Source organism: Ailuropoda melanoleuca, chromosome 9, assembly GCF_002007445.2.
Source record: "Ailuropoda melanoleuca isolate Jingjing chromosome 9, ASM200744v2, whole genome shotgun sequence".
NCBI lineage: Eukaryota > Metazoa > Chordata > Mammalia > Carnivora > Ursidae > Ailuropoda > Ailuropoda melanoleuca.
The window spans coordinates 5,760,343-5,829,238 of record NC_048226.1 but is presented as its reverse complement, the minus strand read 5'-3'; the positions used below and the strand labels follow the sequence as shown (position 1 = coordinate 5,829,238).

Here is a 68,896-nt window from a genome sequence, read left to right as displayed (position 1 = left end):
CAGGGACAATGGTTGCCTCTGGGGAAGGGGACGTGGGGCACTGTGAGGCCTCCTGGGCACCCTCCGAAGACAGCAGAGTTCAAAAAGCTGGGGTGGGCACCCAGAAAATAAATCAGGATTTAGGAACAGCTGAAAAAGGATTTAGGAACAGCTGAAAAAGGAAGAAATGAAAGGTTTCAGGGAAAGCGGAGTGGTGAGAAGTGATTGGCAGAAAGGAGATTTTTGAAGGAAGGTAGTTGGATAGATGTAAACACAGGTAGGGGACAGGACTGTCTGCTTATGTGGGCCTTCAGCAGCGGCTCAGTAGTGACCATAACTGGCAGGTTTGGGGCCTTGCTGAGCTAGGGAGACAGCAACGGTGGTCTGAGGCCTCTAGTGACCTCGTGAACATTTCCTTGGCCTCCTCTCTGGATCCAGTAATCCGGAAACAGGAAGTGATAGTGGCATGGGGCTGTAGGAGGAGGGAGGGCAGCTGCCCTTCACCTGTGCTCCCTGAGCAGCCAGGGGAGGAAAGATGCAGGGAGAGGGCCGAACCCTGGGCTCCCAGATGGATTTCTGAGGATGAGGAATTCCATAGGAAACTGGGAAGCACGGAGGAAGGAGGGAAAATCAGGAAAGGGAAGTCCCATGGTTTGACCAATTCTGGAATCTTTTCAACCTAGGTACCACATTTAAAAGCCCTCTGGAAGTCTTTGCAAAGGTAGAGGACTACTACGGGCTGGGCTCGGGGCAGAACCACTTCATCAAGGACAGTCAGTGGGAGCAGCAGGCGGCCATCTTCCACGCCTTGTACAAGAAGTACCTGGACGGGGAGTGGGAGGAGGAGCCACTCAGGTGAGCGGGACGGAGGTCGCAGAAGCACCCTGCTCCCCGGGAGCCATGGGGGCACACGCAGGACTCAACCCAAGCCCTTGAATTCATCCGAGGTCTAAAAGCTCCTCCTGGTTTGGGGCATTTTTCTGAAAATTTCAGCAGATCTTTTGGAAAGGTGCGTGGAGATTGTTCAAATACAGTTAGAGGCTGATCACATGGATTTCAAAGAGGGGATAGACAGGTCCATCCTAACTCCCCATGCCATGTATGCAGATAAGTAGAGTTCATTTTACAATTTTATGCACAGTATCTCGTAAAAAATTTTTTCCTGATTATGTCGACAACACAGAAGATCCTGAAGACAGAAATAAAAGTCACACTATTCAGGTTTCCTCCATTTCCATCCAACTTTTTTTTTTTTTAAAGATTTTATTTATTTATTTGACAGAGACAGAGACAGCCAGCGAGAGAGGGAACACAAGCAGGGGGAGTGGGAGAGGAAGAAGCAGGCTCATAGTGGAGGAGCCTGATGTGGGGCTCGATCCCACAACGCTGGGATCACGCCCTGAGCCCTGAGCCGAAGGCAGACGCTTAACCGCTGTGCCACCCAGGCGCCCCTCCATCCAATCTCTCTAACTGTCATATGTTAATGTATAATTACTGAAACACCTTCCTTTGTAACCTCGGGCAGCAGGGGCTCATGAACCTGCTGTGATGGTAAAAACTGAGCCCAAGTCTTTGAACTTGGTGGAGCTGGTTTTAGGAACTAGCTGTCCTCACAGCTATGCTGGACCTCAGGAATGTTCTTGCTTCACGTGGAAAGCCTCTCATCTTGCTGTCAAGAGCATCTCCAATTTTCTCGCTTCAGGACACAGACTCCCAGGCTTGTGCCCTCATAGCAACCACTGGAGACCTGAACCAGGACCCAGTGAGGTTTGGGGGCGCGCTGCCTAACAGGGTAGGCAGGAGCCTTGCAGGCTCGTTGTTAAACTGCCGACAATGTCTGTAGTGGGAGTCTTTATACCACAAGAAGTCTTGTAAAAGCAAACTCTATAAAGCAGGAAGTTAGTTTGCCTTTTTTTTTTTTCTAAGAAGAGCAAATTTATCAGCACCCCCTGGTTGGATTGCCCCCAGCATAAGAGAGCCAAGTCTGGTCACTAAGGGATCTTCCCCGAGGACAGAGAAAGTTCTGCTCGGAGCTGGGGGCTGTTCCCAGCCTGGGAGTGACTCCCACAGCTCAGCCTGCCCCGCCCTCCCCAACTTCCAAGGTCTGCAGCCACCGGGACCAGCACATAGAACGTGATTGAGCTCCCGGCCCTGTACCCCCGGGAAGGTCCATCCTAACTACCCATGCCTGGTTTTAGTACCAGCGCTCTGCCAGCATCTCTCCTGGCCGAGGGGTCTGCCGGGGCTCTGACTGGTGTCTCTTTTTTCCCCAGCACGGCCACCTTCCATTTCCTCCTTCCTAGCAGCATAATTGTGATGCCAGCGGAAGTCAAGAGCCCCTCAGGTAAATGAACACGAAGCAGGGAGCCACTCGAGGGAATGCCCCAGCAAACCCGGCCTGGTGGGAGACAGTGAGGCAGAAGGTGGGTCGCCAGCTGCACACCTGGAGCTTAACAGTTTCTGGTTGGACAAGCGGCACCCAGATCCCCTGATGACGGAGGCAGGCACTGTCTTTAGGGAGTGATCTGCCACAGATGAGGGTGTGAGCACACAACCCACCGGGCTGCTTGTGGACATGAATTCATTTTGTAGAAAAGGTTATTTAAAACACCGACAGCCAAGAGGACATGAATGATCTAGAAGATGTGAAAGCAGCTGAGGGGCAGTGTGACTGTCCTCCCCACCTGGGAAGGCGACCTGGCCCTAGGAACAGCCCTCCCGGGGGTGCCCCCCTCCTCCCGGGAGACACATCCTTCTGTTGAATGCTGCCTGTTAGAACAGACCACTGTTGACTGCAAACCGACTTCCTCTTGGGCAAACAGCTTCCATACAAACCAGAGGGTACCCACATTCCTGATGTGACGCCCCTCTCTCTTCTTTCCCAGGGGTAGCCTGTGTCCTTGGCATACACTGGACTGGAAGTCACAACTTCTTCCTGTATTCACTTCACCGAACTCTGAAGGATAAAGTCGGTACTTTGAGATGGGAGTTGCCTAAGCTTGGGGCTCTCAGAACATGGCCTTCTCCAGCTTAGTTGACGGCATGTGACTGATGAGTCACTTTAGGGGAGCAGAGCTGTGCAGGCAGAAGCAGGTGGCTCAGTGGCTGGGGGTGTCAGTGACCGCAAGGTGCTGTCTCTGAAGGCTCACGTTTCTTAAAGAGAACAGGTCAATAGGGACAAAGCCCAGTCAGGCCCACAGGGCTCCTTTGGCAGCTCAGGTAAACAGAGGCCTGGTGCCAGAGGCCGGATCAGCCCCAGCCCAACGGTCTACAAGCCGTGTGCTATCAGGCCAGTCACCAAGCGCCCCAGTCCCGTTTTCTCATCTGAAACACAGAGCTAATTCACGACACCATCCCTGCCCACTGCTCGCGCTTGTCGTGCATAGCAAAATCCAGAGGGTCTCTGGACGTGACGGCTCTTTGAAATTGAAGGCGCTCTGGAAATCTGGTGGTTGTTTGGTTTATACAGACTCATGGAAGCAGTTACGTAAGCAAGTTCACGTTGTGGTAATTCTTCCAGCTGTACGTTTACGTTGTAATTCAGAATTATACAAGTATAGTCGTAAAATGTAAAAATGGACAAAGGAAGACTCTCTCTCCTTCCAGCCCTCTCCCAGGCAGCGTGGCTTCCAATCTCAACCTCTGTACTGACTGGCTGGGACCTTGGGCAGGTCGCTCACATCTCTGCCTCAGTTTCCTCGTCTGTGAAATAGGGGTACTGACAGGACTCGCCTTATGGGATCCTTGTGAGAATTAATGGAAGGAGGCATGTCAAGTGCTTTGCACAGTGCTCGGCACCTCGTAAGCACTCATCCGGTGTTAGCTGCTGTGAAATAGTGCTATAACCCCTTCTTTTATCCTGCGGGAGGAGACAGCGTTGCTGAGAGGCGAGAGAGTGAGCCCAGGCAGTGGTTCCTGCCCTTGTTCTAGACAGGCGTGCTAGTCTGGGTCTCGGGCTGTGCAGGTGGAGGTGACAGGTGGGTGCGGGGCTGGGAAGCAGCCTAGCGCCTGGTGTCCTCCCCACTAGACCCGGAGGCCGTGTGGCCCTGCGCCGCTCCCATTGCGGTCTCCCAGCTGAGCTGCACCTGCGCCTACCTCGTGCTGGCCTGTGAGGATGGTGTGCTCACACTGTGGGACCTGGCCGAAGGTGAGCCCCCGCCTCTGCCTAACACCTGGGGGGGGTGTCTGGGGATCGAGACTCTGGGAGCTCTGGAATTCCAGTAGGCTCTGGGCCTTCTGTTTCATTACTCTGTGTTCTTAAGCCAAGTTGGGGAGCTGGTCTTGCTGTCCCCTCAGTCATTCATTCATAGGACATTTATTGAACTTCATATGTCCTGACAATTCCCATTCCCTGTGTTTTTATGGAGCTCTTGCTTCACACCCGNCCACACCCAGCACCGGACCAGGGCCAGGAAATCTGTCCATTACCTCGTTATCACACTCCGGTGAGGAAGTGTCTTCCAGCCCAGGATGTGGGATCATGGCAGCTTCAGCCTGCCTCCCCCTATCTCCCAAGCTCTCAAAATAAGCAAATCTTCCTTCCTGCTATTGTACCCCCACCCTGGTCAGCAGGAACCTCACTGGTGTGGAAGCTAAGAGACCTCTAAGGTGGCCAGGGCAAGACCAGCAGCTATTCTGGGTGGGTGGCACCTTGCTAGAGTCCCGGGGTCCCAGGGTCCTTCACCTGGCTCTGCAGGCACAGAAAATCAGTGGTGTCTAGTTGCTCTAAATTGATCAGGATCTAAGGAAATGTATCCCTTTATTTATTCATTTATTTGAGAGAGAGAGTGGGGAGGGGAGGGGCAGAGGGAGATGGAGAGAGAGAACCTCAAACAGACTCCTCACCGAGCACGGAGGCCAACACACAGCTCTATCCCACCACCCAAGAGATCATGACTTGAGCCCAAACCAAGAGTCGAACGCCTAACCGACTGAGCCACCCAGGCACCCCGGGAGTGTCTCCCTCTTACTAAACGTTTTTAGAAGTGATGACTGAATCACTGGTTTGTCATTTTATAATTGGATACGTGTTTCATTTGAGAGTAGAGGTGGGCCGTCTTCCTGGCAGCCCTCCCAGCCAGCACACTGGGGAGAGCCAGGGCCAGTGCCTTNACTGGTTTGTCATTTTATAATTGGATACGTGTTTCATTTGAGAGTAGAGGTGGGCCGTCTTCCTGGCAGCCCTCCCAGCCAGCACATTGGGGAGAGCCAGGGACAGTGCCTCCCTCACTTGGCCTACTTCCATCTGCAGAATTCCATGGTGGTTTCCCATAGCGGGCCCTCCGCCCACATGGTGGGAAGATAAACATGGCTACAGGCTCTCTTGAACTTGAGTTACTGCACCACAGCATTCTTACAATAGCTAAAGATACATCAACGGCAGAAGAATGATGCTGATTTCACATTCGCTTGCCCAATAGCTTGCTTTCATTTTTTGGGATATTGATACGTTCTGGATATTGCTTGGCCACACACACACACATACCCCTCACCCCCCTGATGCACCTTGACCTGCCACAGTCAGCTGTGGTTCAGGACCTGGCTGGGTGTAGCTTCCTTCCTTCCGTGCCCGCCCCCCACAGGCCTGGTCCTCCCCGTCCCCCACGCCTCTCCATACTCAGAAGGGGGGCTCTTCTCTCCCACTGGACATTGGGGTTTCTGGTTTCACCCTCAGAGGCTCTCATTGCTGGGTCTTGCCTTCATGTCCCACATACACCTGCTGGTCACAGACCCTGCGCCCAGGGCTGCATCATCCCCCACCTACTTTTCTGACCTGCTTGTGCAATTATTTCTCCAGGTTTCCCCTTTGGGGTCGTCGCTCTTCCCAAGGGATGTTCCTGCCAGAGTGTTCACTTCCTGAAGTACTTCTTAGTCCACAAAGGACAGAACATGTATCCTGAGAGTCCCTTGAAATCCCACATGAAATGCGTGGTGCTGTGCACAGATTCTTCTCTCCACCTGGTGACGGCCGAAGGGACGCAGGGACCCGCCATCAGTGTGCTTGCGGAGAGGTGGGTGGCTTGAGTTAGGGCGGGGTAAACGATCTACCAGACGGGACGCTATTCACTGACAGGAAACTGACCGCCTCCCCGCAGGAGTCTGGCAGCTCTGGAGCCGCCGCCCGCCCTGAGCTTCTCAAGGTCCCCACTGTCTTATATGTGTGTAGACGTGTAAAACTCGTCTTGCAAATTGTATGACGGCACAAATGACACCTTTCATGTCCCACATGACCAAGAAGAGCATCATTTCTTCATTCCTGCCAAAATAGCCTTTTATCCATTTCCTCAAGGGTCTCTTTCTTTTTTAAATTGTGAAATACTTTATGCATGCAAATGACCTGTATAATATGTTTGTGTATTTAGGGTCTATCTATCTATATAGCATACACGTACACACAGATCTACACACTCTATACGTACGCTCTGTGTGGTGTGTGTGTGTGTGTGTGTGTGTGTGTGTGTATCGAGAGAGAGACAGACAGACAGACAGAGAAAGAGGGAAACTCCCCTGTACCCATCATTAAACTTAAGAAATAGATCATCTCCAGGGCACCTGGGTGGCTGAGTTGGTTAAGTGTCTGCCTTTGGCTCAGGTCATGATCCGGGGGTCCTGGGATCGAGCCCCATGTCAGGCTCCCTGCTCAACGGGGTGTCTGTTTCTCTCTCTACCTCTGCTTGTGCTTTCTATCTCTTTCTCTAATAAATAAATGAAATCTCTTAAAAAAATAAATCATCTCCAGTTCAGCTAAGGTCCTCTGTGGTCTTGTCCCTGGTCACACTCTTCTCTCTCCTTCCCAAAGGTGACCGCCTTAGTAATTATCTATTGCTGTATATAACAAACCACTCCACGACTTAATGGCTAAAGAAAACAGTCATTGTTTAGCCCAGAACCCCCTGATCCTGTAGGTCAGCAATTTGTACTAGGCTCAGCTGGGCGGCTCCTCCACTGGTCTTGGTTAGGCTCTCACATGTGTCTCAGGCAGCTGGCAGCTCGGCCAGGGGCTGGATGGTCTTAGGTGGCCTCACTCACATAGGTGGCTGTTGGCCAGGACACTTGTTTCTCCTCCTGTGGCCACTCCTGCAGGCTGTCTCAGCCTCCACCACCTGGCAGCCTAAGGAGTCCCCCAGGGCCGCTGCAACGCACAAACGCTTTCCAGGCCTCTGCTCTTGCCATGCTGGACAGAGCACGTCACATGGTCACACCCTCAGGCAAGCAATGGGAAAATTGACTCCACCTTTTTTCTTTAAAGACATTTTTTTTAAAAAAGATTTATTTATATTGAGAGAGAGAGAGTTCATGCACAAGCAGGGGATGGGGTGGAGGGACTCTTTCAAGTAGACTCCCTGCTGAGCAAGAAGCCCGAAGCGGGGCTCGATCCCACAACCCGTGAGTCCATGACCTGAGCCGAAATCAAGAGTCAGACGCTCAACTGACTGGGCCACCCAGGCGNTCAGCCTCCACCACCTGGCAGCCTAAGGAGTCCCCCAGGGCCGCTGCAACGCACAAACGCTTTCCAGGCCTCTGCTCTTGCCATGCTGGACAGAGCACGTCACATGGTCACACCCTCAGGCAAGCAATGGGAAAATTGACTCCACCTTTTTTCTTTAAAGACATTTTTTTTAAAAAAGATTTATTTATATTGAGAGAGAGAGAGTTCATGCACAAGCAGGGGATGGGGTGGAGGGACTCTTTCAAGTAGACTCCCTGCTGAGCAAGAAGCCCGAAGCGGGGCTCGATCCCACAACCCGTGAGTCCATGACCTGAGCCGAAATCAAGAGTCAGACGCTCAACTGACTGGGCCACCCAGGCGCCCCTTGACTCCACCTTCTGATGGGAGCTGCTGCCAAGTATTATGGCCAGTTTCTTTTTCAATCTATAATATCATTTTCCAAAATTCATTCCTTCACTTTCCTATAAAAATTAACCACCTGTATCTCCAAGTAACCTATCATTTAGCTGTGCATATTTGGGTGCTGTTTCTTCTATAACTTGCCTTGTGACCTTGTTCATGGGAGTCGCACATGTTGGGGAACGAGGCTTGGGTATTTTCCCACCTGCACTGCAGCCCGTCATATAACAGAGCACAATGAGTCATGCTCCTACCAGTGGACAATCAGATTGTCCCTGGTGTTTGCTACTCCGAACAGTCGCTGACATATCTCCTGAGGCTTACATACAAGACTGTGTCTGGGACGTATGCCCAGCAGAGGATACACAGCCTGAACTCTTCCAGGATGAATGTCTGTGTGTCTGATTTCCTGCAGGGAAAATATTCATAGAAAGACAGACAGACAAAATGTTCACAGGTGGCAAATACAGGCACAGGTCCATTGTACTACTTGCAACTCTTCTGTAGGTTTGAAATTTTTCTAAATAAAAGATGGGGAGACGTTATAAAATATTATTTACAGTGTAATCCTGATTTTGAGTAAAAGAAGACTAGGAATGTGTATACCCGTATTAATGGTAGTTCTATTTGGGTGATGATATATGTGTGATTTTTTTTTCCTTGTATTTTCCCTATTGGCAGCTTTTCTACAAAAAAAATATGTTATTTTGGAAATTTTAAAATAATGGTTAAAAAAAAAAAAGTCAAGAGTATGAGCTTAGGTCATGACTGTCGTGAGACTGTTCTCCTCGGGAGAGGTCCTGGTGTGGAGTTTCTAGAGTCCGCCCTTCCTCCCTCCCTTCCTCTTCCTTCCTTTCTTCCTCTTCCTTCCCTCTTTCTTTCTCTCTTTTCCTCCCTTCCTCCCTTTCTTTCTTTCTCTTAGTTTCATAGGTAGAAATTAGTGATTCATCAGTTGCATATAATATCCAGTGTTTATTATATGAAGTGCCCTCCTTAATGCCCATCACCCAATTATCCCTTCCTCCCACCCCCTTCCCCTCCAGCAACCCTCAGTTTGTTTCCTAGAGTTTGTCTCTTATGGTTTGCCTCCCTCTCAGTTTTCATCTTATTTTATTTTTCCTTCCCTTCCCCTATGGCCATCTGTTTTGTTTCTTAAATTCCACATACGATTGAAATCCTATGGCATTTGTCTTTCTCTGACTTATTTCACTTAGCGTAATACCCTCTAGTTCCATCCACGTCATTGCAAATGGCAAGATTTTATTCTTTTTGACGGCTGAGTAGTATCTGGAGCTCTTTCTTGTTGAGACCCAGAGAACTCCTTGTTTAAGGAGCTTGTTTCCATTTCTGCCTTTCAGTCTGACCCCCTCTTTTACTGGCCCAGAAAGGGTGCTCCTTCCCACTTGACCTAGAAGCTGGCTGGCTGTCCCACCTGGGGGAATGGACCCTGGCCCCACATTTCCAGCACTGGGAGGCTTACCTCCTGCCTGGCAGCAGAGGCCCTGGCCGACTCAGGCTGCCTCAGTCCCTCATTGACAAGTCCCACCCTCAACCAAGGTATAAGTGGAGATTAGTACTCAGACACCCACGGAAGGAACCCTACTTAGCCCCTGAAATGTCCTTCAAGTGGAACTACTCCTCTAACAGAGTGCTTCCCCGTTGTAAAAAAGTTATTCGTTATTTCCGATAGAAGTTATTATATATGCACTTGTAGAAATTTGGAAAACAGGACAGTGTAAAAAAATGTTTAAATAACCCACGATCCATCACAAAAACCCTAGCTGCTGTTAATACGTTAGTGCGTTTCCTTCAGGTTTTTCCTTTGGTGTTGTTACTAAGTTGATATCCTGTTTCATGTTCAGTTTTTAAATCTGGCTTTATGTCATTCCAGAATATAAATTAAATATTTTTAAAGAAATAAGAATTTCTCATACCCAGAATATAAGTTACTTATTTTTAGAGAAAAACTTCCTTGCAAATATGTTTTTAATGCCTGTGTAGTAATTTTCATGGAAAGGATGTGTCTATAATGTACTTCTCCACTCCGCTGTGGTTGGGCCTGCTCTCATAAGGACGAGGCCCTTCTGCCCTGACCTCCTGCAATCTGTGCTCCTGTGGAAATGGGACTCTTCTGTATTCCCCTTTTCCAAATATCTTTCCTCCCTGTCAACACAGCTTAGCTCTTAGGTCCCGCACCCCAACCTTTCCCTAGGAAGTCCCCACAGCTACTGGGAGGGGTGGAGAGGACTGCCTTCCAGGGAACCCTTTGCAGGGGAGAAGGCTGGAGGGGCTGACCGGGTGGGACATCGGGGATGAGGGGCAGTGCTTGGGAACAGAAACGCTCAGGAAGTGCTTACTAGGTCCCGGAACCCAGCAGGAGCTGGGTGGGGTCACACTGTGTGGTTGTGGGCAGCCCAGATTGAAGGAACATTTACTTGGGCCTGATCACAGTGTTCAAATTATATACCTTGTGGCAACCCGTTTTCCAAATTGGGTCCCAGCAATAAATTGGGAAATATTGATTTAAAGAAAGCTTTTCCTGATCTACTTGCTCTGAGGTCTGATACCTGGGGTTTTCCCAAAGATTTAGTCCCTGCTCCAACATTTTAGTTTGAAAAATTCCTCCCTCCCTTTCTCCCTTCCTCCCTTCTTCCTTTACTTTTTTTTCTTTCGAGAGAAAGTGTACATGGGGGGAGGGGGAGGAGACATAGAGGGAATGAGAATCTTCAGCAGGCTTCACGCGGCTCGATCTCATGACCCGGAGACCATGACCTGAGCCAAAATCAAGAGTTGGACTCAAGCAACTGAGCCACCCAGGCGCCCCTTATTCTGAAAATTTTCAAACATACAGCAGCTTTGAGAAAAAAAAAAAAAGTCCCTGAACATTCACATACTCGCAACTTAGACTCTGTCATTTAATATCTTTCTATGGCTGTTTCTCACACATACCCATGTGTGTCCCCCAAATTTTCGTCTCCTCTTTCCTCCCTTTTTATTCCTCATGTCTCAAACAGCTTCCACTGGCCCTAAAAACTAGGTGAAATTTCAAGGGAATGAGTTTATGAGGCAATCGATTCAAAGTTTCAGACATGGAATAATCTGTCCAAATTGTTTTCACAAAACCTGCACTTGGGACTTCTGTAAACAGCCAGTGTGAAAGCAAGCCCGCCTTTGGGGCTTTAAAAGGAGGCCAGTTAGCACCAAATATGTGACCCCACCCCCCACCGTGCCACCCCTTCCCCAAGGCCTGGCTGCTGCTCTCCTCCAGCCCGGGGCTCCAGGCCCCATTTCCTGGCTCCCTGCCCTGCTGTAGAGTCTGCTGTCTCTGGCTGGGCCAAACTTGATCACAAGACAGAAATTTCTGGACACCAGGAAGCAGACAGAAACAGAGTGCCCCTTCCCCTCTATGTCTCTCTCCTGTCTCTCTGTCTCTCTCTGTCTCTGTCTCTCTCTCTCTTTATTCCCTGTGGATTACAAAGCCCAGCGAGATTCGGGTTCTCCAGAGCCAGCTCTCTGCCAGAAGGTGGGCTTCTGGGGTGACCCAGCTGTCTAGGTCCACAGCCAAGGGAGCCCGGCACTGGGCAGGCAGGAACTGTCGGCTCATTACTATTTGCATCAGGACATGAAGGAGATTGAGCAGCTTTTTGTGACATATATTGTACGTTTCTATCTTTCCTCCCGTGACTGGCCTTGGATCTTCTTCCTGAGCATGAGTTCATTTCCTTTTGATTTTAGGAGTTCTGTGCCCGTGTGTTATACGTCTTTTTTTCCTGGTTTGTCTTTGGATAGGAGCAAATGTGTTGCTCATTTAGGCAAACGCAAGTTTCGAGGGTCAGGTAGCTGGAGTTTTCCATCTTCTCCGTTAGGCTTCGCTGAGGGGAGGGTGTAAAGAGCCTCAAATTCAGGGTGCAAGCAATGCAATAGGACTGGGGCACAGACTGGGGGGGCCTCTGGCTGTGTGACGGGACAGGCCTCGGTGTCTTCGTGCATAAAATGAGTGACAGCCGTATCTCTGCATAGGACCTTATGGCACATGCAGTAAAGGCCAGTCATCACTTATCATTAGATCATAGATAAGGGCCTTCTCCATACCAACAGTGTATTTTGAAAATCATCCACGTTGTCTTGACCACATGAACGGCTTTATTTTCGAGCTTCCTTTTAAAACTTGCCCTAGTTCCATTTATTCACAAGCCTCTTGGAGAGTCACTTTTTCTTTTCTTTTCAAGATTTAATTTTTAAGAACTCTCTACACCTAACATGGGGCTCGAACTTACAACCCTGAGATCGAGTTGTGCGCTCCATCAGCTGAGCCAGCCCGGCGCCCCGGAGGGTCGTTTATCGAACCCATGTTGTGTTGACCCCCCGACCCAGAAATTTCACTTCCACTAACTTGGCAGCCGCAGAAGGATTCTAATTAACCTGCACTTACCGTGTGCCAGGTACTATGCTAAGTGCTTTGCAGGCATAATCTTCTTTTTTACTGTTACTACTAACCTCGCTGCACAGAGAGGAGGCACAGGCTGACAGAGGTCAAATCACCCACCCAGGGTCACCAGCTTGTCATCAAGGGCCAAGCAGTGTGGGTTCAAAGCCTGAGTGTGTAACCTGCACACACTCGGCCTCCTCCCTGCCCTTGGCTCCCACACGGAGGCACAGATGGCTCACGGCAGCCTGGATGGCATTCACAAAAGGTTGGCAGCGCCGAGTGGCCTCGATAGGGAAAGAGAAGGTGGTGGACCTGTGAGTGCCCCCCTGGAAGCAGTTTCTAGGATACATTTCCAGTGCAAACAGCAGGATACACAACAGTGTGTGGCAAAAAGCAAGATTTTACGCACGTCTATGCTTGTACGTGTGTAAACAACTTCCAAGGATTTACGAGGAGCTGTTAACTACCGTTGCTCTGGGAACGGAAAACCAGGATCAGAGGTTAGAGGGAGAGAGCTTGTAATTGTATACCCACTCGGAGTCTTTGATGTTTTGAAAGCAAAGTATAGATTACTTTTTCAAGTTAAAGACTGTTTTAGTGCGTCGATACCAGATACATCTCCGGGTGGCTGTCCCTTGGCAGGCGGAGCCTCAGAACAAATCCAGAGCTGCAATAGCTGCCTTTCTCCCCACCAGGCGCCCTCCTCCTGCTCGCCCTGAGCGCTTTGACCCCCTCGGCGCCTGGCAGAAACCTGGCCAGCAGCCCGCACCCCTTCCCCAGACGAAGTCATCCTCTGCGTGCTCCCAGCGGCCACCTCCACACGCAGAATGAGGGCTGAATCCCGGGCTTCTCGGACTTTCCTGTACTGAACGTGCATTTAGTTGTTAGTTTTTAAAAAATTAACCTCGTATTTTATAAAAGACCAACTCAAATGCCTTGTCTTCCAGGAGCACTCACGGCAGGGTGGACCCCTTCCTCCTCCCCGCATTTGACCTCTGTGCCACTGACATGCCTCGTGCTACAAACGGTCTTTCATTCCTTTCACCCTTAGGACCTGGGGGGAATCGGGGCTGTTCTAGTCACTCTGGTCTTTGCCACACTTGCACCCATGGCTGTCACTAGTGTAGCCAAACCAACGATTCCACTCAGACACGACCCCACGCGAGCTGTCGCACGAAGGAAACTTGATTTGCAGCCAAGGAGACCACGGAGAATAACTTCCAAAGCCGTGACTCCCCCGAGCAAGGGTGAACGGGACCCTTTACTGAGGGGTCGGATGAATATTTAGCTAGGGAAGCCCCGTCGTCGTACATAGGGTCACGCGTGCGCCTTAAGGAAACATGCCTGTACGGATGTTGTATGTTATGTAAATGAGGTGAAGGTAACTGTCACTCGCTCCATGGGTCAATCCACGGCCCATCGGTCCATGTGCGCCCGTGAGTTGAGGGTTAAGTTCAAACCGGTCTGGGTGGTCTGGGCCTCCGGAAGTCTCTGGGCAGTTGTTGTTGCTTGAGGGGTAGTTTCGGGTTCAGTCTCGGATTGTTGTGCCCCTTGGGTCTTTTGCCTGAATTAAGATACATGCTGGAAAGGGATTGAGCCCCACGTGGGACTCCCTGCGCAACTGGGAGCCTGCTTCTCCCCCTCCTCCCTGCTTGTGCTGTCTCTTGCTATCTCCCTCTCTCAGATAAATAAAATCTTAAAAATAAAGAAATAAAACTACTTGTTTGGAAAGAGGAGCTTAAGGAAAAATGTGGGTACAAATGGAGGCAGTCAAGGTCAGGTCTTGGGGTCCAGCTGGGGACACTAGTAGATGTTCAAGGAGTGTTTATTCACTGGACGTGTTGGGACTCTGATGTGGCTAACGGTGGTCCACACACGGGCCATGAGCCCCCCAGTGCACCGGCCTTCTATCAGGGCGTGCCCCCTGGTTTAGACGCTGGCCCTGTCGTCAGGCAATGAAGGTGTTTCGAGGTGGGCTGTGCACCGGGCTGAGTCCTGAGGACACAGACAGGGGGCAGACATGCCATTTGGAGAGTTTCTTAGTTTAGCACAGGGCTGGCAGGGGCTGCCCGGGGACTAGGAGCGGGAGGGGTGGGGGGCACACAGCATAAAGTGGTCTCCTCTCATCGCCATCTATGTGGCCCACAGGTTCCAGAAGCTGGAGAAGAAGGTGAACGAGCAGGAGCACTGGACCCGGCTTCGCAGGTATTCCTTGCTTCTCCAAAGAGAGAACTACAGGAAGTGACTGGGCTGCTGCCCTGGGCGCTCTGAAAAGGTTGGCTGCGGGCAGGCCTCACCCTAAGATGCCCTGAGGTCAAGAGACCGGATGACAAAGGGCTGCAGCTCAGTAGGCTCACGGGCCTGGACTGGCAGTCTGGGGCCTCAGCAAGGGAGAGGTATGATTTGGGGAGCCTTCAACCTTAAGCTGCTTGTCAGAGCCTTCAGGTGGCCAGATGTGTCACCCCAATAAACAGCGATACTGTTTCCAGACTCTGAAGTTGCTGTGGTGTGGAACCCTTCCTTCCCACCCAGTCCAGACCCTAGCAGGGCCCAAGCAATGGTTTCAGACAGAGTCCAGGGCCTTGTGAGGACCACTCGCCTTCTAGGCCCAGGAGAGTCACTTTGCTCAAATGAGCAAGACCCCAGGCTACCCCAGCTACTATGAGGCCCCCTTTCTCCCCACACACTTCCTTTCCCTCTCTGTGCTGGCTCATGACCTTTCTGGAATCACTTCTGAGAGGCTGAGGCTCAGAGTGGCTGGGCACTGCCTGAGGTCGCAGGGGCCTGAGAGGTGAGGTGGCAGGCAGGGACTGTGCCACTACTGCCCCTTGCCGGCTGGGCTGGAACCCTAGAGGAGGGCGGGGGGCTGGAGGACGGGAGAGGGGCAGAGAGGTGCCTTTCTCTTCTCTGGAAACTGCCCTTCCCAGGAAGACAGGACTCCGGGGTGCCCCAGCTCAAGGCCTGCGCCTGCCTCTCCAAGGACACCATGTGGTGCCTCTGAGAACTGCAGGTGGTTGGCGCGTCCTGGCCTCCCAGTGCTCCCGGCAGGCGGCGTCTGTGACAGGTAGCTCCCTTTCTGTCCCCATCTCTCTCCTCCCTTGGGTCACACACGCTCCTCCTTCACGGCGCTGTTACTGACCACAGAATGTCCCTGGGCAAAGAGGTTACCGCCTGAGGGACTCCGCCCCCCACCCTCCCACCATGGGAGCAGAGACAGCAGCCACAGCGACTTTCACAACAACCCTCTTCGGACACACAGCAGGCCACTCTCTTTTGAGATGAGGGAGGAAAACTTGGGATGATGGCCGTGGCCTTACACACCACCCGAATGCGACAGGGAGCGAATGTTTACGGGGCACCTACTGTGAGTGTGTGCCTGACATGTGCGCCTCCAGGAAACTCGTGAAATGGAGATCTTATCATTATCCACATCTCAGAAGGGAAATTGAGGCCCAGGTTACACGGCCTGGAATAGCCTGTATCGAGTCCTAAAGGACTTTTTCAACACCAAGTGTCAGAGATTCAACTCAAATGAACTTTCGGGTTGGTTCATGTACCATAAAAATTCAGCCATGATGCTTTCCACTAGCCAGGTCCAGGTGTTGGAGAACATCACGACTCTTTCCATCTCTGTTTTGATTCCCTTTTCAGGGACATGAAACTGCCAACAGCACCCACAGCGAGTGTCCCTTTCTCGACAGTTCCAGCAAAGTCCAAAGTCTGTTTCTCACTGGTCTGAATGTAGTCACATTCCCGAACCACTCACGGGCCAGCCGTGCAGGCCTGTGGCACGGGCCCATCCCTGGAGGGACGTGGAGGTCACGCCCACCCAAACTAAGGAGGGGAGAGCTGTGTGGAGACAGGAAAATGCCAGGTCACAAGGGAAGAAGGCAGGAGGGGTGCTGAGCTGGCCCTGTCCACGCTCTCCAGGGTCATGTGCTGCCCACACCAGGCCACCTCCTCCTTGCCTAGTGTGTGTGTGTGTGTGTGTGTGTGTGTGTGTGCGCGCGCGCGTGCGGTGGAGGGGGTTGGGGCATTCACAAGGAGCCTCATATGCCAGGTACACAGGACGGGGAGAGGGGAGGGCGGAGGACCCAGGGCCTGGCGAAGTGCCAGGAAATGGGCAGAGGAGTCCTGAGCCGTGCTGAGCTGGGGCCCCACGGCTCCAGCCCCACTCAAGGCTGGTGTACCCCGGGGCTGAGTGAGCGGTGCCAGAGGTCCTTGCCCACTGGGGTGACAGAACCCTTCAGAAGCACCAAGAACCTTGGGTCGCCTGGGGGGCTCAGTCAGTTAAATGTCCAACTCTTGACTTCAGTTCAGGTCCCATCTCAGGCTTGTGAGACGGAGTCCTGACTGTCTCCGCGCCCAGCGGGGAGTCTGCTTGAGATTCTCCCCTCCCCGACCCTGCTGGTGCGCAAATGTGCTCACTCTCTCTGTCTCAAAATAAAAAGAGAACCTTGGGTCTTCTCAGGGGACTGTTGGAACTAGTTTGAGTCAAAGGAGTGCCCACAGTGCCGTATTTAGGCTCACGGTTGTGCAAACGCAGAGATGACATCTGGGGAGTGGGGTGGAAAGTGGCTCCTGGCCTCGCGCTAGGATAAGCAGGGGCTTTGCAGTTAGGGCTCGTTTCCTTCCCAGCCCTGTGCCAGCCCGGTTCCCCAGATGCAGGCTGTTTCCGAATCCTGGCGCGTCTGTGTGCCCTGGGATGGCTGTGCTGATGTAGCAACACGTGGCCAGAGGGACATCTGGGCTCAGCCTCCCCCAGGCTCACCACCCACACACACAAGGCCTGGCCCAGCCTCAGCCCAATCCCCTCCGATCTGCTGACAGACAACCCATGACCACCACCCCTTCTTCCCCCGCCCCGGGGTTCATAGGGTGACCCATGTAGTATGTCCTAGAATAAATGTCTCGAACATAAAACCATCAGCTTAACTGCCCCTCCTTGGGACGCAGCCCACCCAGCATCAGCACTCACACAGCGCAGCTTCTCAGCCGGAGCAACATCCCTTCTCAGCAAGAACAGCTTCCCGCGAGCAGTAGTGCCAGCGGCCAAGGTGCACGAGGGGCCTCATTCCACACCTCCCAACACACACACACACACACACACACACACACACACACACACACACACACACACACACGCCTGCCAGGACCATACTGAAGACCTGATGTGTCAGCTACCCACTGTTGTCCCCACCCCGACAGCCAGGTGCGAGCTCTGCGAACAGTTCCCAGTTCTCTGGGCTTCAGAGTCCTGACCTGTAAAATAGGTCTAAGCCCACACACCTGCCCACCTCACCTGTGGCTCCCGGGCCCAAACGACATGAGGTTAGGCGTCAACTGTAAAGCCCTTACCGCCGAGCCTGGCTGACGGGAACCGCTCCGTGTGCCTGTGCCCAGGGGCTCTGCCCCGGCCTGCTGTGAACGCAGCTCCTCAGGAAGGAGGGGCACCCGCCAGCGGCCCACGGGGCACCCCGTGCTGATGCCAGCCTCTGGCTGCTGCCTTCCCGCAGGCACGTGCCCCCTTGCCAGGGCCCCAGGTGAGGTGGGGCGCCACCTAGTACCCTCGGTCCTTGTCCTAGAGACAGGCTGGTGTTCAGCTGTGGCGAAAGACAGGGAAGCACCCAGGGGCTGCACTGCCATTGGGTCCCATCCGACGTGGCCGTGGACCATCGGCTCCGGTGCGTGCGTTAGCCTCTCCTTACTCCCGCATGCTTAACGCGGCCCCACCAGCTGGCCACTTTCACGGGTTGCTTAGCTGAGAACTGAGAGAGCACACGCTGTCGTCTACCTGGACGCTGCTGACTGTCCCAGGGCCTCGGAAAGGGTACCCAGGCTGTCCTTCCGGTGCGGGGGGGTGTTGGCCCAGCAAGCGGGCGCAGGCGCAGGAGCGGTGCGAGGAGACCCCCCTCCCCACATCCCCAGTCCTCTGTCTTATTAGCAGAGACACGTTAATGAAAATTCACACCCAGGTGCTAATAAACACAGGGCCGCTCTGGCTCCGAGAGGGAGGCGAGGCTCTCCCCAGGGGAGGCTGCAGGCAATGAGCCCCACTTATCTGTGAAAAGACTTGCTAATAACTTTAATTCCCCATCCTAAACCACAGGGCCTTTGCCATGCAAACAGATTTTCTAAATTGGCTAGGCCCCTGGAAAGGGCTTCCCACTCTGTTCTGGTTAGGGTCCTGGGAGGGGAAGGCAAGATGGGAGGGGAGGTGTGGGAAAGGGGGTGGTCAGCGGAGGTGTGAGGTCTGCCCCCCTGCAGGGCCTCTGCTTTTGGATCTCACTCTCTGCGGCCAAATGCTGGCCAGGGTGCGCCTGGCCTCCTGAAGGACAGCAGTGCCACCAGCCTGCTCTGAATTACCGCCCCTCCCAGCCGGGCCGAGGGCTGGAAATGATCTCTGAGGCGGTTTCAAAACAAACCTATCAGTATCCATGGCTAAACAGATAAGCCCCCAGGGTATGTCCATGCAGTGGAATATCACCAGGCAGTAAGAAGTACTGATGCATGCGACCACATGGATAAACCCTGAAAATGTTACAACCCGTGAAAGAAACCGGACACCAAAGGCCTGGTGCTGTGTGATTCGAATTCATTCAAAATGTCCAGAACAGGCAGATCTATGGAGACAGAAAGGAGATGAATGTGCTGGGTGAGGGAATGGGATAATGGGGGAGTGCCTGCTAATGGGCACAGGGTTTCTTTTGGGGATGATGAAAATGTTCTCAATTTAGGGGCGCCTGGGTGGCTCAGTCGGTGAAGCATCTGCCTTCGGCTCAGGTCATGATTCTGGGATCCTGGGATCCCGCCCTGCGTTGGGCTTCCTGCTCAATGGGGAGCCTGCTTCTCCCTCTTTCTCTGCAGCTCCCCCTGCTTGTGCTCTCTGTCAAATAAAACCTTTAAAGAAAAAATGTTCTCAATTTAGACAGCGGTGATGGGTGCATAACTATAAATATACTAAAACCACCGAATTATAAAGATTAATTTTTATGGTACATAAGCTATATCTCAATAAAGCTCTTATAGAAAATAAATACCAAGGCCTGTATTTCAAAGATATTTGAGGGAGAGGGGAGAACTTGGTATGCATCCACAGACGGCCTTTGTGCAGAGGCTACATGCCCTAACCCCACCTCGCCTTCCCCTCAAGGCCTGACTGCTTCCCAGACAACCTTAAGCAGGCCAGACTCCTTCAGGGTCAAGGCTTTCTTCTTCCCCATACAGCACATCCCTGATCAGAACCCAGCCATGTAGACGGGTGTGTGGTTCTAGGATGCAACTCCCATGAATCTCTCCACCCTAGCTAGGCCACTGGGAGGTCACAGTTATATGAACCCGGGACTGACTCTCTGGTGTTAGTTTATGTCCCTAAACCACCTGGGTGAGAAACCAGAGTGACGGGAGATGACACGATCCCAAGGTCCAGACCATGATGCTCTAGCAGAAGGGAAGAAACGGCTTGGGATACATGAAAATGAGCCCTTGGTAGCTGGCGTCCCCTCAGACCCTACCCTAGAGCTGGCAAAATCCTATTGGGGATGAGAACTCAGATTCTGAATTCAGAGCTGGGCTTGAGTGCTGATGCTTGGTTTATTCTTCTGTAAAATGGGTATAAAATGTGTAAAGGACCTGATGCACAGTAAGTACTAATGGAAATGTATTTTCTACAGAGATACTTAGGTTTTAACCAGCTCCCACCAGGTTCAAAGAAAAGATGGGCAGACTCCACCTGCTACCACTTCCCCATATGCAGCACCTCCCCCTTCCAGGTTGACCTTCCTGGAACAGGAGATGCTAAGTCAGGGCTGGGGGCAAGGAGGAAAGGGTATGAGCCTGTGTGCTTGAGGGCTGAAGACTGCAAGAGACCCTCTTGATTCTCCCAGGTTCTTCTTTGGAGAGGGGGAGGGCACTTTGTGCCCACGTAGAGGAAGAAGAAACGGTCAACTGACACCAGCACAGTTTATTCACAAATAAATAAATACATAGGAGGCAGGCACTCCCTGCCGGCCTCTGAGGGTCAACCTATGGGTCCCTCCGTTGCGGGAGGGGCTTGGGAGGACCGTCCAGGGTGGCGACAGGCTCTCGCTCTCAGGAGTGTGTATGCCAGTATCACATGTGCCCCCTCCCTGGAAAGGGAGTCTCAAGAGGGGCCGTTTTGAAGGTGCCGAGGCCAAAAAGGCCTCGATGCTCACAGACAGGGCGCCAGTTGTACGTCGTCACTTCAACTATTCAAGCCGGCGGCCACTCCAGGGGCGAAAGGGGCATCCAGGTCTCCAGCAGGGCCAGCACGTCGCCGGGCAAGAGCTGCGGAGGGAGAGGGAACAGAGTTACCGCCCGCGTTGGCTGCCAAGTGTTGGTGTCCGCGCTCATGGGTTCCACTCTCAGGGGACCTTTGGAGGGGAACAGGACCCTGTGCCCTGCGTGTCCTCTCCCTCCCCTCCCTGCTTGAGCGCTCCAGGCACACCAGTTACGCAGCTCCGAACAGCATGTAGACCAGGCCAGGCTGCCGGTGGGGATGCCGCAGGGGGAGTGGCCCCCGCAATGGGAGTTGCACGCTGGGGACGCGGACAACAGGTAGCAAACAGGTAGCACCACCCACGATGGCGCCGGGAGGGAGTCCCGAGCGGGAGGGGATACTAACCGGAGACGAGGGACACAGCTCCATTGCCTGCGATTCCGGACACGCCGTCTCGTCGTAAAGCACCTGCGGGTCTTGAGGCGCCGGCGCCGCTACGCCTGCGGGACAGGCTGGCGGGGACCCCCACGACGCAGCGGCGGAGCCCAGGCCCAAGGCACACGCCTGCACCTGCACTTGAGTCTGCGTCTGCGCCTGCGCGGGGCCGCCGTCGGGGCAGAGCGGGCAGCCCCGAGGCGTCGCCGCGTCGCTGCGCCGCCGTCGCTGCCGCTGCAGGCTCTCCTCGCTGAGGCCCAGCACGGCCGACAGGTGGCCGATGTAGCGGATGGCCAGGCGCAGCGTCTCGATCTTGGTGAGGCTCTGGCCGGCGGGAGCCACGGACGGCGGCAGAAAGCGGCGCAGCTCGTGCAGGGCGCGGGCGAGCGTGCGCATGCGCAGCTTCTCGCGCTCGCTGGCGCTCTGCCGCTGTCCGGAGCCCAGGCGGCTGCCGCGGGCGCCGCGCCTCCCAGCGCTCCGGGCTCGGGGGGCCGCGTGGGCGCCGGGCCGCCCGGGGCTCGGCTCAGGGCTGCCGGCCGGGACGCTGCCCCAGGAGTCCGGGGACGAGGCGGGGGAGCAGCCGCAGTCCCTGTCGGAGGGCGGCGGAGGCGGAGTCGGGCCCCATCCCGGGGAGAAGAGCCAGGACTCGGAGAGCGGCGGGCACAGGGACTGGGGCATGGCGGCGGTGGCGCGTCTGGGGACCGGCGGCCGGCGACCGCTTTATCCCGAGCCAGGAGCCCGAGGTGTGAAGTGGCCCCTTCCAGGCCGCATCAGCACTTCAAAGAGGGTTCGGGGCCTGGAGGGGGCGGGGCCTGACCCTTTGAACCAACGGGGGTGCTGAAGGTGCGGGTCCGTTGACTGCCCCAGGTTGGCCCCACCTGGGCCCTCGCATGGGCACCTGACCTAGCCGCTCAGGCCTCTGGAAGTATAGGACCTAGATTTGGGGCAGTCTTCACCTGTTGGGACTTTATGCACATTCTTAACGTTTTCTTGCAAATTCGTTCCCAGTTTGTACAACGGGAGCCTTGGGACATGCTGCAGCCAGGTCTGTAGAATCGGTAGGATGGGGACCCTGAGTGGGGCCCTGATTCCCGCTAGAGGAGAGAGGAACAGTAATCCATTTCTCCTCCTGGACGTGGCCTGACGTGGTGGTGGTGGTCGTGGGACGGAGGGGGGCACTATGAGGAAGCTATCCCTGACAAGGCCAAGGAGCTGGCCAAATCTGGTCAAGTTGCCGGACCATCTGAGCCGAAGGAGGGAAAGCCTGATGCCCTCCAGGACACCCTCAGCCTGGCAGGATCAAGGGCTTGGCCTGCTGCCACAAGCTGCCACCACTGGCCTCTAGCTGGTATTCTGCCACTTTGGGGCAGGTATAGAGAGAGGGCTTTGCCATTGAAATGTGTCGGGACATGACACAGAAAAAGCATTTAACAAAATTCATACCCCTTCATGATAAAAATTCTCAGCCAGAGGGGAACTTTCTCAACCTGATAAAAGGCATCTACAAAGAACCCAGGGCTGATAGCATACTCAACAGGGAAAGACTGAATGCTTCCCCTAATACTGAGAACAGGCAAGGATGTCTGCTCCTACCCATGCCTACTCAACATTGCCTTGGAGGGCCTAGCTTGTGCAATAACAAAAGAGAAATAAAAGGCGTATGAATTGGAAAGGAAGAAATAAAACTGTCTCCATTTATAGACAATATGATTGTCTATGTAGGAAATCTCAGAGGCCCTCTGCTGCCTGCCTGACCTCTCAGGAGTCTGAGTTCGCACTTGTCATAATAGCTACTTTGTGCACTGATGTCTGTTCTCCGCCTAGACTCTGAAGTACCTGGTGTCTAGCATCATGTTTTCAAGACAAGTGGTTTATAGTCTCTTTCAGTGTGAGGGGTCTAATGTTTCCCATCCCCCATGGCTTCCAGCCTGGTGAGCCTGATGGGTGAGCTGTTCTGTAGCAAAGGCGACAAAAAGGCTTAATACCGTCTCCCTGGGTATCTCTGCCCACCACCGCCCCCTCCCCTCATCTCTTTTATCTTCTACTGCCCGTGGCCTCTTCTAGCACCTTCTGTACTCCCTTCCTCTGCAGGCTGTTCCAGCAGCCCCAGAATTCTTATGCCCATGGCTAATCCAGGAGAGGTAGTGCCAACCCGCCCTTGGGGAGAAGGAGAGGAGCCCATTCCCTGGGCCCCTGCCATAGACCCATCTATTCCCAAGGAGAACCTGATCCAGGAGGGCCCTCCTCAGCCGGAAGCTGTTAGTGAGGTCTACCCCTTTTGGACCCTCGTCAAGGGATGCCTTCCTGGGGCTCCAGATCCAAGCCAAGAACCTGGCACTGCAGCCCAGCAGCTGGGTCCCTTGGATCCCACTGGACTCGAGGGGACTAACAGTTGGCAACTGGTAGAGCGTATCATGCACTCGAGTGGGAGGGGGTGCAGAGTAAAGACTGGTCAGGCAGGAGGGGTGGGGTCTGTGAGGGCTCTGGAGACTCTGCTGCCAACCTTCTCAGTGTCAAAAAATCCCTCCAATTCTCACATGATTCGGATTTCCACTAGGCAGCTAATCATTAAGAAAACTCAAACCGACCAAAAACGCCCAGGCAATCAGCCACCTCCTGTTTCACCGTCATCTCTTTGAAAATCCAGTACGGGCACGTGGCTAGAAAGTCCACAGCTCAACAAGCACTGAGAGTCTAACAAAGTTCATTGCCATCCTGCCTCAGAGGCCTGCCGTTCCCTGTCCAGGGGAAACTGCCAGTACTGGTTTGTCGTTGAAATGACTCTTCATTTTATTAAGTACAAAATCAGCTAGATGTGTTTTGGACAACAGGCCATATGTGTGGGAGGCAGACTGCTTATCCTAAAAACAGCTCTGGCTCCTGAGGATTCGCCCATCTGGGACCTAAGATCTGACATCCCTCGGGCCCTTGCGCAGGAGCAGCTGAGAGGCCTGGGGCAGGAGAGACACCGTGCTCAGGACAGGAGGATCTCTGGTGTCAGGCTGAGGGAGGGCTAAAAAGCCCCTGGGGCGAGTGTGGAGGCAAAGAGCCCATGGAAAGGGCGGGAGAGAGGTGGGGCAGATGGCAGGTTTCCACCTCCACCCCAACCTTGGGGGCCTCAGCCCTGAGGGCTGCCGCCTGGGAGTCCCTCCCTCTCCCGCTGCCCCCTTGGAGTGTCCGGCCCAGTGTGTGCAAGGGCCAATGCCAGTGGACCTGATGGAGCCAAGCTGGGACAGAGGGACCCCCCCAACCTGGAGCGCAGGCTCTACCACCTCCTGCCAGTCGCCTTTCCCAACCCGGCCCCTCTCACCTTTGATCTCCTTATCGCCAGGCTCTCCTGTGGGCTCGTTTGGGAGCTGCCCCAGTTAATGAGTTCTCCGGGCAGCAGGGCCCACACGCCCTCCCGCTGGGGTGAGGCCTTCACACCTCCGGGGCCTGTGTTTTGACAAGTGCCGGAGCCAGTGCTCCCGCTCCCCTGGCCCGAGCCCACCTTCGCCTGCCAACGTGTAAGGCTGGGAAATGAGGCCTGGGGGCGGCCCCACTGAGCAGAGGTGAGAGTTCAGTGGGGGCCTTGGCCGGGTTTAGGGGCAGGCAGGACCAGGCAGCCTCCTCTTGGGCCGGGGCCTGGGTCCCAGCCTTCTGGCTAGGAGCCAGCCAGCTCCTCGGGCCAGGCCTGGGTCCTGGATGCCACCCCCCTCCCGCCTCCCAGCCTCAGTGCTCTCATTTCCCGGCCAGCCCTCCTGACACGGGAGTGCTAATCAAAGGTGCTATGTCAATACTCCCCTTGTAGCCCCTAATCCCTGTCCCCGCCGGAGCCAGAGGCCCCAGGAGAAGGAAGCAGCTCTTCTGCTGCCAGCCCACTTAGCATAGCAGGCCCAGCTCCTGGGAGGCTTGTCATTCGGGTGTCCCCTGTGGCGGGATCTTCCTACCATGTCCTGGCACCAGCCCGAGACGCAGACCGTTCCAGGGGAGGGATCGTTATGACAAGGGGCCACCTCGTGTGGCCAGTGTGGGTTAGAATCGAATCCCTGTCCTGCCGTGGACCACCTGTGTCACATGGGGACTCCCTCCCCATCTCCAGGCCCCAGCTTCTGCTCCTGTGCCACGGGGTAATACCGACTGTGCTGACATTATAAGGATCAAATCATCCCGTGTGGCCTGGGCTACGTGACCCGCAGCCGTGGTCACGTGTGCTACTGTCACTTGGGGCTGGCACTGTGTTGGGGTGTGGCTGGGTCACAGCTCGCTGCCCTGCCATGATATGGGTGTAACAGCCTCCCTTTGCAGATGAGGGAATGGAGGTGTCGAGAGGTTGTCCTGTGTCGCATGGCGAACAGGGGCAACCCGCAGCCGTGGTCACGTGTGCTACTGTCACTTGGGGCTGGCACTGTGTTGGGGTGTGGCTGGGTCACAGCTCGCTGCCCTGCCATGATATGGGTGTAACAGCCTCCCTTTGCAGATGAGGGAATGGAGGTGTCGAGAGGTTGTCCTGTGTCGCATGGCGAACAGGGGCAGAGTTGGGACCTGTTTGCCTGTCTGGGTCAAAGCCTGTGTTCTGTCCTCCCCACCACCTGTCCTGTCTCCGCTGGAAGATGGGAGGGGCTCCTTTCCTCCTGAAGGCTGCCCCAAGAGTGAGGGTGCTGGCGTGGGGGAACTCCCCCAGAGTCCTCAAGCACCCACAACATCTTGTCACAAGTCACAGGGACCCGTGGAGACAGAAAAAGGTTTCCACACCCACCCTGGACCTGGTACACCAGAGCCCCGGGGGGACGGAGCTGGAGAATTTGGGTGTGAAAACTACAGTTGCCCCAGAATTATGAAGTGCGGCCACTTTTGAGAAGCAGTGCCTACAGAGGCCACCTCCAATCCGGAGAGTGTAAAAAGCACTGGGAGTGCCCAGCCCCCCAGTATGGATCCTAAGCCCCTGTGGGTCACCAATGGATGAGGCAGTGGCCGCCTAGAGCCCCAGGGCAGTCAGGGGGCTCAGCGGGAAGGCCCCCCGACTTCTCCTCCACCTCCCTCCTTCCACAGCAGCTTCCCAGCTGAGGCCCCCCGAGGCTCCCAGGGAGCCCCTTCCAACTAAGATCACCCCCTTTCCTCACACCTTCAGCTCCCGGAGCCTCCGAGTTGGCAAGCCATATGGAATAGATTATTCTGGACCCAAGGTAATCTGATTATCTTAGTCCTGGATCAGCTGGAGGCGCAGCCAGTGGAAGTCACAGGAGCCGAGGGGTGATGAGCAGGGAGGGGGTGGGAAGAAAGGAGAGAGATTTGGCAGATTCCAGGAAAGGCTCCAGGGGAAATGCAGAATCCCCACAGTTCTGGGAGCGGGGCTGAGAATGCAGGGTACACAGAAAGCGCCTCTCTCTTACGGGAGTCGCATTTACGCTCCTTTGCTTCATCTGGGTAAGCGGAGGAAGATCTAAGCTTTATAGTGTCATGTGAGGAAATCAAGGCATAAAGGGGTTAAGGAGCTGAACCAGCCCAAAGCTGAGATGCAGACATGTGAATGAGGGGGAACCTGTCACACGGCACCTTGGTTTCTCTGACTGTAAAACTGAGCCCAGAACTCCTGGCCATTGTCCGAGATGTTTTGGGAGACTGGATGCCTTGGTTGGAAGGTTCCCATCTCAGGCCAGAGGGCTGACCCCTGGGTCAGCCAGTGTGGACCAGTGTCCTCGAATTCCCAGCCACCACCAGCAGAGGGCACTGCCCAGCCACCTGGGGTTCGGCGATCTGAGCGGGGCACACCTACCTCCAACAGGTCCAGGGCCTTTGTTCTGGGGCCAGGGCCAGGGCGGGGTGGGGTGGTAGGCACCAGGAACCGGAGGTGCAGGGGCCAGCTTAAGAAGTGGCTGAAGCCACACAACGTCAACCCTTGCTCCCACTGACCCCACCCTCACCTGCTGGAGGGCTATGGGAAGTCTCCTTCTGGCCTCTCCCCGTTGCACGCTGCCAGGTGCAGGCTGTGGCGCAGAGGCTTATGTTCAGGGAGGGGGGTAAAGCCTGCCCGACCTGCCTCCCCATGTTTTCTCATAGCTTAGGGAGTGTGGCCACGTCTTTCAGTTTACCTTCCATGCATGCAGACTGCTGCCTCTCCCTGCGCAGCCATGATTCCTGACTCACCGAGGGTTGGCCCTGTCTGGCTGCTGTGCCTGTGTAAACTCGGGGACCGCGGAGGGGGCACAGACTCACTTTTCCACATTCCCACGCTAGCCGGGCCTGCGACCAGTAGCAAACCATGCCAACCTCACCACCTGTTCTGAGTCCCAGGGCTGTCAGAGGGCAGGCGGGGCCTCCTCCTGGACTTGCCTTACCCGGGGCCGACCTTCGCCCCTGGGGCCCATTACCGGACTCCACTGACTCCTAAAATAACACAAAATGAGCCTCGTTTCTTTAAAAAAAAAAGAAAAGAAAAGAAAAAGTGGGTGAAGCCAGTTCAGCGCCAGGGTGATGGGCTGTGACTCCCAGACGGGCCACTTGCCCTCTCTGGAGCCCTGTGTGCTCATCTGTCCACTGGGAAAAACACACATCTGTGTGCAGAGAAGCAGCACAAGCCAGAGCCCAAAGGAATGAGGGGAGGGAAAGGGGTCAGGAGGGCAGGGCCCAAGCAGGGCTGCCCGGTCCCCTGACCTTCCCTATACACTCCTGGGAGCAAAGGTTGAAAAAAGACCCCAAGTTGACAGAAACTTGACAGGGGATGCCTTGGGCTCTGTGCCCTTGCCAAGTGCGCGGTATGGAACTGCAGCAGCTGACTTAGGACACCAGCCCCTGCAGAAAGCACAAGATAGAGCTTCCTCCAGGCAGGATGCACGGCTCGTGAACTCCCTGTAACACCACCCCTACCCTTGCTGACTGCTCACAACAGCACGGTGAGGTGCCAGGACAGTGACGAGCCACTTGCCAGGTCACTGGGTGGCTCGGGCCTTCAGCCAACTCCAAGGGCAGAGGAAGCACGGGAGGGAGGGCGCTCCCAGAGATATCTGACTTCAGGCCCAATAAAAAGCAGAGTGGGGGCTCCTAGGACTGAGCTGGAATACCTGACCGGGATGTGGGGGAGTGAGAAGCCTTTGGGAAGAGGATTCTTTGCCAGAGGCTGGGGGACAGGGATGTTCCCGGACACAGTGGAGAACAGCTGGGGGAGGGGACAGAGCTTAAACTGACCAGATACGAAATCACCCAGGGTCAGTACTGGTTATTTGTGAAAGGATGAACCCTCAGTTCTGGAGGCTCCCCCACCAAGAGAAATCCAAGATCCAGCCCCCGGCCTGAGCCGAGCGAGTTTCTTCACCCTTGGAGATCATGCCCAGCTCCCGGCCCTGGGAGTGCACATGCAGCGCCCAGCACAGTGGCAGAGGCGGCCAGGATAGCTGGGCACCCCAAACCAGGTGAGCCTCGACAGCCCACCTCCAGGGCTCCCCAAGGCTGGCCTGCAACTTCAGAACAGCCTCCACCGCCCCCTGCCCTGCGGTTCCCCTGATGGGAATTCATAATGGTTAGAAAAGATCAAAGGCCCACATGAAGATGTACTGGGGAGTGGCAGAGCTGAGCTGCAGAAAAGCCCATTCAGCAGCACTCCACTGACAGACGCACAAACAAAGAGAACACAGATCGAAAACGCAACCCCCACACAGAACGGCATCCAGTGGTACCACGCGTGTTAGGAGGGTCCACTGTACACACGTGTACGTGTGCAGAAAGGGTCTCGGGGCACCCACCCCATCTCTAACAACGTCCCACGACTTACTTGGTGTGTACGTGTGGTGGGGGGGCAGGTCTGGGTTCTGGGAGGCGGTCAAGGGAGACTTTTTTTTTTTTTTAAGATTTTATTCATTTATTTGAGAGAGAGCTAGAGAGAGAAAGCGAGAAAGACAGAGAGAGCGCACACACGAGTGAAGGGAGGGGCAGAGGGAGAGGGAAAAGCAGGTTCTCCCCTGAGCAGGGAGCCCGATGTGGGGCTCGATCCCAGGACCCCGGGATCATGACCTGAACTGAAGGCAGATGCTTAACCGACTGAGCCTCCCAGGTGCCCCCAAGGGAGACTTTAATCTCATCTGTAATGCTTAAATTTTTCACGAGGAGTTTGCATTCATATATTATATGTGCAAATTAAAAATAATTTTTAATATCTAGGTATAAGGATGTCGCTATGTGGAAAGCCAAAAGGCACTTGAGTGTGTGCTACAGAATGTGTTACCCAGACTGCCACCACATCACGGAGAACCAGACATGCCCTAAACATTGCATTGCACAAATACAGCTACTGATGGGGCGGCTCAGTCGGCTGAGTGTCTGACTCTTGATTTCAGCTCAGGTCGTGATCTCAGGGTTGAGAGACTGAGCCCTGCGTCAGGCTCCACGCTCAGTGGGGGTCTGCTGGAGATTCTCTCTCCCCTCTGCTCCTCCCCCCACCTCACTCATGCACACACGCCCTCTCTCAAATATATAAGTAAAATCTAAAAAAAAAAAAATACATCTACTGATATGGAGAATGTTAATACATTAGCGAGAAAAGTTGGTCACAAAACAACATGCTTTTTTCATACCCCAAGAACTTGAAAGCAGGGACAAGAACAGAGATTTGCACACCAACTTTTGTAGGAGCATTAGGGACAACGGCCAAAAGGTGGAAACAACCTGAATGTCCAGCAACAGATGAATGGATAAGCAGAATGTGGTCTCTATGTCACCGGAATATTTATCAGCCACAGAAAGGACTGAAGCTGGGACACGTGATGCACCGTGGACAAACCTTGAGGCCATTACAAAGTAAGCCATACACAAAGAGTGCCCACCGTACGATCCCACCGCCACGAGGCACCTAGAACAGCCAGATTCGTAGAGACAGGACACGGCTGAAAGGTTACCAGGGGCTGGGGGTAAAGGGAGTTCTTGCCTAATGGATACAGTGCTTTTACTCAAGGTGATGGAAAGCTATGGAAAGAAGTGATAGCTGCAGAACACTGAGGGTATAATTAACGCCACTGAACAACGGTTAAGATGGCAAATTTTGTTATATATATTTTACATTTTTTAAATGCAATATACAAAACTAAGCCCCCTTGCGGCTTCTGGGGCCAGGAGGCTGGGTCTTCCCTCCCAGAGCATGCACTGCGGGAGTGTGCGCCACTCGCTCTCCCCCTCTGTCCTTCCCGAGAGCTGCAGGACCGCAGGTGGTCACTTCTCTCCAGCAGGGCAGGCAGGCAGGACTTCCGGAGTCCCGCATGCCGAACCCACGATGCTCCAGCTAATCCTCCCAGCAAGGACACCCATTTCATAGATGAGGAAACTGAGGCTCACAGGATGGAGCCCAGGCATGGCTGGCCCTAGGCCTGAGCCCCCTCCACTGGGCTTTGTTGCCCTGGGAGCTGGACCAGGCAGTCCTGGGGCCTCTGCCCAGGCTCCCTGGCCCAGCCTTCTTGTTCGAGGAAGAGCAGCGGGTCCACCTCTGCAGCCCTGGCCTGCTGGGCAGCTCCCCAGATGCCTGTGCCTCTCCCAGCCCTCAGGGGCCATGGCCTTCCTGCTGTTGTCCACATTCTCAGCCATGGGCTCCTTGGCCCATGCCCAGCCCCTGCCCTGGTCAGCCCTCACCCGTGTGACTGCGGTCTTCCTGCCTCCAGCTCCTCACCTTCCCACCCTCTCCTTCCTCAGGATGTCTGTGGTTCTCATTGCCTCCCTCCCTGAGAGTCCAAACTTCCCACTCAGAAGCCTTTCCAACCCCGCCTCCAACCGCTCGCTAGACCACAGCCTCTCCCACAGCTCCCGGCCCACCTGCACTGCCCAGACCGGTGCTGGGCTTCGGGCTCCCAGATGTGTGTTCCCACCTTGTCCTTCTGCCAGGACGGCCGCACCTCCACTTGGAGAATACCACAACTCCGGGTCCCCCCCCCACCCAGGGACCAGCCCAGATCACTTGGCTGAGTAGTGCCTCTCTGTGGCCCTGGGCTCCCCGCACACCAGGTCACCACAGACGCAGAAGCTGTCTTTCCCCTCCTCCAAGTTCTGAATTCCCAGAGGCTTGGCCCTCCCCGGAGCCTCCCCTCGGCCTGGGACGAGTTTCCCCATGGTGTGGTGCCTGGCCTCCGTGGGTCTGAATCCTGACTCTGGGGAAGGAAGGCCAAGGAACTGACTTCCCTGGGCCTGGCCCATCTAAGCACGGGGAGAACCACGGGCTTGAAGTCACGGGGTCTGAGCACTGACGAGGTTCCTGCAGGTACAGTGTTGGGCAACTGTGCAGTCTAGAAATGTTCAGAAGACCGGGCGGTCATGAGGCCCTGTCAGACTGACCTTGCCCTGTTGGCTTTAGTCTCTGGGCCTCCTGGTGACACTGATGGCACTCTGCTGAGCAGGGCCTTGTTATGCACCAGCCGCCAGAGCCAGGAGAGGGGCCTAACTGGGCAGGTGGACTCGGAACTCCTGTCTTCCCCCACTCCCCCCTCCCCCACGCCAAACCCCCAGGACACAGGCCCTACCTCTTCCCTGGGCTTCCCAGGGTGGGGACCTGCAGCCTCCCACCCCCACCCCAGAGAAGCTTTCTGGGGTTTCTGAGAGGACCTGCTGCTGGACTGTTTTGGAGGCCCCGGAACACCCTCGTTCCCAAGTTGACACCTTCTGCCCTGGGGGAGGTGGCCTTGTGTCAACAGGCAGAGAGGAGGTGTGAAGGCAGCCACAGTGGCCAAGGCGGAGGCTGGGCTGGCCCTTGCTGCTCCCTGGTAATGAGAATACCACACGGCTGCTACAGCCCCCGTGTGCCCAGCCTCTCCTTCCCTCCCGTGTTCCCACAGCCTGACCACCCCCAGGGCCTGGAAGGCACCCAAGGGGGAGGGAGTCAAAGAAGACCTAGAGGACAGAGGCCAGGCCTTCACCTGGCTCCAGGTCCTCAGGCCTGCTCCCAGGGGCCCTGCACTGCCTGCCCAGGAAGAAAGAGTGGGTGGAGGCTTCCAGGAGCGGGCCTGGGGCCTGTGCTGAGTCACCACAAGCAGGATGGGCCCTGTCACTGGCCTGCCACAGCCTCTCGCGGGGCCAGAGCTGACTGAGCACGCTCAGGGTCCAACCTAAGCCTCGGCCTTTCTCATCTGACTGCCGGCCTGGGACAAAGTCCGGGGCAGTCGCTAGGGGAGGATGAGTTTCCTCACCTGGATGAAAGGATCACCGTCAGCTGACTGGGGCCACACTGGCAAGCTGAGGCAAGGGCCGTGGTCACCTTATGGCTCCAGCCTACACACGAGGGGGCCAGCTGAGCCAGGGCTTCAGGCACAGAGAACAGGGGCGAGAGTGTCAGGGGTGCTGAGGCACCTGGGAGGCCTCATTGTGCACCCCAGCCCAGCCCAAGACAGCCTGAAGGGGCCCCCGTGGCTCCTTGCACTCACACTGCCCAGAGCCTGGAGGCGGCTGCCCCATCCTCTCCCTGATTCTTGGCCTGGCTCTGAAAGTACCTCAGGGGTCGTCATGTCCTCGTTTTATGGGGCTTGTCGGTGTTGGCAGAGGCAGGCACAGCCATGCACGCCAGCTCCTGCCTGTGCCTAGTGTGTACTCGTTTGCCGCTTCTTGATCACCTCCACAAACAGGCCACTCACTCCCTCATAAGACAGCCCTTCCAATCTCAGGAAGTTCTTCAGTCTCCCTGGAGTATTCTCTTCTAGACACCTGGAGACAACCATCAGATCCCTAAGTTTTTGTTTTGTGCACAAAACATCCCCGAGTCCTTTGACTATTTCTCTGGTGACCTGGCTTGAAGCCCTGTCACTTACCTTGTTCTCCTTGGCTAGGGCCTGTTTCCTTCCATCATGAATGGTGGCCCCCACATTTGACCACTTACTCTGGCAATGACCCATCCTGCAGAGGGAATAAGAGACTGTCACCTCCTTGGTTGAAGACCCCCTTTACCCCCCATTTCTCACCAATGGGATCAGCTTTGTTTTCCACACGTGCTGCTGGCTACCTGCCACCTGACCCCAAACTAAAAGGGAGGATACGTGAAGCTCTGTTGATCCCACCTTATTAGATCTGGTAGGCTGTTCCAGCCCATCAGCCTCTCTTTAGATCCTGGCTGTTACCCAATTCATCTGCTGCATTTGGACCCTACCCCAAATTGGATCAATTCATATCTTCATTCAAGATCGTAACGATGCCCTTGGTGAGGCTGGGAATAGAGCTGGAGGCAACACCATCACAGGAGACCTTCCTCCAGGTGAACACCCATCTGGGCATCCGTGGGAACACTGATCTGTTACAAACTCACGTACCTGTCACCCAGCTCACATGGCCCTATTTGTTGACAAGGATACCCTGGCACTTCTTTATTATGTGGACAGGAATTACGTGTGGCTGTTCATACACACCCAAATGTCAATGACTTAGACAAACTGGTGATTTGTTTTCTCTCACATTAAAGAAACTCAGGGACAGACAGTCCTGGGCCGGTATGGTGCTTCCTCGCTGTCGCCAATGCCACAGGCTTCTGTCTGCTCCATCATCCCTAGTGGATGACTTCTGTCCTTGGGATGGCTTCAGTGTCACCAAATGGTTGCTGAAGCTCCAGCCATCACATTTCCCGGGAAGAAAATAAAAGGGGATAGAAACACGGGAGTGTACCTCTCTGCTTTAAAGAGCTTTCCTAGGGGCGCCTGGGTGGCATAGTGGTTGGGCGTCTGCCTTCGGCTCAGGGCGTGATCCTGGCGTTGCGGGATCGAGCCCCACATCAGGCTCCTCTGATATGAGCCTGCTTCTTCCTCTCCCACTCCCCTGCTTGTGTTCCCTCTCTCGCTGGCTGTCTCTGTCTCTGTCGGATGAATAAATAAAAAAAAATCTTAAAAAAAAAAAAATAAAAAAATAAAGAGCTTTCCTAGAAGCCCCAACCAATATTTCTGCTAACATCTCATTGGCCATTCCATGAGCAAAAGAGGCTGGGAAATGTTTTCTAGCTGGGCCTACTGCCACCCACAATACACAGTCCTGTTATCAAAAAAGATGTAAGAATAGAGGCTGTCACAGATGCTGTGTGTGTGTGTGCAACTAGAAGGGTCTGCCAGACTCGTGAATATTCTACTGACCCTGTTTCCCTGACTGAACCACCACCTCCTCCCATCACAGGAAGCAGGGGGTGAACCCAGTGCCAGTGGCCTGCTGAGGCCCAGAAGTTAATCACCTTATCTAACAGCATACAGCTGTGGATGTCCTCCTTTTAACAGGAGAGTCAGATGAGGAAGAGAGGAGAGCCCAGCTTGTTCACCAAGCACCTGGGGCTGGTTCCCACATAGAGGGAGGAATGCTTGAGGGTCCCAGAGGCAAGCTGGACAAGCACCTGGGCCAGGACCCAGCCTGCCAGGAGAAGCAGGTTCAGACCCTCCATTTCCTAGCCTTGGCTGGGCTGGTGGGCTCGGGCTCTGGCTCCGGCTCCAGACATCTGGGCTCTCCTGTTCCCTCTGCGCTGTAGCTGTGGTGACCGCTGCCACAGGCCAGGGGCTGGAGCGCCCTGCCTGCTGCTGGAGTCTCAGGAATGGAAGGAATCGCCGCCTTCTAGGGTCAAGACGAAAAGATACCAGCCCCCTTTCCCCCCAACCTAGTCCTTTACCTACTTCATTCTGCTGCCCCTGAACTCGCTGTAAGCAAGACTTACAAACGTAGGCTCTAAGCCTATGCTAAGCACTATGCCATGCATCGTCTTTACTTACTCCAACAATCACCCTGGAAATCAGAATCCCCCACTTCACAGATGAGAAAACAGGTGCTGAGTAAGTTGTCCAATTTCTCACGGCTCATGAGGGGTGGAGCTGGGACTCTAAACCCAGGTCAGTCCCATTCCATGGCCCAGCCTCCTCACTATCCAGTGATACCGCCTCCCTGTGCTAAGTGAAGGCCCAGTGTGGGGATTCACTTTGGAATCCCCCCGGCGAATGGGGCTGGCAGACAGTGTGTCCCTGAGCTTCGAGAACCTGGCTGAAGGGCCTGCCGAAGAGCCAGGGCCCCACCTTCCAGAACTCATGCTCTGGCATCCCAGTCAGTCTGAGACCTGGGCTCTGGGGCTAGCCGAAACCAAGAGAGGAGGCCAGGCTATCCTACAGAGGAAAGGAGAGTAAGCAGGGCCCTGTGCTGGAGAGGGATTCCCATTATTCACCAAATCCTTTCACAGGAAATCCCTCCAGGCTGGCTCTAAGGATAATTCTGAATTTTTGGACCCTTCCTGGAGATCGCAAGGCCATTCTACCTCTCCAGGTCTACCTGCCTGTGCACAAGGCAATGCTATTTGGCAAAAACTAAACACAGACTAAAGATGCATCAGGAAAGGCCTGACTGGGGCACACGTGCTAGAAAATACTATAGGGGTGAGTCAGAACACTCAGTATCAACAGTACGTTAATCTGAAACTTCAGAATCCAGATCAAGAAACATACAAGAAACCTGATGGATTTTTGTTTACCACTGTCAGTTACATGTAAATCAATTCCGAGACAGTACAGCCATGAGTTCAACCTAAAGAGTGTAGGATCGACTGTTTTCTAAGTCCTCACTGCCCTTAGGAAAAAGTTGGGTTTTGTTTTGACTTGGTTTAAATCTTTTTAAGTCACGAAAGGTTTAAATCCTTTTAAGTCACGAAATACTTCATAACTGCCTGTTTCTTTCCAGAGAAAGCTTATTTGGATTCAAGGCCACCATTAAGTGAGTCACCTTCTTTTTGTGCTGTGGACACATCAGAAACTCCCCCTCCTTATTCACGGCAGCTAGGGTAAACTAAACAGGGGTTGCCCTGACCAACGTTGTTCAATGCCAATTATTCCTTCATCATCACGTTAGAGTGGTGACTTGGGGCATATTTTCTCTGATATTTTAAAAAATAAGTACTGAGCAGAAAGTGATGTCATCTCCTCATTGAAGGTTTGTCTGCACCTCCTGCCACTTTTTTTTCCAGTTAAAACGATCTGCTCTAATGTTTGTATAACGTTTAAACGTTCATCCATTTACATCACCTATGACCCTTACGAGTCAGCTAAGTGTCTCCTGATGGGGAGTGCTCTAAGACACACTGCTGAATTAAAGACACCTAGTGACAAGGCACCCGGGTGGCTCAGTCAGCTAAGCGTCCAACTCTTGACTTCGGCTCAGGTCATGATCTCAGGGTCGTGAGATCGGGCTTCTTGTCAGGCTTGGTGCTGGGTGTGTAGCCTGCTTGGGATTCTCTCTCTGCCTCCCCCCAACACCTCCATCAGGCTCCCTGCTTAGCGGGGAGTCTGCTTCTCCCTCTGCCTCTGCCCCCCTCCCGCACCATGCACTTTCATACTCTCTCACATAAATAAAACCTTAAGAAAAAAAAAAGCAACTTACAAATAGGTTGCCATGTTACCTCATTTACATAAGTCCCTGTGGACATGTGGCTAAGTCTGGAGGGGCACATGACAACCTGAGGGCTGCTACCTTTGCTGAGGGGTTTCAGGGACCCCAGGTTTACTTGTAATGCTCCCATTGCTGCCAAAGAGAATGTATTAGTTATGTAATTTGTGCAACTAAATGTTTATTTTTAGGAAGAGCCACAAGTACTACAAGGCCATTATTTATCACTTCAAGCTGATACAGGCCAACCTATCCCAGAAACATCATCATGTTGACCTTTCATTACTGATTGCTCTTTTTTTTTTTTTCCCCCACGTCACACTTCTGCTCCAAGGTCCATACTGGCAATCCAACTTCTTAGCCTGGCCCTATTCAGGCTCTGTCCCAGCTCTCCACAACAGCACCCCCGCACACTGTTCCGGAAGCCCCTTAGCATGTCCCACTGTCAGGCCTTTGCTTAAGCAGTTCCCACAGCCAGAATGCTCCCTACATGCCTCTCTCCTTAACCAAGTCCTACTCACGGTTCAAGGCCCGGCAGTGACCTCCCCAGCTCTGGGACCAGAGCTCTACAGCCCGTGGCCCTCATGTGGCCCTTAGCTTCAGAGTTCAGCCCTTTCTCCGAAGATCACAAAGGACACCGATGCCTCCTTTAAACTGTAATCACTGCTGAGGAGAGCTTTACTATCTCCAAGTTTAGGCTAGGAGACTATAATAACAGTCCCACGAATAGATATTATAATCATTATTCCTGTTTTATAGAGCACAAGCTCAACCTCAGACAGGTTAAGGGCCCTGCCCAAGGGCACACAGCCAGTTAGTGGTGGAGCTACTAAATGTATAATGGCCTGTTTACTTGTCTCTCAGCACAAACCTAAAATGTCATGAGAGCCGAGACCACAACTAACTTGTTCTCGCTGGTGTGCCTGAACTTTACAGCTGCTAAATAAATACGAACTAAATGAGTAATGCCTACAGCATCTTGAAATGTCCGTACCTTCCTTATGAAATGATAGCAGCAGCCATTTAGCTCACCTGCCAGGCCCAAACTGAATGGTTCCACCGATGGTTCCACTTAGTACCAGCAGCCATCCCAGGTGGTGGGTACTTTGGATTATTATTGCTATGAGATTGAAGGAAACTTGAGTCTCAGAGGAGTTAGGTGACTTGCCCCAGGTCACACAGCAAATAGACTCAGGCCTGCTTGGGGGCTCACCTTTCCCCATTTTCATCACCCACCGCTCCCTATCTCTCTTCTCCAGGCTGCTCTATTTTTCAGGGACGGAAACTATCTGTGGGTAGTGAGATGACTTTCCTCATGTCATTCAGCAAACCAGCTAACATGGGAGCCGGGAGCAACCCAGGAAGGATGCACCTGTATGTCCCCCTACTTCCACCCCACCCCACATCGCTGTGGGCAAATCCCTTGGGGCTTGTCTTGCCGCCTTCTTCTCCAGCACACCTGTAGACAGTGAGTGGAAGTTCTGGGCACAGCTCCTCCCACCTCGGGGGGAGGGGTGCTGGTGATGAGAGAGGTGGCCACTCTTTGCATGGGTCCACTCTTCACATGAGGGAAGGCTATCCCTCAGGCGATGGCACTGCCCACCACTGTCGGGCTCCTGGGCACTCACCATGCCACGAGTCCGGGTGGGTGGGACCTCGGTGAGAAGCTTAGCAGCTCCGTCCAGATGCGAATTGTTCCTCCCACACTTCCCGGGCTGCAGGGGCCTCCATTAGAGCCCCCGAGGAGTCAGAATCCACACCTCCGCAAATGGGCCCGCTTTCCCAAGGCCCCCCTGCCCAGGCCTTCCCTGGGCTCTGTGGGTTTTGACACCTCTCTGTAACCTGGCAGGGGGCCACCTCTCACCTTTGGTCCAGATAAAAGCTCAGGCCTGGAGGTGGCCAGCCCAGCATCCCAGAGCCCGCAGCAGCCCCGGCCATGGCCCAGTCCCCTCCTCTGCACAGCCTCCTGGGCCACGACCACTGGATCTTGCCCCAGGGCTGGGGCTGGGCCAGCCACCCGGACTCCACGTCCCCGGCCTCCTCCTCATCGGACTCGTCGGGCTCTTGCCCCTGCGACGGCGCCCGCGGCCCCTCGCTGCCCGCGCTCCCGGCCCGCAGCGCCCGCGCCTCAGAGGCCGTCCAGACGGCGCCGGGACGAGGCCGCAGCGGCCCAGCCGGCGGACAGCGGCAGAGCGCCAGAGCGCGAGAAGCTGCGCATGCGCACGCTCGCCCGCGCCCTGCACGAGCTGCGCCGCTTTCTGCCGCCGNCCAGGCGCAGGTGCAGGTGCAGGCGCGCGCCCCCCGCCTGGATTCCGCCGGAGGCGCTGCCGCGTCGTGGGGGTCTCCGCCGGCCTGTCCCGCAGCCCTAGCGGCGCCCGAGCGCCTGGGGAGCAGGGTCCCCGACATGAATCCCTGGGTTACACCCCCTTACTGCCCTGGGATGCCGTCGCCCCCGCAGCTCTCCCAAGGGAGAGCCCCCGAGACGGCCCTTTGGACACCGCCGCCGCAAGCCTGTTCCGGAATGCGGACGTCCCCAGAACCTAGGAACCAGGCCATGCCCTGGACGCCGCCCCCCGCGACCCCGGAGCTGGCTGTAGTATACCAGGTATGCACGCAGTCCTGTGCCATTCACTTCCCTCCGGGTGGTCCCCACGTTCATTCGGAAATGGAGCGAGTGGGTAGGCTCGAGTGTGCAGAGAATCTCATGCTTTTTAGATCCCGGTTTATCTAATCCAACCCAGTTAGGGGTAGAGAGAAGCTGAAGGGAGTATGGAGAGGAGCCTAACCTCCTTGGGGAAAGAGGTTTGGTCCCAGGTCATTAAGGCCACCACCACCTCTACTTAGAAGTCTTCGAAGCCACGTTAAAGAGGGGGAATCCTCAGACTTGCTCCAGAGGCAAGATGAAAGGTACCAAGAGCCACTGGCAGGGAATTTGCTCCAAGTGCTCCATTAGGGTTTGGGGGGAGGGAGACTGGCCAGCCCCAGGGGTGGGGACTTCCAGAGTAGACGGGCTTGGAACTGGTGACCTTCCCGTTTCCTTTAAACTTCATTTGTTCATGAGGCCCATGAGTGAATGAATCATGGTCCATAAGAGAGCATATCCATAACCAAAATTTACTGCTTGCTCACTGTTGGCCCAACACCGTTCTTGGCACTGACCATGTCTTAACTCAGCCAGTCCTCCAGGAACTCTGTGGGGTAGGTACTGTTATCATCAGCCCCATTTTACAGATGAGAAAACCAAATAAAAGAGGTTGAGTTCTTAAAACTAGTTAGTAGCAGAGGTGGGATTTGAACCCCCGGAGTGTATCTCCAGAGCAAGTGTTCACCACTTAGCTTCACTGCATCCATGGCACCCAGGACCGTCCAGAAGCTGCCAGTCATGCTCCAGGAAGCGTCCAGGTTCAAGGTCTCAGGGCATCAGGCAGTGGCCCACTAACCAGCTGCTTTTGTCTCTCTTGCAGGGTATCTCTGTGTCTCCAGAGTCCTGTCTGTTGCCAGAAACCCCACCCCTCCTGTCCCGCCCAGCATGCCAGAGACTCCAGCCTCAGACCCAGTGGGGATGCTGGAACCATAGTCCAGAGGTGCTCCCCAGCTCAGAGGACCAGGGACCAGGCCCTGCCTTCCAGCTCAGTGACGAAAGCCCCTCCCAGAGTTCAGGCCTGCAGCTCAGTGGCTGCCCTGAACTTTGGCAAGAAGATTTGGAGGCGGCCCACCTGGGCATCTTCTACTAATAGCCTTGCCTGTCCCCTTGTGAGCCAGGAATCAGGCCTCCGGTGCAGAGTGTCCTCCTCATTTGCTGCTTGCTGTGGTCTTCAAGCTATTTTTAAGCCAAGGATCTCTTTTCCAAGTGATGTATTTCACGGAGAGGCAGTGTTGGAAACAGAGAGTGGGTGGCCTCCCTGGCTGGAGTCAGGGCTGGGGGAGTGGCCTCCACTCCGAGACACCCCCCAGAATGACCAGTGCTCTGCAGAGCACTGGCTGAGCTGTGGCAAGTTGATGGCTGCTTGACCACAGCGTCGGCCAGGCTGGGACTGCTGGGAGAGTGGGTTCTGGTGGGGGGAAGGGGGGAGAGAAGCCTGTACGCTTCGATTTTTGTACTTCTTAAAAAAAACAACAAAAACGTTGGTTTGGTCTGTTTTTCTTCTATCAACCTGGGTTTTTATTGCCTTTGGAGAACGATGAATGTATCCTCCTGCAGGGAACCGTCCTGCTGCTCTTCCCGCCCCGGGTCTAGGCCTCTTGAGGTTGGTGTGTGCCCTCCCATGCCACTGTGACACGTCTTCATCTGCAGGGGCTCCACTTGGCCTGTCGTGCGAGGTGGCACAGGTGGGGGTTAACGTTTGGGCCTGTACGCTCGTCTCCGACCCAGCACCACTACCTCTGAGCGCAGTCCCGCTGACCCGCAGGGCTCTTTCACAATTATAGGAAAGCGTTTTTGAAGGATGCATGGTGGTTTGCTTCCACAAGTGAGGCCCAGCGTTATTTGTCTCTAGGGCTACCATAAGAAAAGAGCACACATCAGGTGGCTTGGAGAACAGAAATACAATTTTCTCACAGTTCAGGAGGCTAGAGACCAAGATCAGTGTCAGCCAGTTTAGTTTCTGCAGCCTCTCTCCTTGGCTTGCAGATGGCCGCCTTCTCTCTGGGTCCTCACTTCCTTACGCCGCGGTCTGTGCGCCTAGCTTACTCACTGCTGGTAAGGCTCCCAGTCATACTGGATTACAGACCCCTCCCATGGGACCTTTTACGTTCATTACCTTTTTATAAGCGCTATCTCTGAACACATTCACGTTCTGAGGTCCTGGGGGTTAGAAATTCACCATGGATGTTGGGGGAACAGAGTTCAGCCCATAATACCCATAATGCCAGAGAGAAAACCCTCCCCAGCTAGCAGGGAGAATTAGAGGAAAGTAAGTGGTCGAAGCCCGGGTAGAGGATGGGAGTTTATATAAGGTACTTAGGGACCAGAGGGGATGTGACAGCCTGGTGGGAGGTGGGGCTGACAACACTTTCTTGAGTTACCCGATCCACATTAATGCTGCTGCATTGATTTATGCTGCCTTGAGTAAGAATAAGGTACATCTAGAATCTGGAGGAAAGAATGCCACTCGCGATCCGTTAACAATGGCCACCATGGGCTTGGGAGCCGACGGTGGTGGTGACTTCATTCTGTATATACTGACCCGGTTAGGGGAGAACTGCAGGATGTCGGGTGGGTACTGAAGGATGTTTGCCAAGAGGGGCGAGTGGAGAGTGACCCAGGCAGAAGAAACAGCGTGTCCAGAGCTGACAGAGGTGATGAATAGAGTGGGAAAAGGAGCTCAAAGACAAAGTTGCGGGGATCCTGTATGGCCTCTTTCTTGGGTGCTGCGGAGGCACTAAAGGCAGGGAACGCGGAATGAGTCAGTCAGAGGCACAGGTGGTCCCTTCGGGTGCTTTGCAACAAGGGATCCAGGCAGGGAGGCCACTGTCACAGTGCAGGGCAGGAGAAGGAGGGGGAGGAAGGCCAGAGCACAAGCTGCCTGAGCGCTCAGCCACACGCAGGGCCAGCCATCCGACCTGCTGCTGCGCCTGATGACATCAAGCAAGTCACCCCCTCTCTGTGCCTCAGTTTCCCCATCTCCCAAAAGGGGAACTGGCTTAGGTGCCCACTGAAGTGGCTTCTTCCCCTAGCCTTCTAGGGTTCGGGTTCTTACCCCAGGGCCTCCTGTCCCTAGGGGCTGCCAGCCACGCTGAAGGATGAGAAAACCTCACACAAGATTATATACAGTGAGGAGAGGGATATAAGGCGTGACTGACCTGGGTGCACGTTCCACTCAGCTCTTGCTCACTGTATAACCGGGCCAACTATGAAACCTTGAGCCTCAGTTTTCTTGGCTGTGAAATGGGGACAGTAACAGACCCTATCCTTCAGGGTTCTTAGGCTTGGCACTTAGTAATTGTTGAATGGGGCCACACCACCCCCCGCTTCTTGCCCAACCCCAGGGCCTGCTTCCCCCCACCCCCCACCCCCGCTAGCCCTGAGGGGTCAACCTGCCGCAGAGTGCTGTGCACCGAACGAGCAGCCTGAGTTCTAGTCCGCCCGGCTCTGTGAGCGACCTGGAGCGAGGCTCTGCCGGCCGGTCTCTGGCTCTGGGTGCCCTCCCGGTATTCCTGGGGACCTGACACACAGGGCATTCTGCACGCCAGCCTTGTGAGCGTCCAGTGGTGTGAGCACGCAACGTGTGGAAGCCACAGACCTTGCCCCAGCTCCAGATGGAGGAGGCCTTCCACTCTGGGGAGCCTGCATCTCGTTCTAGCTCTACTGACTTAGCCTCCTTGCGCCTCAGTTTCCTTATCTGCAAAACTGAGATAAAAACAATCCTTATCTCCTGGGACTGTTGAGACCCAATGAGATAATGCGCATCAACACTTCGCCCAGCGCCAGGCACAGAGACTAGGATCCCTGCAGACTCTTCTCCCTGGAGGCCAGCTCTCTCCCAGGGACCCTGGCGGGGCTGGCCCCTCCCCCCGCGGGACCTCCTGAGGGGGCCTGCCCTCTGATCCCCAGAAGGTTAAGTGCCAGCCAGGGCTGCTGGGCACTGGCGACAGGAAGGGCCGGCCCAGAGGGGCTGGGCTGAGGGAAGCCTCCTGATTGGTGGAGAGATCCCACCCCATCACCGGGGCTGGTCTCACCCCTTGGCCTGCCCCACCTTTGATGTAGGGACTGCAGTGGCGGGCTGAGGAGCCTTCCGGCCCCACCCCCACTTCTCCCAAGGGGGAAGAGGCTGTGAGGAGAGCAGGCAGGCCAGGAGACAGGACTAAGCGTAACAACACCCAAATCTCCTCCCGTGGGGGGGGAGGCAGTGCACCAGATGCCCATACGTGAATCTCCTTAGGTCCACACCCCAACCCTGTGATCCATCACCTTGATCCTGCAGATGAGGAAGCCAAGCCCAGGCGTTTGTGTCACTTGCCAAGAAACTGGCCAAGCTGTGATCTGACACCAGCCCCCCCTGGTCTCCAGGACTCCAGCCCCAGCGGCTCCCTTGGAGGAGACCCCCAAGGAGCCCTGTGGTCTGTCACCTCCCATGTTCCCTCCACCAGCCTGGGGTGCTCAGCATGGCCTTGTGGGGGCTCAGGCTGAGGTGAGCTTCCAACAACCTGGTTCCATTTGCCAAGAAGTCTCATGTGGGCTATGGAGTCATGTGGGTCCCAGACCTTCTCAGAATAGCACTGACCCCCCGCTGCCCCAGGCGATCTGAGGGGCACCTGCCTTTTTCTGCATGCTACTCTTGAAAACAACCACTTTACAAATTGATATCCCACCTTCCACCATGGATCCTGGAGAGGAGATGGGACAGGCCCTTGGCCAGTGAGGGGTCAGACCAGGCCTAGATCCCAAGGCTTGCTGCCCTCACTCCAATCCCCTCTCTCACTGTTCCAGGTGTGCTGAGACACAAGAAGAGGGGACAATCAGCACCCTGTTCCCTTCCCTCATGTTAGGGCAGGCGCTGACCCCAAGCGTCTGGAACTATGGAAACTTCTGCTTTCTGAAAAAACACTCCCTCCACCATCAGGACCTGCCCTGGGCCTGGCACCAAGCCCCAGCTCTCCCCACCCCACCATGCGCTGGGTCTGTGTTGCCTGGCCTCTACCTCCTCGAAGTTCCCCAGCACCCGGGATCTCCAACCGCCACAGGAATAGGGATGAAAGGACACTGCAGGCAGACCCCACAGGACACACAGGCATTCTGGATACTTCTCCTTTCCTGTGCTCGCTGGGGGTCCCAAACACCCCAGGTTCCCTCCCTCCCAGTCTTCCTGGCTGCTGTGCAAACCCACTCCTGCTCTAGTTTGGTAATGAATCTAGATATTGATCTAGAAATCCTTTATTTACATTTTATCTTAGAAAAAAAATATATAGATCTTGTGCCCTGTTGATTCTTCAGGTTCAGGGTCTTTATGGGAAGGTGAGAGAGGGCACAGGGCTACCCCGCCAAGGCCATCCATCGTCCATTGAGGGCTTCTGCTCATCTGACCCTAGAGCTGGGCTTCCCTGAGATCACCCCAGGGCCCTGGGTGACAGGCACCATGCCAGGCCCGGGGTGGGGGTGGCATGAGGGGCAGGGGCTGGGAGGTGCTTGGACAGTCTGGCCATCAGGAACCGGATTGGCCCCATGGGCACAGTGGAGAAAACGTAGGCCAGAGATTTCGTCCCTGAGGGGAGGACACCATTGCCTCAGGCTCCAGGAATGGGGTGCTGCCGCGGGCCACAGGGGCAGACACCCAGAGGCATCTCGTGTGGGGCCAGGTGACGATTAAGGCAAGGACTATGAGCTGTTTTCTGTGAACCACGTGAGCACCACCTCCTTGTTTTCATTCACCCACTTGATGTTCGCTTTGGTCTTCTCCAGGGCTTGCTCCAGAGCCCGCGTGGCTGAGCCGAAGCCTACGTCCATGTTGTTGTTCTTGAATTGCTCAAGCTGCCAGGGAAATGAAGATTCTCAGCCCCAGGCTGGGTCTCTAATACAGCCTCAAGCAGAGGGCTGCCCAGTCCTCTGTCCTCCCACCCACATTAGGGCTCTTGGGAACACAGCCACAGCCTATTCCCCAGGAGAGAAAGGGCCCGTCCTTCTCTCCCCCTGGGATAAAGTCTTTATCTAGGGCAGAGTCAAAAGTAACAACCTGTGGTTAAATATGGCTTCTGGATAGATCTGAGCTTCACTGTATGGTTCTTTATTGAGTTGGCCCTCAGTTTTTCATTGAATTTTAATCTCAGCCCAATCAAGGGAGGAAAGAGGGACAAATTAAACAAGATACCACAAGGAAGCAATAAGGCAAATTCAAAATGTGGCCATTTCTATACTACAAATAACCTCGCTGTTTCAACAAATAAATGGCATTATTAAAAAAAAAAAAGATGTCACAGATTAAAAGATTTATTACTAGAGGTTGTAGCCAGGGCAATTAGGCAAGAAAATGAAATAAAAGGCATTCAGAAAGGAAGAAGTAAAACTTATCACCGTTAGCAGATGACATGATTTTGGATACAGAAAATCTTAAGGAATCTGCCCCAAAAAAACCCTATTAAAACTAACGAATTCAGCAAGGTGGCAAGATGCCAGAGCAATATACCAAGATCATAGTGCATTTCTACACACTAGCAATGAAAAATACAAAAATGAAATTAGGAAAACAGTTCTATTTACAATAGCATCAAAAAGAATAAAATACTGAGGAATAAATTTGACAAAAGACATGTAAGACGGGCATGTTGGAAACTATAAAACATTGTTGAAAGAAATTAAGACCTAAAGAAAAGGAAAAAAGACCCAAATAGACCCAAATTTGTGTTAATGAAAAAGAACAAAGTTGGAGGGCTTACGTTCCTAAACTCACTGCAGAGCTACAGTGACCAACAGAGTGCGGCACCGGCATAGGGACAAATAGATTAATGATAGACAACTGAGAGTTCAGAAATAAACCCTTACATTTACAGTCAACTGATTTTCAACAAGGGTGCCAAGACCATTCCGTGGGGGAAAGAACAGTCTTTGCCACAAATGGTGGTGGCACAACTGGATAGCCACATGCAAAAGAATGAAGCTGGACCCCTGCCTTATACCACATACAAAAATAAAGCCAAAATTGATCAAAGTCATAAATGTAAGAGCTAAAATGGTAAGATTCTTAGTAAAAAGCATGTATACATCTTTGTGACCTTAGGTTAGTCAGCTGTTTCTTAGGTATGACACCTAAAGCACAAGCAATAAAAGAAAAATTGAGAAAGCTGGACTTCATCAAAATACAAAAAAGTTCAGTGCACCAAAAGACACTATCGAGAACAGAAAAAGACAATCTACAGACTGGAAGAAAACATTTGCAAATCAGGTACCCAATAAGGGCCTAGTATCCAGAATATACAAAGAACTCTTACAACTCAGCAATAAAGAGACAAATATCCCAATTAAAAAATGGGCAAAGGATTTGAATAGACAGTTCTTCAAAGAAGATATGCGAATGGCCAGTAAGCACATGAAAAGATGCTCAACGTCATTAGTCATTAGGGAAATGCTATTCATATTACTTCATACCCACAGAGTGGCTATAATTAGAAAGAAAGAAAGAAAGAAAGAAAGAAAGAAAGAAAGAAAGAAAGAAAGAAAGAAAGAAAGAACAAACTAACAAACAAGAGTCTACAAAGACAGAAAGACGTTGGAACCCTCCGACATGGCACGGGAATGTAAATTAGGTGCAGTTACTTTGGAAAACATCTTGGCCATTTCTCAAAAAGTTAAACATAGAGTTACCAAACAATCCAGCAACTCCACTTCTAGGTGTATCCCCAAGAGAAACAAACACATATGTTCACTCAAAAATATGTACATGAATATTCATAGCAGCGCTATTCATATAGTCAAAAAGTGGGCATGCCTGAGTGGCTCAGTCAGTTAAGTGTCTGCCTTCGGCTCAGGTCATGATCCCGGGGTCCTGGGATCGAGTCCCTCATTGGGCTCCCTGCTCAGAGGGAAGTCTGCTTCTCCCTCTCCCTCTGCTCCTCCCCGGCCCTGCTCGTACTCTCTCCCACGCTCACTCTCTGTCTCTCAAATAAATAAATAAAATCTTAAAAAAAAAAAAAAGTGGAAACAACCCAATGTCTATCGACTGATCGGTGGATAAACAGATGTGGTGTATCCACACAATGGAATATTATTCAGCCATAAAAAGGATGTTACATGCTACAACATGGGGGAAACCTGAAAGCTTGATGCTCAGTGAAAGCCAGACACAAAAGGCCTCATATTATATGATTCCATTTTATGAAATATCCAGATTAGCCATATCCATAGAGACAGAAAGTAGATTAGTGGTTGCCAGGGGCTGGGGACAGAGGAATGGAGAGTGACTGCCACAGTTTCTTTTTGGGGGTAATGACAATGTTCTGGAACTAGCTGGTGGTGATGGTTGTGTGACCTCATAAATATACTAAAAACCACTTAACATGGTGAGTAGTACGGTATATCAATTACATCTCAATGAAAAAAAAAAAAGACAAATCAAGCTAATACAATGAGTTAACTTTGTTTGGCTTCTGATTTGAACAGACATAGCATTGCAAAAAGAATTTTAAAAGAAACCTAGGGGGTTTAAAATGGCCCCAGGTATGGGGCGCCTGGGTGGCACAGCGGTTAAGCGTCTGCCTTCGGCTCAGGGCGTGATCCCGGCGTAACAGGATCGAGCCCCACATCAGGCTCTTCCGCTATGAGCCTGCTTCTTCCTCTCCCACTCCCCCTGCTTGTGTTCCCTCTCTCCCTGGCTGTCTCTATCTCTGTCGAATAAATAAAAAAAAAAATCTTAAAAAAAAAAAAAAATAAATAAAAAAAAATAAAATGGCCCCGGGTAGAATACGATGGTAAGAAATTGTTCATTTTCTTGGGTTTGCTAACGACATTGAGATTATCCTTTAAAAATTCCTTTATTTTAGATAGGACTAAACCACTTACACGTGAAATTATGTAAGTGATCTCTGCTTGAAAATTATCCACCCCCAAAAAAAGAATCGGCAAAATGTTGGTAATTGTTCAATCTGAGTAATGGGTACATGGAGGTGCGTGTACATGATTCTCTTTACTTTTTGCCAATACAAAAATTCCAAGATGAACGTTTCTGATTGCACTGTCACCGTTTAGAAAGCCTGGATGCCCAGCCTCCCCTGGAAATGAGGAAGGCCTGACGGCATGGAGCCCAGGGTCCCTTGGGAGCACACTCAGGGGGCACTCGCTGAATGGCAGCTGCCCATTTAGACTGGGGATGGGCCTCTGGGTGCTGCCCCACGATCCAGGGCTGCTTACCTGCTGCAGCTCGAACTCCGTGGAGAACCGTCGGGTCACTGCCCGGATGAGGTTGGAGAAGGAGAAGGAACCAGTGCCATAGCTGTGAGGAGGGGGACAGAAGAGCCGTGAGGGGCTGAGAACTAATGCTCAGTGACTGGCCGACGACACTGTATGCTCACAGCCAGCCTGTGACTGTCCTCATCTTGTAGATGAGATGAAATGACATGCCCTAGGACATGAACACAGGTCTGACTGCAGTGTCCCTGCTCTCATCTCTGCAGAGAACCAGACTTTCTTTCCCCCAAGCGCAAAGAGAGCCGGCCCATACCCTGCCTTGTCTTTGCCCCCCACCTGACTGACCTCAAGCTGGGTTAGTTTTCCAGCATTCCTCGGCAGTGCCCACAGCCCCCCAACTTCCAGCCCGGCAGTGCCCCATGCACACAGACACACAAACCGTCCCCCCCACCGGGACACCTCAGCCTCGGTGGGCACTTCTCCTAACACGCTCCCACAGACTCACTCCTCAAAGAGCTTCTTCCAGTTGCTCCGGACGAAGTCCCAGACCAGACTTTGCCCGATGACATTGCTGGCAATGCTGTTAAGCGTGGAGGTGACATCTTGTTTCCGGATGAGGTCAGGGTTCAGGGTGTAACTCAGGTACCTGGGAGGGCAGGATGCTGACTTAGTGACCACTTCCAAGGGCTCTAGTCAGCGGATTCGAGAGAGAACCCAGGACGGCGAAGGGCCCCACCCTCCCCTCCCCCACACTTCCTCTGCAGCCTCTTAATTTCACTTCAGCCTACTGAGGGCTCAAGACCCCTTAGTCCTACCTCCCTCTGGTAGAAGGGATACTGAGTCTCCCAGGGAAGATCACTGGCTATGCCAAGTGTCCTGTGCCACATGGCCCCGGTGCCTGATAAATATCTAATGAGGGACCACGAACAAATGAATAAAGGAAAGAGTACCTGAGCCAAGAGCCCTGTGCCAGGTAGGGCGGCTACATTTGTCTTTTTTTTTTTTTTTTTTAAGATTGTATTTATTTATTTGACAGAGAGAGAGAGACAGCCAGCGAGAGAGGGAACATAAGCAGGGGGAGTGGGAGGGGAAGAAGCAGGCTCCCAGCGGAGCAGGGAGCCCAATGCGGGGTTCGATCCCAGGACCCCGGGATCATGCCCTGAGCTGAAGGCATACGCTTAATGACTGAGCCACCCAGGCGCCCCTACATTTGTCTTTGACATGGAGGGAGGCCCTTCTTTCCTGGGGTCTGGCAGTGGGAGCCAGAAGCCTTCATGCAAGGGCCTGAGGCGTGGCCAGCTGTACATCGAAAACGACTCAGGTCCAGCTGCCCCCGAGTCCCTGACAGAGAGGAGAACTGAACTGTGGTCAACTACAGGCTAAGAAGCCACAGCAGTTAAAAGCCTGGGATGGAGACCCAGACCTGGGTTCAGATTAAAGCTTCTGGACTTTGGGCAAGCTGTTTTGCTTCTCTGAGCCTCAGTGTTCTCCTCTGTAAAACGGGGAACATCCTGGCCCACCGCACAAGTTTGTGGGGATCCCGTGAATGAGAGTGAGGAGGCCTGGCTGGGTCGTTCTCTCCCAGGGGGCATCCTGGTCCCCAGTGGGGAGGGAAACTTACCCAGCCCCGTCCGGCCCCGGCCCTCACCTGTTCAGGATCCAGACCTGGTTGCTGCAGGCCAGGGCTGCCCGCAGTTTGTCGGCCTCGTTTACCAGCGTGGCATTTCGGAACTGCTCCCACACGAAGTTCCACTCCTCCTCCCCACCCTGGGCGACGGCGTTGCAGTAGACGGTGGAGCGCAGGTTGGGGTAGATCCTGGCGAGCGGGGCGGGGGGTGGTCAGGGGTGGGGCAGGAGCAGGGAGGCTGGGACGAGGGTCTGATGAGGTCATGGCTGTGGGCTTGAGGGACGGATGAAGGTTGGGGGAGGAGCGGGGGACACACTCACGGGTTATTTTGGGGGTCCTTCTTCCACTCCGCGAAGAGAGTTGAGACCAGCTGCTTACACTGAGGAACCCCATAGGTACAGGCGGTGCTGACGGCATTAATCTCGCTGTACCTGTGCCAAGGATGACACTTGGTCAGCGTGCTCACGGGTCACCTGGGCCACACTCCAGCCAAGATCCCCCTGCTAATGCACAGCTCTAGGGAGGACGGCAGGGCCCGGGCTCTGTCTCTGGCTGCAGCCCACCCAGTCCACCGGGTCCTCCTGTTTGTTTTGTGCCTTGGGCAGCCCAGGGACCTAGAGGGGTCAGCACAAGCTCCAGCCCCAATCTGAACATCTAGAATCTAAATGGCCAAGGGGCGTGCGGGTGGCTCAGTCGGTTAAGCAGCCAACTCTTGGCTTCAGCTCAAGTCATTATCTCAGGGTCCTGGGTTCGAGCCCCCATGTCAGGCTCTGTGCTCAATGGGGACACTGCTTGAGGATTCTCTCTCTCTCCCTTTCCCTCTTCCCCTCCCCAGCTCACGCACACTAGTCCTCTCTCTCTCTAAAATAAATAAACAAATCTTTAAAATAAAATGACCAAGCCAGTGAGGGACCTCAGTTTCAGTTTGGTCCCTTGTGCAAAGAGGTCAGATGGGCCCACAGGCCACAAAGAGCCTCAGGGCAGGCCTCCTCTCCTGGGGGGGGGGGGGGTTCCTCTCCCTGATGGGGGCCCTAGTCCAGCCAGGATATGTCCTCCAGAGGGGTGGACACTGCAGGGCCCCACCCTGGACTCCCCAGGTCAGGGTGGCGGGCCCCCCTGACCCCCAGAAATGAGGAAATGAGCAGGGCTCTGAGTTTCCCAACAGCACACTCACTGTTCCATCAGGGTCTGTGGGTGCACAGTCCAGTTTTTGGTGATTGTCTCGAAATAATCAAAGAGAGGCGTGACCTGCTTCCTCAGGTAGTTCTGGGGAAAAGAAAACAGGAAGGGCTTCGAAGGTGAGATGGACACTTGACCTTTCTGGAGCCCCTTGCTGCCTCTGAAGTGGGTGGGGAGGTGTCGCAAGGGCTCGTGGCACAGAGGTGGAGAGGCTGGAGGCTCAGGCCTCGCCCGGGGCCATAGGGCTCAAAGGGGTCGGCGCGGGCCCAGGTTTCAGCTCACGGGTCTGAGGTTCTCCCACCCGAAAGCCTCAGTCAGTCTAACACTCCAGGTCTCTGTGCCGCACTTTTGAATATGGTGTTGGGTCCTACCCCGTCCCGCCACACCCGATGCTAAGTTATCCCACGTGTGCTGTAAGGAGCTTAGAAAACAGAGCAGCATCTGCAGAAAATAAAATCTACCCGGGAGCTTCCCCGAACTAGGATTTTCAAGTTAGTGAGTTTCACCCTTCTCTTTCCTTTTCTACCGAGCATCTCTGTCATTCTGCACGCTGCTCTTTGTCTCTGACACTGGGACGGAAGCCCTGCCTTGGGTCCAAGAACAAACTTCGGAGAACAAGGGAAACAGGAAGGGAAAGCAGAGTGGATGAGGGGCCCGTGCAGTCAAGGAGCTGGAAGGTGGGGACAGAGGTATGGACGGGCAGAGTGGCCGAGCCTGCCGCACAGCGCCTGACAAGGGGCGGGCGGAGCCAGAAGCAAGACTGGCTGCGACATGGCTCAGAGCCAGAGGGACAGGTCTACAGGGGACAGGGGTGAGGCGGGGGCTGGACACAGGAAGAAGGAGTGAGAGTCTGTAGCAGGAATAATTAAACTCCCGAGCTCCCGCTTCCCTCTTGGCAGCAGGCAACATCCCGCCCTCCCTCGTGGGTGAGGCTGAATGAGTGGGGGCTCAGAACTGGGGGTCGCCAGACACAGGGGAAGGACTGGTGGACTGCGAAGAGGGCCAGAGGTGAAAGTTTATATCCTGAATGGAGATATCGCCAGTCTCTTCCCCCATCCCCAATCCCAGAAAGTGAGCATCACCAGCCTCATTCTACAAGATAGAGGATGACTCTCTGGTCTCAGGGGACCACACTCATGGATACTATTCTTTCCTTTTTCTTTTTTTAGTAATCTCTAGACTCAGCGTGGGGCTTGAACTCAAGACCCCAAGATCAAGAGTCACATGGTCTTCCAACTGAGCCAACCAGGAGCCCCATGGATACTAATATTTGAAGGTCCCCAGGAGGAGTCACTTGGCCACCCAGTCACCCCCCAATGAGACCTGAGGGTGACAAATGTGACCTCCTCATGGAACTTCCAATTGCCTTTTATTGCCTCACTCTAATTCAAAGGGGGCGGCTCAGCCTCCCCCGTGGTCTCTCAAGACGGGACCAAAACAAACTGAAGACCCAGGAAACCAGTCAATGGAAGAAAAAGAAAGCTTCGTAAAAGCCTGAGATGAATATCCTCTGAGCCTTCAGAGATTTGTAAAGGACGCAGGAACCAGGACAAGTACATGGAAGTTTAAACACAGGACAGAAGAAAGGCCAACGCAAGAACAGTAAGTTGGATTTCAGGGGGCCCAGAAAGAGAATGGAACAGCAAGCGGGAAAGAACGTCGTAAGGAGCAATGCCAAAATGCCCAGACGGAAAGGGCAGGAGGAGGAGAAAGACCCATTCAAAGGCCAACCAAGGACTGAGAGAAGAGTCCACAGGCTTCCAGAAGGGAGAGAACAGCCACATTCAAATAACCAGGAATGAGCAAGTTTCTGAGCTTCTCAACAGCAACATGGGAGGCTGGGCCTCAGGGGAGCAAGGCCGGAAATTCGCTGAGGAATCATTTCCAACCTAGAACCTTCTAAACGCAGGTAAATTCTGGGTCTTGTGTGGCAGTAGGACAAAGACATTGCAGACGGTATCCCTCCATGTCCTATGGACACTTTCTCAAAAACTCCTGTAAGGGCTGCTCCCCTGGGGCAGAGCCTTCCGGCTCCGGAGCTGAGCAGCAGCTCGTCAAATATCATGGCTTCACTGTGTCAGGAGGATGGGGTCACTCCAAGGTGGTCAGGTTACTGAGTGAAAAGCTCACTTACCCTAATACCCTAATGTGAAAATTTAGTAATTAAAAATGATCTCTTCAAGGGGTGCCTGGGTGGCTTGGTCGATTAAACGCCTGACTCTTGATTTCGGCTCAGGTCACGATCTCAGGGTCATGAGATCAAGCCCCGCGTTGGGCTCCGTGCTGGGTGTGGAGTCTGCTAAAGATTCTCCCTCTGCCCCTTCCCACCCAACCTCACGCACGCAGTTGCTTTCTTTCTCTCAAAGAAAAAAAAACTCTTCGAGTATCATCTGTAGTATAATAGTCATCATATGGATATTGTAGTTTACTTAACCAATCCCCACTGTTCGACATGTCAGCGTTTTGGGTCCTTTTTTTTTTTTTTTTTTGGTCTGAAACTGCTGAGTTTCCCTCTGGTCTCCCTCGTGGGAGCCTCAACATATCCCACCCCCAAGCACCCCAACTTCAAAGCTGAAAACACCTGCATCTCCCTCCCTGCCCTTGGGCTAGACAGGTATGGGCTTGCTCACTTCGCAGCGGGGTTCGCTGGGGCTGAAGAGAGCTGGCCAATGCCACACAGCCGAGAAAAGGCGGGCCTTCCCAACTCCCAGGGCGGGGTCTTCTACTGTCCAGAACAGCGCACTTCGCCAGAAGTCTGTGTCCTTTCTTTGCCCTCCCAACCTGCTCACCCTGTCGGTACCTGCCCCCTTTCTCCCATATCCCTCTCGCCACCCTGCCCAGCCTGCTCTGGCAAAGAACCCGGTGTCGTGGCGGTCTGAAGGGTCCACCGCCCCAGACGGTATTTCTGCGAACTCCCTAATGATGCAATTTCAGGCGCTGGATCAAACGGCCCCTGAACCCCGCCGTGCCCCTCCGTACCGTCATGGGGCCGTAGACCTCAGAGCGGTCGAACATGAGTCTGAAGTAACTCAGGCTGCTCAGGGCTGCCTCCCAGGGCATGTACTCTCTCTCCTCGATCAGGAACAGGGTGCTGTTCAGCGCCAGGGTGACGGGGACCTTTTGAGCACTGGGACAAAAAGATGGGCTCAAGTAAGTCCAGCCCCTTGGATGGAACCTCAACCCCTTCGTGGAACCTGAGGTCCCAGAGCCCCAGCTGAGCCGCTCAAGTGTTCACCGTGGATGGTGTGGGGGGACATGGATGCTGGCTGGTGCCACAAACGAGGCCAGCTCAGGCCACGTCCTCACCCACGGCCAGTCACGTACTGTGACCCGCTTTACAAATAGGAAACTGAGGCTCAGAGAGGTCAAGTGACTTGCCTAAGGCCACAGAGCGGAGATTCATAAGGACGAAAAGCCTGTGCTCTTTATTCTGCCCACCTCTTCTCTGATTTGCTTGGCCCTCTGTGCCTTCGTCCCCCCTCCGTCTCAAACCCTGTGCACACATTCGGTTCATAAATGTCCATGTCTATGGGGGCATTACTTAAATCAGCTTAGCACCTGTGGGGAACACGGCAGGTGCTATATCTCTCCTGTCCTGGCCTTCCCGGATGTTTTGAGCACCTACAGTGGCGGCCTGGCACACGGCTCATGCTCAGAGAAAGCTCGGTGCTGTGCAGTACGGTGTGGCTTTAGAGTGGACGGGCCTGTGTCTGGCTGTCAGGGGCTCCTCCCGTGCGGCCTCAGGTAAAGTACTCACACTGAGTCTCGGATGCCCTATCTGGGGGCCCAGGGAGGGGTGTACAGAAGCTCAGGGAGCCCGCAGCCCTGTGCCTGGGACTGTAAGGCTGAGAGGAAGAGCAGCGGCTCTCGATACGGACACGCACTTGCTAAAGTCACCAGGTCTGAGCCAGGTTGGGCCCGAGGAGGAAGAGGGCACTCACCTGGCCAGGTTGAAGGTGTCATGGATGACCTGAGCCCGGTTGATGACAGGGATGACCTAGAAAGGGCAACACAGGCTATGACCTCAGGCTGACGGTGGGGGTGGGGGTGGGCCCAGCAGTCTGGGGCACCATCTTGGGCCTGGGGCCTGGGGCCTGGGGCGGGGGCGGGGAGGGCGGCAGACACCCACCGACAGGTTCGTCTGCAGCTGAGTCTGGATCCTTCTCCAGTTGCCTTCATCATAGTTCACCAGGTAGTAGCCTGTCACATTGAGGTTCAACAGGAGCCACTCATTATTTGTGGTTTTGAACAGGTCATTCTGGGCTGTGGAGAGAGACCAGAGCTGGGTGGGGCTGCTCAGAGGGCCACAGGCTGACCCTTGGCCTGCCTCTCTCCAGGCCTCAGCGGGAGCAGCCTCCCATGCAGCCTGGCACCGGCTGGCCCTCAAGCCTCGGGCGACGGCAAGGAGAGAGGAGGAGAAGGGGCGTAGGACTGGGCTGCCAGGTCTCACTCTGCCTTGGGCCGGCCGGTGACCTCAGAGGGACCTCGTGCCATCTCTGCCCCTCCGTGCCCACCCTGCCTTCCACAGGCTCCACGTGGGTGGGCCGTGACCGCGGCCTGGACATCTCCATCTGCACACCCCCCGGCCACTCAGACTCAACCCCCCAAGCTGCTGTCCTCCACCTCCTCCCCTCCGGGCCTGTAGCCAGCTCCAACAGGCCCCAGTCACCGAGCAGGGAGCCCAGGGCCTGCTTCCCTGCCGGTCGACCCCCCAGTGTTGCCCCTCTCTGCCCTCCCTTCCAGCTTTCTCCTGGCAGCCAGAGGAGGTCCTTCCATAGAGGTGGTCCTTGCCCACTTCCCACCTGCCCCGGCTCCTCCGGGCCTGAGGACACAGCCGCGGTGTCCTGCAGCCTGTAGGGACCTCAGGAACCAGCCGCACCTTGGGGGCACACCTCTGGCCTAGCCACGGTCCCTATGTTCTCTCCTACCACTCCGCCTTGCACTTGCTCTTTCTTCTGCCGCCATGAGCCTGGCTAGGTCCTTCCCTTCCTCTAAGACGCCGCTCACCTCCTCCAGCCTTCCCTCACCTCTCCACAAAGCTGAATCTTTCTTATTCCAGGCTCCCTGCCTCGTGTTTCGGCAGCCCAAAGGCTGTCCATGCCTCTGTTAAAAGCACTCAACATAGCTCTGGAAAGTTCTAGCTGCTTAGCTTCCTTCTCTTCATCTGCAGTACTGGCCGAGGCCGAGAATAAATTGCCTCGAGCTTAGTTTCCTCGGTACCTGGCAGAGCAGGGCTGTTCATACTTTCTGCCAGGTGCTGTTTAAACATTTCATATACATTCTCTTCCTTAGTCCCCACACAATTCAATGGGGTAGACATCATTTTCAGCCCCATTTTGTAGATGAGGAAAGGGAGACCAGAGAGGGATGCTAACTCGCCCAGGGTCACACAGCTGGGCAACAGCAGAGTAGAGCTTAGAACCAAAGCAGTCGGCTCCAAGGAAGCCGTCACCGAGGCCTGCCATAGCCCCCAGAGCGTGGGCCAGGAGCTGGGAGTAGGGGGTGCGCCTGCTGTCCACTAGGGCACGGCCGGGTTACCCTGTGCAGTGCCCGGAAGCCAGTAGTCTGTCTGCCGCATGCCGTCTTTCACAGAAGTGATGGGCACAATCCACAGGTAGCTGCAACAAGAAACCCCGAGACCGGCTGGTGAGAGACAGCGACTCCTGGACCCGGCCGGGGAGAGCCACCTGGCCCGGGCTCCCCGCGCCCGCCCAGCTCCAGCACCGCGCACACCCATCCTCCCGGCTGGAGAGGGAGAGCCTGTCTCCAGCCACCAGGGCAGGGACCACGGCAGGCCAGGACCTGCGATGGTCAAGGGGCACCACGGCCACTGCCCCTGGGAGCCCTCCCTAGGACGCCTGCCTCGGGGACCCCGTCTGCTCACTTGAACTCTGAAGGGCGGGTGACGTTGGACGTGGGATCGAGGAGGAAATGCTGCTGGGAGATGGTGCCCGTGGTGGTGTCCACGGTGATGACCGGGAAGCCCATCTGCAGGATCCAGCGGTCCATGATGGCACGCACAGAGTCAGGCAGACTGATGGCTGTTTGATTGTCTACAGCCTGGGGCACAGCAACCCGGGGTGGCCGTCAGTGCAGCGCCCCCCCCCCAATCTGCCCACCCTCCGCAGCCTGGGCAGACCCCCGGCCTCCCTCTGCAAGGGCCACCCTGCGGGGAGGCAGGAGCCGGGGTCCCAGCACCAGGGCTGGGCGAGCTGAGAACTTCCAGACGTTTGGTGCACCCCAAGTCAGCTAAGCAAATCCATGTGGGCCCCCCGCTTCTGTGGCCCAACGTGAGGTGGATATGTGGGGGGGTGCCAAGCACAAACACCCCTGGAGGAGGAGAGAGCAGAGGAGCAGGCAGGGTGCAGAGCCAAGGAGAGGGTAAGAGTTTGGGTGGTCTGGGGAACGGGCTTCGGGTGTTCTCTATTGTTTTCCTAGATCTTTTTTCATCTGTTTCCATGCACGTGCATTGCTTTTGTAATAACGGCAAAAAACAAACAACATCTGTTAATAAGTGGGAAAATAAAGACAGGAAAGAGGAAGAAGAGCCTTAGAAGGGCAGAAGCTGAGCAGGGAGGGGGAGGTGGAGCTGCTGCAGAGAGAGGGGGGCTCAGGGACAGAGGGAGTGGGAGGGAGGGAGGGAGGGGTGGAGCTGGAAGGGCACCTGGCATGGAGAAGGGCTCAGCTTTGCAGGAGAGGAAGGAGCCGGAGACTGAGGCAGGCTAGGAGGACAGTGGATGTAGAGGGCAGGGACCGAGGCAGTGAGGTGCCCCCTGTCAGCAGGTTGTGGGAGGTCCGGGGAGGGGGGATGCTGGGGAGGGGGGCCGACCAGGCTCCTGGCAGATAGAAGTTGGGCTGGAGACCAGCCAGGAGGGCGCTGGAGCCCAGCTGTGACTCCCTGACAAGGCCATGGGTCTCCCCACCCTGCTGGACTGGGCTTGGGACTCTGGAAGGGTCAGTCAGGCTGCTGTGAGGGAGGGGAAATGATGGGGAGATGGGAGTGTGCAGTCTTCAGCCCTAGGAGAGGCAGGGGGCGGGGCGGGGTGGTCAGAGGGTCTGTCCCAAAGACAGGGCTGCGTGGGGTCTGAGTGGACAGGAATGCGAGGCAGTGCTGGGCGAGAAGGTCAAAGTTGACGCTCAGGGTGCCGGAGAGTGTGGACTCAGGGCCCGGAGGGGCCCGGAGGGGCACAGGGCAGCCAGGAGTGCTGAGCAGGTGGGATGACCGGATCCAAAGTTCCAGGAAGAGGAGGGCTTAGGAACATGCGGGGTGGCTGATGAGGCACCCCTCGGCTGCCATCAGGGAGCTCCCTACAGCGGGGGCAAGCCACCTGCCCGGGGGCCTGACCCGTGTTCTCATAACACCTCCTTCGAAACTATCGTTGCACCCATTTTACAGACGAGCAACCAAGGCTTCAAAGGACCTGCTTGAGCTGGTAAGCAGCGCAGCTGGACACATCCTCTCCCACACATGCTGCCCCCCACCCCCCCGGGGACTTGCAGCGTCTCAGGACCCCAACAAAATGGCAGCAGACAGCTGGCCGTTACTGACCTTCTGCAGGTGGTCCCACAGGTCCAGGTAGATGGTGTTCTTGTAGGCAAAGGTGTGGAGGTAGGACTGTGGAAAGACAGGCCACAGTGAGGGCAAAGCTGCTGCTCCCCAGCTTCTCCCACTGAACCCCTGTGGTAGGCAGGGGCTTGGGGACACACAGCAGGCGCTGGGGGAAGCCCACCCCCGACGGCCGGCCAATGGTACTCACCGCCACACCCTTCTTGAACAGGTCCTCCGTCAGGAAGCTGGAGAGCATCCTGAGGACCGAAGCTCCCTGGGGAAGGGGAGGGGTCTCAGAAAGCTGTGCCGAGCCAGCAGGACCCTGCACCCCGACTGGACCAGGGCGGGTGCTCCCGGAGTCCTGGCTGTGGGTGGCTGGGGGCTGAGTCCCCACTCCCTCTGCCTGCCCCCCACTGCCTCAATACCTTGCTGTAGGAGATGGAGTCGAACACCTCACTGATCTGGGCCGGCGTTTTGACCTCGTCGGCAGGCGAGGACAGAGGGTGGGAGGAGGTCAGCGCATCTATGGCCATCACGCTGTACACGTCGTTCAGTACTATGAGGTCTTTCTGCAAAGCCCAGTGGCCATCAGGAGACCAGCGTGGCGGTGGCGGGGGGGCAGTGGCCACCGACCCCAGACCCGGGGGACCCCAGCCAGCTGGCTCACCAGATTCCAGGTGGGCTCTGCATAGTTGGCGCCCAGGTACTCCACATAGGAGGCAAAGCCCTCGTTCAGCCACAGGTCATTCCACCATTCCAAGGTCACCAGGTTCCCAAACCACTGTTGGGGAGGGAAGGTCAGCCTGGCTAGCCACTCTGGCCTTGTGGTCACTCACAGTACCCAGAACTCCCCTTCACCACGTGTTCCCCACGTGCCAGGTGCTGGTCAGGACCTCACCGACATCACCGTGGCTCCCCTCCGCTATCCTGCCGGCTGGGACCCTCCCCCCTTCGCAGCTGCCTGGGGCGGAGCCAAGGCGTGCACCCTCTCCTCCCAGAGCCCCCAACTCACTTCTCAGCACTCCCTGGGATGTGGGGGCTACCTGGTGGGCCAGCTCATGAGCAATCACAGTGGCCACCCGCTCCTGGTTGCCGGTGGAGGAGGACTGCGGGTCGTACAGCAGGGCGTTCTCCCGGTAGGTCACCAGCCCCCAGTTCTCCATGGCGCCAGCGCTGAAGTCAGGTAAGGCGACCTGGTCTGAGGAGGCAAGAGCATTGGCAGGATGGCCCTTGGGTAGGGAGCCCCATCCTCTGCCCCCACCACAAGGCCCCTCACTCACCAGATTTGTTGAGTGGGTACGGTGTGTCATAGTGTGCAGAAAAGAAGTCTAGGATGGGGCCTGTCACATTCAGGGCATAACTTCCATGGCCCTCGTCGATCGCACCAGGCCGAGCCCAGATCCGGATCTGCAAAGAGGATGGAGGTAGGTCAGAGGCCCCTGCTGGGTCCGGCAGATGGGCCGGGCCCCACAGGTGAGCAGGCTAACGACGGCCCCAACTAAGTTAAATTGAGAGGTGTGGGCAGCAGAGGAGAAGGCTGGGAGGTGAGGTCTCTGAAGGGCTTTGAGTCCTAGGGAGGAGCCCTTGGGAATAACAGTAGTCACGGCCACCGTCTGCCTGGCACCCAGGCATTGAGAACTCCCTTCCTAAGTAAAGACCCATTTTTCAGATGCAGAGACTGAGGGTCAGAACTTAAGACACTTGTCCAAGATCACTCAGAGCTGTGATTCGAACACTGGTTAACAACTCAGGGGCAGAGATGGGAAGGAATTAAAACAAGAATATCCCTCGGGCCAGGGCCAATCCTGGAGAAGGATGGGTGGGCCCAGCTTCTTACCAGGACGCCACTGGGTGCTCTCGTCTCCACATTCTTGAACTCGCTAACGATGTAGGCCAGCAGGTAAGTAGACATTATAGGCGTGGTTTCGAACTCGGTGATGCTCCAGTTGGGGTCTCCCGTAACAGGGACGGTGGGGCCTGGGCATGGAAATTCGAACATGTGGTGACGCCTCCTCTCTCCTGCTCTGCGCCCTAGCTCCGGGGTGCCTCCTTCCTAGGCTGTGCGGCCCCAGGACAGACCCCCTCACCTCTGGGCAGCATGTTGGACAGGGCCACGAGGCTGGTGGGGTGGATGAGGGTGATGTTAAACGTGGCCTTCATGGCTGGCTCGTCGAAGCACGGGAAGGATTTCCGGGCACCGGTAGCCTGCATCTGTGTTGTGGCCAGCACCCTGCCAGAACCAGGATGTTAGAGGGTGTGCCGGTGGAATGCCTGCGCACCGTGAGGGTGGGCAGGGTGGGGGGTTTCAGGGTGTTGCCGGGCATGCCGGAGAAGGGGTGCATAAAGGCTGGTCCAGCCTCATCCCTGCCCTCCCCCACCTCCCCCAGGCAACCTCTGGGCCCTGACAGGCCAGCTCCTTTGGGAGATCAGAGCTCCTTCAGGACTCAGGGTCAAAGTCCCGGCAGGCTCCATCCCTGTATTCGCCAGGAGGCCTCAGGCAAGTGTCTCTCCCCTGAGCCCCAGTTTTCCTATCTGTCCAAGAGGCTCTGCCACTCGCCCCTGACTCCCTCATGGGGGGTACAAAAGCCCCCAGGAGAGGGCTGCTTTCTGGGCAGCTGTTCCACTAGACCCGTGGTTGGAGCCATGGGCCAGTGAGAGGTTCCGGGAGGTTCAAAGGCTTGCGGTCCAAGCCCTTCCTTGGCCCCCGGGACCCGGCTCTGCCTCAGCATCTGGGACCTGCCCCCACCGAGCAGACAGACCCCCCCGCAACTCACTTTTTGACATCGTTCTCCACGTACTCGCTGCGGTAGAAGCCCACCAGGTCGTCGGCCAGCTCCCCCTGGAACTCGCTGTCCATCTCGTACTCACTGTTGACCTGCAGCGGCTCCCGCAGGTGCACCACCAGGTACTCGGTGAGCTCCACCAGCTCGGTCCTGTCAATGGCGGGGGCCTGGGAGCCCCCCACACCCCGCAGGGCCACCCTCTGCCCCTCGACGTTGGTGTAGTTGAGGTTCTTGCTGTGGATGATGATGACGTTGGTGGACTCATTGCACCGGAAGCGAACGGTGCTGTTGCCGCTGAAGACGTACAGGCCCTCACTGTTGGGGGTGAGGTTTGGCCTCAGCGTCACGTTGTAGGAGCTGGGAATCAGAGTCTTGGGGAGGCGGTAACGGTTCCATGGTTTGCTTTGGTCCAAGGTGGTGGCCGCGGTGGTGGTGGCAGTGGCAGTGGCCGTGGGGTTCTCAGTGGAGCTCCCGGTGTTCTTGTTCTTCTCCTGGGCATACACCACGGACAGGGCGATGATGGTGCACACGGCCGCCACGCCCAGGATGATGACCAGGATGCCCAGGGGCTTGGAAATGTAGAAGCCCTTGGCCATGATGAGGGCAGGGGGGAAGCTGGGGGAGGTTCAGGACGGCGAGGAGCAAGGCAGCCTCGGGCCAGACTTATATTCCCGGGGCGGGGGGGGAGGGGGAGGATCCCCACAGCCCACAGCCTGGGCAAAAATTAACCAGGGCTCACACAGGCAAAGGTCAGTAGGCTGGGCAGGGCACCCTCTGCTCAGGCTCCGGAGAGGAGGAGATCCAGACACAGTGCGCCGGCGTGCCTGCTGGGGAGCAAAAAACATCACGAGCTGCAGGGAGAGGGCTAAAGGGCGGGCAGCAGGTAGAAGGAGCAGTGGGGCTGGGTGGCACTGATCTGCCTGAGTGCTGGGACTGTGGGACAGAAGCAGGAGGATTGAGGTTAGAGTCAGGGAAGGACTTCCCAGGAGCAAGAGGTGGGAGATGCAAAGGAGAGAGCTAGTTTCTGGCTTGGGTCAAGAGCGGCTTGGGTCATGCCTCTGGCTGGATCCCGGCAGGACACCCAGGGCAATTCAAGCCCTGGGGACAGGGTCCCAGCCTCCCTTGACTTCTTCCCGAGCAGGAGTTCTTCCAGGTTCCCCTCTTATCCCTTCTTGCCAGAAATTTCTATCTCAACTATCAGCATACTGAGAGAAAGAAAGATGTTCCGCCTTTTTTTTTTTTTTAAGCGAGGAGGCCAGTGGAGGCTTAACCTCTTCCCAGCTGTGACTGGGAAGGTAGCTACCTTGCTGAGAGTTCTCTCCTCATCAATAGATGACAGTATTCACCTCTCAGCTTTGTTGCACAGATTGAATGAGAAAACATATTAAACACCACATAGCAGACCCAGACGTCATTCCCTTCTTCCTTACTCAGAGCTCAGTCATGGCCTCTTTCCTATCCTTAGTAGAAATGAAGATATTATTTATCATACTTAATAAAATAATGTTCATTATCACTCTTCCTGTCGGCAGCCCAGTGGCTCAGACCTTGTTACCTCCTGACCCTCACTTCCACGTCCAATACTGCCCCCACCCCCGAGCTCACCATGTCCTTGGTCAAAGCCACTCTCCGTTTATGCAGACACCCTTATCCCCTCACAGACTCGCCACTTCCATTCAGGCCCCCTCGAACCTGTTTGCCACAAGAATTGGATCGCTTTTCATCACGGTTTCAAACCTTCCTGGGGCACCTGTCTGGCTCAGTCAGCTGAACATGCCACTCTTGATCTCAGGGACGTGAGTTCAGGACTCATGTTGGGGGTAGAGATGACTTAAAAATAAAATCTTATACAAACAGAACAAAACCCTTCCTTTTGCTCATAAAATCCAGACTAAATCTTCTAAAGGGACCTACAAGTTCAGATGCCATCAGCCTGCCCACTTCCCAGCCTCATTTTCACCACATTCCCTTCTGTCCCAGTGGTCCAGACACTCCGGTCGTCAGCCAGCCCCCTCTGCCACAGGCCCTTTGCACACGCTCTTCCTGCTGACTGGATCATCTTCTCCCAATTCTTTCCCTAATTATTTTCTTATTCATCCTTCCAGTCTTTCTCAGAGAAGCCAAATCAAGTCCCTATTAGTTCCATCAGTACAACAAACCTCTTCGTCGAAGCCCTATAACTCAGTGCAGTTTTCCGTTTGATCTGTGTGCTGAAGACTTGAGTCCTGTCTGTCTCTCCCAGCAACTGCAGTCCCCCTGAGAGCAGACCCTTGGCTGCTTCCTCTCATCAGCCCCTGGCATGGTGCCTGGCACACAGCAGGTGCTCAATACACATGCATGAATCACTGCTTATTGAAGTCTTTCTAGCCCCTTTCCATCTCTGTCCCTGCCCCCACTCTAGCCTGGGAGAACCGCCTGCCCTCTTCTCGGAACCTTCCTCCAACCACGGCAGACAAGCAATGTTCTTGTTCAGGCCAAAAATATCTCAGGGCTCACCTAGGCCGGCTCCATCAGCTTGGAAGCTCCCTGAGAACCTCATTCATCTGCCACTCCCTGCCCTGGCTCGGATCTGCCTTCCCAAGCCTGTGTGACCGCTTGGGAAGTGAATGCACACGTGCATTGAAGGGACGCGTGGATGAATTCATTCACACGTAACTGCAAGAATGACTGACTGCCGCCTGTCGACGGGCCAGTGGAGGCGAGGGGCTGAGTGCAGGGTCTTCGGGGGAATCCGTAATGCCCATCCTTCAGACTGAGGGTGCTCTGAGCCCTTAGCACTTCTGTCCTTCTCTCTAGAGACCTGTCTACCGGGCCCTGGGCTGGCCAGTGTGGACTTCCCACCGTGGTGGCCAGGACCCACCCTCCTCAGGCCTGGGCTGACAGAAGCCGAGTGCCCAAGAGAAGTTTCCAGCTTGGGTATGGTGACGCAAGGGACAGTGGTTCCCAAGGGTGATGTGGCATGTGTTCCCAGTCTATCATCGGGCCAGGATTGGCCTAAGGAGGCCATCTTTATAGCAACCCTGTAGGCTGGTCCCCAGCACCGAGTGTCCCCCTAAACCAAGTTTCAATCTGTCCCTGACTGGGCCTGCAGCCCCCCCACCTCTGAAGCAGAAAGACCCATAAGCCCACTTGGCCTAATCCCTGCTCCAAACAAAGAAAGAGGCCCTGCCTGCCCCACTGTGGTCTCTTCCTGTTTGTTTTGGACGCGGACCACAGGCCCAGCTGGCTGGAATCTTCACTCTTTTGGAAAGAGCCTCTAGTTTTCAAAGTTGGCGCAGCAGGCGGCTTATTGCCCTGTAATAAGGGGTCCCTGCTCTGGGCGCCAGGCCAGCTCAGGCTGGGGGGCACAGAGAGGGGCACGCTCTACGCTTCCCCCTGCCACGGCCCAAGCCTGGCCATCTTCACACCCCACTGGGTAGTGGTGGCAGTGCCCAAGCTCACCACACCTCAGCAGGAGGACCTTCCTTTCCTGCTCAAATTCCGTCTCTGGCTCCTCGTTGCCTACGGAATGAAACCTCAGTCTTGAGTCTGAAGACTTTCTGTGAACTTGACCGTCTGGCCTCTCCTCTTTCCAATGCCTATTGTGGCTCCAGCCTCAGCCATTTCCCCAAACCCGCTGGGCCTTTTCATACCTCTGTGCCTTCACTCATCCTGTTTCTGCTACTAGGAATGCCTTTCCTCTCCCTCCTGTCAAAATCCTACTCATCCTTCAAAACCCAGCTCCAATGTCACGGCCTTCTCGTGTATGGTGACTCCTCTTCCCTCTGTGCTTCCCTGGCCTCTGTTTCACATTTCTATCACAGCGCTTATGAACAGACCATCTATGTGTTCAAAAGACTGCCACTAGACCTGAGCACCTTAAAGGAAGACCCTAACTTTATAAGCCCCTCCATTACCAGCACAGGGCAGGAGCCCAGTAAATACTGGCTCAATGAATGATCATGTACACAATCCTTGCCATGGCTTTTAGGTCTGGCATGATCCAGCCCTCCAAGATTCTCTGGTCTCATCTCAAGCTTTCTCCTCCTGTCACCCTCTGGGCTCTGCCCACCAGCCTCTTTCTGTTCCTCAAGCCCACCACATTCTCCCCCTTCTAGCTGCATATCACAACCCCCTCCCCACCAGCAACAAGCTGCTCCTTGGGTCTGGAAAGCTTCTGCGTTTCCCTCATCCATCGTCCTGGAGGCTCACTTCAGTGATGCTGTCCCAGGACAGCCCTCCCAGCACCCCCAAGACTCTGAGCACCATGGAGACAGTATCCCCCCCCACCAGGAAAGCACCTAGTAGAGAGCAGGCAGGTAACACATGCTTGGGGAATGGATGCATGAACAAGAAAATAAGCCAGTGGTTAAAGACAGAACTCACCCTAGTTCAGACATGTGATCCTGGGGACGGATATGCCCCCCCCCCCACCTCACACTCCTTCTTGGGCTCCTGGATCGTAGACCCAAATCCCCTTTGTGACTTTTGCCATATTTGTGATCCTCTTGCATATTATTCACTTAATATTTTTTTTTTAAGATTTTATTTATTTGAGACAGGGTGCACACGAGTGCAGGGAGAAGCGGGGGTGGGGGGAGAAGGAGGGGGAAAGAATCTCAAGCAGACTCCTCGCTGAGCGTGGAGCCTGACACGGGGCCCAATCCTACGACCCTGAAATCATGACTTGAGTTGAAATCAAGAGTCGGATTCTTAACTGACTGAACCACACAGGCGCCCCAATATTTTTCTTTAAATCAATCCACTATTTACCCTTCTTCAGAGCAATAATTACCAGGAACTCATGCTTAGATGTGTTAAGTTAAAATTTTTCCCGTATACATTTTTAATTAATGATATTGATTTAAAATCTATTCATCTATATAGCCTCTAAAATCATCTTGCGGGGCACCTGGGTGGCACAGCGGTTAAGCGTCTGCCTTCAGCTCAGGGCGTGATCCTGGCGTTACGGGATCGAGCCCCACATCAGGCTCCTCCGCTATGAGCCTGCTTCTTCCTCTCCCACTCCCCCTGCTTGTGTTCCCTCTCTCGCTGGCTGTCTCTATCTCTGTCAGATAAATAAATAAAATCTTAAAAAAAAATAAAAATAAAAAAATAAAATCATCTTGCATCACTGCACTCACTTTGGAAATCATTGTTCCACCCTGTCTGGGTGTGGGGCTGGGGTCCCCTGTGGGCTGTCTTTGGAGTGAGCAGAGTGTGTGTTCCTTCTACTGTTACTCTCTTGATGGGGGAGAAGCTGAGTACCTTCAGCCCCATCGCAACCAAAGCAGTCTTTCTATGGGTTTATATATTTCTGCCTGTCTATGTTTCAGTCTAGAGAACAAAAATCCTTCTAAATTAAAATAAACTACTAAGGTTGACAACTGGGAGAGTATTTAAGGCGCAGACAGCCACACGTGTAGAAGGCATCAACAGAGTGAGGAGCGGCACCTTTGTCTCAGATGCGGGGGGCACAAATTGCCTTCTATTCCAACATGGGAAAGCCAGGAGCCTGGGAGGAGGTGTGGTGGGGAGAGCCTAGGACCAGGAGTTGGCTGCGATCCAGGTTCCCTCACAGAACCCTGGGCTGTTACTTAAAGCTCACTCAGTTGTCCCCTGTCACCTGCAGGGCTGGGCAGGTTGGGTTCTAAGGGACAAGCTGAAGCCTGTCTGCCTGTCCTGAAGGAACAGTGAGGGGGAGGTGGGGACGAGGCTGGGGCCCCAGCATAGGACATACTCTGGCCCCTCAAGCCCCTGGCCCACTCCCAAGCTTCCTAGGCCTCCATGCACGGCTGCCCAAGGCTGGGTGTGGGCCAGCCCCCCAGGGTGCTTCCTCTGGGAGCATCAGGGATTGTCTGTCCTGTGAGAACCTCAGAAGGCCCTGATGGGAAGTTAGCTGCCCACGGATTTCTAACCCAGTGTAGCACACTCAGGAGGGAAGGAGCAGAGGCCCTGGCGGGGTGGGGTGGGCAGTACACGAGCCAAGGAGGGGCCATTCCGGGCTGTGGATCTTGCCTGGAAGCTCCCATCTGTGTAACTGAGTATCTACCATGGGCCCCACGAGGGTAATCACCACCAGGGAGCTGCTGAGGAAACCAAAGCCCAGAGAGATTAAGTGACTTGCCTGAGGTCACATAGTTAGTTAATGGCGGCTTTTAAAGGCTTAATGACACGTGCAAGCTCCCCAACCTCATAAAATGTTCTCCCACCCACCCCACATTTTCTAAAACACTTTTTAGCATAACAACACGTGATGGCAAGTTACAAAGGCAGATCTGGGCAGGATGAAAGGTCTGATCATCTTTTAGGAGGACCGTGTGTCCCTTCTGAATTTTCATTATTATTATTTTTTTTTTTGAGAGAGAGAGAGAGCATGCACATATAAGGGGAGGCGGGAAAGGCGGGGGTGGGCAGAGGGAGAGAGAGAGAATCCCAAGCAGGGTCCATGCTCAGCACAGAGCCGATGTGGGGCTCGATCTCATGACCCTGAGATCATAACTTGAACTGAAATCAAGAGTCAGATGCTTCACTGACTGAGCCACCCAGGCACCCCACCACTTCTGAATTTTATAGGCACATTAAGGGTCCTGGAGCTGAAGCCACTGTTGCAGGAAACAGCCAAGAGACTGAAAATCTGATGGAAGCCAGCTTGGGGGCTCTGCCAATGGGCTATGAGCTCCGTGCCTCCAGACCAGGACTGGAAAGCTGGAGGTGGTTCTAGGAAGTGGAACTTCTTGGCTGCAGGGCCGCACTGGGGACTGCTACCAGACACAGACCTGTGGAGGACCTTGGCCTTACTTCCGTGGGTGCAACTGGAGCCACCGTGGGGTCTTGGATGACAGATACCTGGGGTGGGGCTGCGCAGGTGGGGATGGCTGCCGGTGTGGATGAAGGCACCCAGGGGCCTCAGCGTGCGCAGCTGGCCCCCCAGCCCCGCCATCCCTCTCAGGCTGTCCAACGGCACCCAGCCAGTGGTCCTGGACCTTCCACCGAAGCCACAAGCCCAGAACCTAGGCCCAGTTCCAATCCCCCAGCCCCTTCCAATGTGGGGACCCCCACTATCTCCTCAGAATGCTTAGCCATCAAACTTCAAGCAGAGGGGCTGGAGGTCCTGCCTTAGGGATGTGGCTGTGGTAAGGAGCTGGCCCCAGAGGCTGGGGCGGGGCGCTGGAAACCCAGGGTGGGGCCTGGGTGGCCTCACACAGGTGGGCCCGTTCCCCATCTGTGAAATGGAAGCAGCTTCACCTTCTTCCAAGGATGGTCTAGCCTTCGATTCCAAGGCTCCATAGGGAAGGGGGCTAGTAGGCCACAAGATCACAGCGGGATCTCTGCCAGAACAATTCCTCACCCTACCGGTGGTGGGGCCTGGGGAAGGGGTCTGGGGAAGGGGCCGCAGGCACTTGTTCCTGCCTCAAAGGAGCAGCCCAAGAACCTGGCCGAGGAGGTGGTCAAGATGAGGCACTCGGCCGGGAACACAGGGAGGAGCAGGAGAAACTCCAGGAGCTAACCACGAAGCCCCCGGGGACAGGCCCCCTGGCCACAGGTGCAATGAAGAAATCCCGCACCAGGAAGCCCTTCGTGTGCCTGGGGCGGGGGCGCTGCTTCGTTCCATTCCTGCGGAAACATCTGGGTCCCCGCCACAACGTTGGTGCTACCTAGATCTAGAACGAAGTGCTGCCTTGGAA

General features: G+C 54.8%; 4 protein-coding genes across 6 annotated transcripts in view; 2 read left to right on the top strand and 2 right to left on the bottom strand.

The window, feature by feature from the left end:
* WDR93 (WD repeat domain 93) overlaps positions 1-6,019 on the top strand; it is a 33,807-nt gene extending 27,788 nt beyond the window's left edge. For all 3 annotated transcript variants that reach the window (XM_034667883.1, XM_034667882.1, XM_034667880.1), the window contains 5 exons: positions 663-834; positions 2,253-2,323; positions 2,865-2,951; positions 4,007-4,126; positions 5,777-6,019. In XM_034667883.1, coding sequence (XP_034523774.1) covers positions 663-834; positions 2,253-2,323; positions 2,865-2,951; positions 4,007-4,126; positions 5,777-6,003 — 677 coding nt within the window. In that variant the 3' untranslated portion in view covers positions 6,004-6,019. The remainder of the gene's footprint in view (positions 1-662; positions 835-2,252; positions 2,324-2,864; positions 2,952-4,006; positions 4,127-5,776) is intronic.
* A 14,195-nt stretch (positions 6,020-20,214) lies between these two features.
* On the bottom strand, positions 20,215-38,441 carry MESP1 (mesoderm posterior bHLH transcription factor 1). Its single transcript, XM_034667879.1, has 5 exons — positions 38,123-38,441; positions 37,291-37,378; positions 32,682-32,766; positions 20,902-22,025; positions 20,215-20,564 (listed from the first exon to the last, which is right to left on the bottom strand). The coding sequence occupies exons 4-5, from the start codon at positions 21,607-21,609 to the stop codon at positions 20,490-20,492; spliced, it is 783 nt and encodes a 260-aa protein (XP_034523770.1). The 5' UTR covers positions 21,610-22,025; positions 32,682-32,766; positions 37,291-37,378; positions 38,123-38,441; the 3' UTR covers positions 20,215-20,489.
* Positions 38,195-40,457, top strand: MESP2 (mesoderm posterior bHLH transcription factor 2). The gene is made up of 2 exons (XM_011216632.3): positions 38,195-38,863; positions 39,723-40,457. The coding sequence occupies exons 1-2, from the start codon at positions 38,195-38,197 to the stop codon at positions 39,990-39,992; spliced, it is 939 nt and encodes a 312-aa protein (XP_011214934.2). The 3' UTR covers positions 39,993-40,457.
* A 3,662-nt stretch (positions 40,458-44,119) lies between these two features.
* Positions 44,120-62,053, bottom strand: ANPEP (alanyl aminopeptidase, membrane). Its single transcript, XM_002929928.4, has 20 exons — positions 61,221-62,053; positions 60,534-60,676; positions 60,284-60,423; positions 59,727-59,853; positions 59,490-59,644; positions 59,114-59,227; positions 58,872-59,015; positions 58,655-58,720; positions 58,447-58,512; positions 56,782-56,957; positions 56,436-56,515; positions 55,027-55,160; positions 54,839-54,894; positions 53,877-54,024; positions 50,893-50,984; positions 50,039-50,149; positions 49,740-49,907; positions 48,597-48,737; positions 48,095-48,176; positions 44,120-44,725 (listed from the first exon to the last, which is right to left on the bottom strand). Exons 1-20 carry the CDS (start codon positions 61,823-61,825, stop codon positions 44,573-44,575), a joined length of 2,901 nt encoding a protein of 966 aa, XP_002929974.1. The 5' UTR covers positions 61,826-62,053; the 3' UTR covers positions 44,120-44,572.
* Between the last annotated feature and the right edge of the window lie 6,843 nt (positions 62,054-68,896).

Bases quoted from the DNA above. Each gene is read 5' to 3' on its own strand.
- ANPEP (XM_002929928.4), bottom strand. From the start codon at position 61,825: ATGGCCAAGGGCTTCTACATTTCCAAGCCCCTGGGCATCCTGGTCATC. The intron at 60,424-60,533 runs GTGAGGGGGTCT...TTCCATGCCCAG, and splicing joins GTCCAACATGCTGCCCAGAG to GCCCCACCGTCCCTGTTACG. The intron at 58,513-58,654 runs GTGAGTACCATT...GTCTTTCCACAG, and splicing joins TGTTCAAGAAGGGTGTGGCG to TCCTACCTCCACACCTTTGC.
- MESP1 (XM_034667879.1), bottom strand. From the start codon at position 21,609: ATGCCCCAGTCCCTGTGCCCGCCGCTCTCCGAGTCCTGGCTCTTCTCC. The intron at 20,565-20,901 runs GTTAGTATCCCC...CTCCCTCCGCAG, and splicing joins AGCTGTGTCCCTCGTCTCCG to CTCTTGCCCGGCGACGTGCT.